We start from the raw sequence: 72089 nt of genomic DNA, 5'->3' as shown, positions 1-72089 counted from the left end.
GGTTCAAGCCCCACGTTGGGCGTTCATCTTGAACATCCCTGCTTGTCCTCTCACTTTCTGCAGCTGTGGGGCTTTGATTGGAATTGAAAGAAAAATCGCTGAATGAACAACACAGGCTGTGTCTGAAGGTCCACACCTGCACCTGACTCAGAATGAAAAAACCAGTGTGGAATCAATTGTATCCACTGTCAATTCTGATTCTGGAGAAATTTCTTCATATGTATTGATGGGCGCGAGCCAAGCAGAAATTTCCCACAATGCCATAGTGTTTGGTCAGTGTTGAGCAGGCGTCAGTCTGACAATGATCTCATATTATTGTGTCATCACCTGACCAGACCCAAAAGTAGGCTCAGGTATCAGTTTCTTCTCAATGCTAATGTCTGCTAGCTTAGTCTGCTACTTTGATGGCTCTGCCTGCTCAAAGGTCCAGACCCAAAAGTAGGCTCAGGTATCAGTTTCTTCTCAATGCTAATGTCTGCTAGCTTAGTCTGCTACTTTGATGGCTCTGCCTGCTCAAAGGTCCAGACCCCTGGATGTGGTGGTTCCTACCTGAACATAGATTCTGTCAGCTCATGTTGTTAAATCAACTCACCAGGAACACCAGTAGATTTCAATGGACTGACAATGAGTCTCATTGAATGGGTGTCTCGTCCAACGAGAAACAATCAGTCTCAGGTTGAAGCTCATCAATGAGGTCTTGTGGATCAGTGGCTTGCATGAATGAATGAGTTGGAAGACTTCTTGGAAATTAAAGAGGATTTAATACAATTAAGAAAACCCTTAAGACAGAGTGATAATTCCAGCAGAGTAATTAAGGCCCATATTGAGTAGCAGGTATGAATTAGCCTGGATTTATCTGAGCTTGAACATGAATGGATGACTTCAGTCACGTGACTGGATGACTTCAGTCACATGACCCAAACAGCGACCATCAGTCTCCTTCCAATCCTGTACTTGGGTAAACAACAAAAACAGAGTAAAAGTCTCTGGCAACATATTTGTTTCCTGTAGGGTTTCTTCATGTATGTGTGGTGTACCTGCTTTCCCAGAGGACTGCCATCTTTGTTCTGTGGGCTGACATGTTTTAGTGTCAGCACAGGTCATAGCGCTGAGACTGAACTCTCATTCTCCTCCAAGTATTATTTCCACCTCACACTCCTGCAGATATTCAAGTGAACAGGGAACACAAATTCATGCTCAACTTCTCCTGTGTATTCATCCACAGTCACTAAACAACAACCAAACCAAACAAAAGAGGTTTGCTAGCATGGCGATCAGCTGTAGTTCACCATCATCTGGGTTCAAATCCCACCACTGCCATCATGTCCCAGGTCACTGGAGAGGTGTGGCAGGTCTCTCACAGCCTTTCCTTTCACTTCCACAGGTATCTTCAAACCTGTGACCAAAAGAAGAAGTAGGTCCTGAAAACTCTCCAGCTGGTCCAGAACACTGCTGCCCGTGTGTTGACTAGAACTAGTAGAAGAGACCATGTCTCTCCTGTACTGGCTTCTCTGCATGGCTCCCTGTCACATTCAGAATAGAATTCTAAATTCTCCTTCTACCATCAAAGTCCTCAACAGTCAGGCTCCTTCCTACCTGACAGAGCTCCTAGTCCCCTATTATCCAGCTAGAACCCTTCGCTCCCAGGATGCAGGGTTACTGTTGGTTCCTAGAGTTCTAGAAGTAGAATGGAGCCAGAGCCTTCAGCTATCAGGCTCCCCTCCTGTGGAACCGTCTCCCAGTTTCAGTGCTCACAGTGGTCCTCAGTGAGCTCAGGGAGCTTGTGAGGATAACCAGACACATGAAAAACTACAGGGAACATTGGCTGGAGCTCAGTATCTCCTGATGTACATGGCAGGGAAGCTGCTGCTGATGTCATCAAAATGAGCCCTGGAATCACAAGGTTTGCTGTGACGAGAGGCACTGACATCAAGACATGTTTGGAGCTGTTTATGGTTGATGGTTCTGTTCATGCCACTGTCACTAAAAAGAGTCAGCATTGCTGTGACAAACCTCAAAGGAAAAAAAGTCCATGGTGACAAGTGGAAAGACATTGATGAGGGACACCTGGATGCTTCTGTTGGTGTTCTTCTTCTTCCTGGAGTGTTCAGATCCTGCAGTGAGGCCACTGATCGTCTCTGGGACGCATCGACAGGCAGAAATATTTTCCGGGCCACAAGGCCACTTCAGAACTTTCAACGAACATCAAGAGTCCTCAGATTTGACGACAGAGACACCGGAGCAAGAACTGACAAGCTTGCCCCCATTGGGGATGTCTGGGAAAGATGGGTGCAGCTCCTTGCACCAACATTCAACCCAGGGCCAGAGGTGAGAGTGGATGAACGTCTTGTCCCTTTCTGAGGAAAATGCCCCTTCCAGCAGTCCATGCCCAGTAACCAGGAAGGACGGCAGAGCAGAGTTTGTGTTCTGGCCTGTTCTGCTTTTCATTTAGTGTTTATATTAAAGTTCTGTTGCTGAAAAAAAGACTTTTATGCCAAACCCAAAGGTTCATTTTATCATTTTTTTAATTGAAATCGAGGGTTTACTGATTAAAAAAAGGTCCAGAGGCTCACAACAAAATATTCAAATCAATATTTCCATGGATAAGGAAGCCTACCAAGGAAACCAAGAGATGGAAACAACTTGGATGATAGAAAATTGTTTTTAGTGAATTTTACAGCTGATTGAAGATGTGGGTCAAAACTGACCGTTACCATAGAGATGGGAACAGAAAACTCAAATGGAAGCTCAAAAGGGGACTGAGCTCCAATGGTAGAGTGCTAGCTTAGCATATGAGAGGTAGAGGGATCCATGCCCTCCTTCTCAGAATACTTTAGCTTGTTCTGTTGATCAGAGGAGCTGCTGGGTGATGAATGCTGATGTTTGTCCACTGCTGTGATAAAGTGTCCCCTGTTACTGAGATGAGGATGAACACCTGCTCAGGTCAAAGCTGCAATCAAACCAGGGACTCTGAACCTCCCACACAGTGAAGGAGTTGATCATCAAGGTCGATGGCAGCTTATTAAGTTCTATCTTTGATCAAATATAAGAAATGTAAAATAATTCAACATTGATTGCATTTCCCTCCTTTCTTTGGTGCCCTCAGACTTTCTGAGAACTGTAGGAGGAACTGCTCTCTGTTCTGTGTTTGTTCTGCTCAGTGTAGGAAGGAACGAAGGAACGGAGCTCTAAGTTTTCCAGTTCCTACATCAGTGAACAGACTTTCTGTGCTGCAAGGAACCAAAGCTACAAAGGAGGATTACAGTTTGTCCTTGCAGGAGTCAGTGACTGAATAGAGTCAAACAAAGGGTTGAACCTGAATGAGACAGTCACCCTTCAACATGGGGCCATGGCAGAGTGAACCAAGAGCACTACAATGGGGGTGAGAGTGGAGCCATGATGGACTCACAGTTCATCACCTCCACCATCATGTGGACCACCTTATCACCTCTCCCTCAACCTCTAAATAACTCATTCCCTGACCGGGAATCGAACCCAGGCCGCGGCGGTGAGAGCGCCGAATCCTAGCCACTAGACCATCAGGGACCACACTGAGCTCTCCAACAACAGAGACTATAGACAATGACTCAAGAACACAGGACTCTGTGGTCTCAGCTTGAGATGCAGAGGGTCCACCAAGACCACCAGACACCTCAGCCTCCTAAAGACAGTCCACCCCCAGGATCCTGCCCCCCTCTGCTCCAACTCAGCCCTCCATTCATAACTGACTTTGTCTCAGTCTCTTCACAATGCCAGTCACTGAAACACTGACAATGTGATGGGGGCATCCTGTCTTTACTGCATTTTCTTCAAGGCTCACAACTGCTACTTCCTACAGTCGTCTCTACTGTGTACTTGTACTACCAGTTGTTATGAGCTGTCAATCAATGTTAATAATTGATCTTAACATCTGTACATTATTTTAGGAACACAAATACTTTTACTTCATTCTGAGGATGAGCAGACATTCAATATAATTCTCATTTCCTGGTCAAAGACTCCTGCTAGTCAGAGAGGATCTGGGCTGGATTGGAAAGCTTCTGAGAGGGAAACCTTCACTCTGGACTGGACTGAGAACGGAGCAGCCTCAGCTTCCTGGAGCCTGACTTGCCTCTGTGGTCTAAGGTTGTGAGGGCTGACATCACAGTGAAACTCCTGAGATCACAGAGCCTTTGAGATCACAGGCTGACTTCCTTTTTTCCCTAAAATGAAGAATAATAATTAAAAAAAATGTTGTGTCTCTGTTTGTGTTGCTGCATCAGTTAAACAATGACTCTGACAGAGGGGATGTAGCTCAGTGGTAGAGCGCATGCTTTGCATGTATTAGGCCCCGGGTTCAATCCCCGGCATCTCCAGCTGGTCCTTTGGAGCCTTCATCTTACCAGCTAAATTGATCCATAAATGTGACAACAGTCGATAACAAACTAGCAGAAGAGAAACCAGTCTGTTGCATATCAAAGTATTTGTAGCAGGGTCAGTGTGACTGTGAGCCTTCATAGCCAGCATGAAGGAGCTGGTTTTATCTTTGCTGGGGAAATCCCACACACAGCTGCTCTCAGTTCCAAAAGTGTGTGTCCTCACTCCTCCGTCCTCCTGCTGCCCTCAGAATACAGACACAATTCAACCTGGCAAGTTTGGAGCATAGAAGTGCTCCTGAAGAGATGTGTGTCAGCCCACAGCTGGCTGTTCTTACCTGGAACCTCAAGATGAAACTGCTTCCACAGATGGGAAATGAATCTGATGTTGACTTTTGGACAAATCACCTGTTCATCAGTTCATCATCACTTCCATCCATTTTCTACTGCTCATCTTGTTATAGAAAGGAGTCTATCTGCTGTGTGACTGAGGCAGTTACTGTGAGCTGCTGCATGTCTCAGTGTGTGTGTGTGTGTGGGGGGGCTGTGTGTGACTGGTCGGCTGCCAAGGATTATTGATGAGATCAATCATGATCAGCTCAGAGATCACGGCACAGAAGAAGGAGACTTTTTGATTTTTGGGGGTTCATTTTCTAAGTCAGACACATCATCACAATTTGAAGTTTTCCTCCAGTAAAAAACAAAACAACAAAAAACAAAACAAAAACATGATTTGACTTTTGATGTCTACATTTTTTGGAAATTGTGAGTCCAACAAGCAGGAGGCCGTTTGAGCTTGGAAACTGTGAAGCATCACCAGTAACTGCTGGTTAATTTACAGGTGTTTCCTCCAAAAAGTTTAAAATGAACTCAATGCTGAATCCCTCGTCGTCATCACTGAGCTGCAGAATTGGTCCATGCAGGAGGCTGAGCAGGTCTTCCTCTCTGGTCGAGTGTCTCAGCACAGGTCAGAGTAGAGAATTAAAACATGAACACAAATCTTTATCAGCTGTTTACTGATATCAGTGACTACCTTCAAGTAAGAGTGTTAGTGAATGGACCCTTTTAAAGTTTATGTTATAATGTTTGAAAAATGATGCTCACAAAAACACAATAAAAGTGTTTGTGGTAAAATGATTCCAGTAGATTTTATTGCCATTTTAAGAGTTCAAGCATATTTTGATGACATTGTTTGATGTCATGACTCTCAGTTACTTTAGCAGGACCATCGTGACATGAAATCTTCCTCATCATCCCATATCGACCCTCAACCCCTCACACAGAACCAGGAGCCCTCAACTGAAGGAACCTTTAAAACTGAGAAGTTGGACAGAAAGCAGTATTTTGGTGGAATGAACCTTTAAAACTATAAATTAGAAAGTATTTTGGTGGAACAAACCTTTAAAACTATAAATTAGAAAGTATTTTGGTGGAACGAACCTTTAAAACTATAAATTAGAAAGTATTTTGGTGTAACGAACCTTTAAAACTATAAATTAGAAAGTATTTTGGAGGAATTGGAATAAACCTTTCATACAGTAGTTAGAAATTAAAGGACAGGAAGTAGTATTTTGGTGGAATAAACCTTTAATACTACAGTTAAAAAGTAGTATTTTGCTATCATGTAATTCGATAGGTGGCGCTGTCACCAAAAAACAAAAGTCCCAGAACTGCATTTTATCATCCAATTCAGTAGGTGGTGCTGTGGGGTCCTGGAACTGCAGCTCTCTGGTGCTGCAGGATCTCCTCTTGAAAAGCCTCACAGTTCAGAGTCGTTCCAGAATCTAGGAGCAGAAACCAAAGTCTCCTACGACGAGGATGGGATTGGAACCCACGCCTGCAGAGCTCAATGGATCAGCAGTCCATCACCTTCACCACTCGGCCACCTCGTCTCCTGACCACCATGATGTGCTGCTTTCTCTGAGCCTTTGAAACAGCTGAACTCTTTGGAGCCCATTTGTCAGAAATGGACCCAGCAGGAGCCACTGAACACAACTCTGACATCATCAGGCTTCTTCCCAGCAGCTTGGTGCTCCAGAAGGAAGAATCCAGACCATCGCTACATCATCAGAGTGAACACCAGCTGATGTTGACCAGTTTAACAAGCCTTTGACTGCTAAATGACATCCAAGCTCAGATTCTCTTGTCCTGGTAGAACAAGTCAATGTTGAAGAAGATGAGAGCACCAGTCTCTTTCATCCAATGCTGGAACAGCGTTAGACTGAAGGTGTAAAGGTCCCTGGTCTGGTCCAGGTTTCAACAGGGGACCAGCATCAGCCAGCATTTAAATGTGGACAACAGTGGAGGTGAAGCCCACATCAAGGAAACAAGCCTCCTATCACTGTCCTGTGCTGAGTTTCTTTAAAAAAAAGTGAGACAACCTCAAGAGTTTCTGTTTCCTGTGTTGGATTTTGGCTCAGAGAATCAGAGCCAATCAGAAGCTTGTTGGTCTTGGATGCTGGTCATCAGGAGCAATGAGGGGCTCAGTGTCTTGCTCAAGGACACTTCAACATGGTCACCAGCTGAAGTGAGAACTGAACCAGAAACTCTGCTAGACGGCCACTCTGCCTCCAGGCCGTGCCCCCCTAACCTGAATCATCATGATGTCATTATTTGTTGCTTTAATTCACCAAATGTGTGACGTGGTGAGTTTGTCAGGAGTTTAAAGACCAAAGTTGTGAACACACAGAGAAGTAAACCTGTCAAAGCTGCTTCACTTGATGAGAGAAACTGAGGAACTGATAGAAGAGCAACAAAGAAAATGGAGTCAGAAGGTCGTCTTCTTCACCGCTCAGTCACAACACTGACACACACACACACACACACACACACACACACACACACACACAAATAGTTTGTCTTTGAGAGAGGACAAAAATATTTGACTGTGCAGACATGAACTTTCATTGTCTAATTTCAGTCTCCTACAAATGTGTGTGAATGTGGTCGTTGTGGCCGAGTGGTGAAGGCGATGGACTAGAAATCCATTGGGGTCTCCCTGCTCAGGTTGGAGTCCTGCCAACAACGTTAAACTGTTGACAATTTAAAATTGACCCATTTTGCCACCACTCTGTCCTTCATCACAGCATTTAACATCAGGACTGCTCCCAGATCAGCTCCATGACCTCATCCCTGCACCAGAGTCCCGCCCAAGTTCATCAAAAACGGCCAAGCATAAATATATAATATGTATATAATGTGAACACACCTGTGCAGGTGCGTTAATGTGCTTAATAATAGAGAATGAGTGAAGGGTTTGTTCAGAGTGGAGTGCAGTACCACAGTCAGGCCAGCAGGTGGGGCTTTCGTTGGTGCTGTCTACCTAATTGCGGTGTCTGTGCTCTGCCAGCAGAGGTCGTGCTTCCCAACCAATCTTCTAGGGTGTCTGAGTGGTGCCGCCATGTTTAGGTCGTAGCAGGAGGACGTAGGTTGGTACTTGGCAGTTCGGATGTAGCGAAAGTCACGTTATGAATGGAGGGCTGAGTTGGAGCAGAGGGGGGCAGGATCCTGGGGGTGGACTGTCTTTAGGAGGCTGAGGTGTCTGGTGGTCTTGGTGGACCCTCTGCATCTCAAACTGAGACCACAGAGTCCTGTGTTCTTGAGTCATTGTCTATAGTCTCTGTTGTTGGAGAGCTCAGTGTGGTCCCTGATGGTCTAGTGGCAAGGATTCGGCGCTTTCACTGCTGCGGACCGGGTTTGATTCCCGGTCAGGGAATGAGTTATTTAGAGGTTGAGAGAGAGGTGATCAGGTGGTCCACATGATGGTGGAGGTGATGAACTGTGAATCCATCATGGCTCCACTCTCACCCCCATTGTAGTGTTCTTGGTTCACTCTGCCATGGCCCCATGTTGAAGGGTGACTGTCTCATTCAGGTCCAACCCTTTGTTAGACTCTATTAAGTCACTGACTCCTGCAAGGACAAACTGTAATCCTCCTTAGTAGCTTTGGTTATTGATGATCTGCAATGGTTCGTGGGGGTGGAGCCTATCCCAGCAGCCCTCAGGTGAGGGGCGGGGTTTATCCTGGACAGGTCACCAGTCCATGGCAGGGCCATCACATAGAGACAGATTGATTATAAAAATGTTCATCCCCAGTTTGAAGTTAGAGACAGGATTTAAGTGTGGAAGGTTTTTGTATCTTCAATTTAATTCTGAGTGTTGTAAACTGTTTCTAACAAACTCTACTGTTGAACAGTCAAAATGTTTTCTAACCAAGCTGAATGCTCTCATATACTTTTTAAAGTTGAGTTTCTTTCATGTCCTCCTGAGATCAAAGACAGAATTCTAGGTACAAATAAATACACTATCAAAGCCCCCTGATGACATCATCATCAATTCTGACTTTGATCTGGAGGCTCTTGCTTTCTTGCTTCAAATAAAAAACGTTGTTCCAGGGAAAAGTCTGCACATAAACACACACACACACACACACACACACACACACACACACACACACACACACACAGCCTGTCTTCAGTATAAAATGGTCTGTCACGTTCTCTCACGTTGGAAGATTTCTCTGACTCCATTGTGAATACAGAGATTCTTCATCTGCCACCTGAGTCTTGATCCACTGATTCCTCTGATCCACCTCTTTCTGCTCCAACAAGGCTGACATGGATCAGGTGGGTCCATGTCATCCAATCAGGAGGTTTCTCCTCTCAGTTAATTTTCTTCATCCCAGTTTAGATTGATTCTCCTCAGCCTGATGAAGGAGCATCTGATCAGGTGTTTGACTGCTTGTTAGTTGTAATTCCATAGATTTTAATCTCAGATGTTATAGAATTAATAAGAACATCTTAAAGACCTTTGTCCAACACTTGAAACTCTCCTGTCTGTCCAGGCCCAACTGGCCTTTGGTAGTGAGGTGGTGGATGCATGTGAATGAAATGAGGCTGGTGTTGCTGTGAGGAGCCACTAGAGGGAGACACCTGTCGTTCCTCCCAGCTGACAATGAGGCTTCACAGCTGCATTTGAAGCTGTCCTTTATTGGTCCCAACTGTCTTGAGCTCAGGGGCCAAACTCACCAACAACACTTCCTCCTGGTCATGTGGTCTGTTTGTCAGGAGATTCCCAATCCAAAGTTGTTGACACACAAGAGAAGAAAACACGTCAAAGTTTGTTCATTTTTATGAATCAAACTGAAAATGAACAGAAGAGTGACAGTGAAAATGGATTCAAAAATAATAAATAATCATGAATAATGAATAAATGCTCAGAATTTACTGGCATTTGACTGCATTTTGTGGTTAATCAGTAGATGAAAGAGGAACATATATATTCTATACATGTGATGTACGTACGTGGCTGTGGACAAAAGCGTCTGCTCAATGAAATTGTAGGATTGTAGAATTCTATAAATGTAGAATATAATTGTAGAAATGCTCTCTCTCACCACCCCCAACGTCTGTGCCAGGGTCTCTGGCCAGTGGTCAATGGCTCATATCACCTGCCCAGGATGGATCCAGCTTGCTTGTCTTTGTAATTCTGCACTTATTAGAGACCTGGAAACAAAGGAATGCTGAAAAAGAGAAAATAGGACCTCACACAAATGGGCTTGTGACAGAAATTAAGATCATTTTGTGAATATCCATCCTCTTCAAATGTGTGTGTGAATGTGGTTATTGAGGCTGAGTGGTGAAGGCGATGGACTAGAAATCCATTGGGGTGTCCCTGCTCAGGTTGGAGTCCTGCCAGCAACGTTAAGCTGTTGATGTTCTATGTCAGGGTGAACGTCCTACCTGTGCCTGATTCAGTGTGGTGGCTCACACCTGAATTTATCCTAACAAGCTAACTTCTTAACGCCAATCTACACAATTTGAATCATCAAAACCTCAAACTGCAGTCAGGAATTTTCAATTCTCTCATCCACAACAATCCTCATCAATAAAATCTGGAAGAAGGAACCGTAGAAAGTCTGCAGGGGAACGTAGACGAGTGCTGCCACCGACCCGTCGTGGGGAGGACCGGTAACGTGGCGACCCCACTTCCCAAAAGAAGCCGACCGTCCAGCGCACCCTCATCACCCAATAAGGACCTCGGGGACATCCTGGACTCAGTTGACAGGAAACTAAAAAGTTCCGATGCTTGACTCTCTCATGGAAATCCTCCACGAAGAGCCTCCATGAGTCTCTGGGACTCAGCCAGCAAAAGGTGGCTTCACTGGCCGCTAAAAATCAAGCCCTTCAAGCCTCCAGCCTCCCATCACTGTTTCCTCCCTCTCAAATATGTATCCTGAAATATGGATTTGAGTCTTTAGATGCTGTAACGTCCAAAGATCATATTCTTATTGACCCACCCCCTTCTTTGTTCCACCATGGAAAGAGGAGAACTCTATTCTAGTTTAGTGGATGAACATAGAGGGACTACACCTGGATCTCTGTGTTTAACAAACAATTGAGTTAAACATCAGGAGTCATGAGTTTGCTCAAAACTAATGACTTGGACTGAGTTCAATGAGTTCAAAGCCAACAATTCTCCATCAGCAAGCACATCCTGCAAAAGTGGTGATAAAAACCTTCCTTTTAACAGGCAGGAACGTCGAGCAGATCCAGGATCAGTGGGGACGAGGTTACAAACAAAGGTAACTCAAAACCTCAAAATAATGCTACAGTGATGTCGGAAGAATTGCTCATGATCTCAAAATGATGCGACAGTAATGGAGGAAGAGTTGCTAATAACCTCAAAATAATGCTGCAATGATGTTGTAAAAATTGCTAATGAACTCAAAATGATGCTAACAGTAATGTAGTGAAAGTTTCGAATAACCTCAAAGTAATGCTGACAATAATGTAGTAAGAGTTGCTTCGAACCTCAAAATAATGCGACAGTGATGTAGTAAGAGTTGCTTCGAACCTCAAAATAATGCGACAGTGATGTTGGAAACATTGCCAATGATCTCAAAATGATGTGACAGTGATGGAGTAAGAATTGCTAATAAACTCAAAATGATGCTAACAGTAATGTAGTGATAGTTGCTATAAACTCAGTGATTCTTTCAGTAATGAAGTGACAGTTTCGAACAACCTCAAAGTGATGCTGACAGTCATGTAGTAAGAGTTACTAATAACCTCAAAATAATGCTACAGTGATGTCGTAGGAATTGCTAATGATCTCAAAATGATGCTACAGTGATGTCGTAAGAATTGCGAATGAACTCAAAATGATGCTAACAGTAATGTAGTGATAGTGGCTATAAACTCAGTGATGTTTACAGAAATGTAGTAAATGTTTCGAACAACCTCAAAGTGATGCTGACAGTCGTGTAGTAAGAGTTGCTACTTACCAAAAAATAATACTACAGTGATGTCGGAAGAATTGCTAAAGATCTCAAAATGATGCGACAGTGATGGAGTGAAAGTTTCGAATAACCTCAAAGTCATGCTGACAGTCATGTACTAAAAGTTGCTACGAATCTAAAAATAATGCGACAGTAATGTAGTAAAAGTTGCTACGAACCTCAAAATATTGCGACAGTGATGTCGGAAGAATTGCTAATGAACTCAAGATGATGCTAACAGTAATGGAGTGAAACTTTCGAATAACCTCAAAGTGATGCTGACAGTCATGTAGTAAGTGTTGCTACGAACGTCAAAATAATGCGACAGTAATGAAGTAAAAGTTGCTACGAACCTCAAAATATTGCGACAGTGATGTCGGAAGAATTGCTAATGATCTCAAAATGATGCGAACAGTAATGTAGTGATAGTTGCTAAGAAACTCAGTGATGCTTACAGTAATGTAGTAAGAGTTTCGAACAACCTCAAAGTGATGCTGACAGTCATTTAGTAAGAGTTGCTAATGAACTCAATTCAATGCTACAGTGATGTCGTGAGAATTGCTCATGAACTCAAAATGATGCCGACAATAATGTAGTAAGAGTTGCTACGAACCTCAAAATAATGTGACAGTGATGTAGTAAGAATTGCTAATGAACTCAAAATGATGCTAACAGTAATGGAGTGAACGTTTCGAAAAACCTCAAAGTGATGCCGACAGTTATGTAGTAAGAGTTGCTACGAACCTCAAAATAATGCGACAGTAATGTAGTAAAAGTTGCTACGAACCTCAAAATAATGTGACAGTGATGTCGGAAGAATTGCTAATGATCTCAAAATGATGCGACAGTGATTTAGTAAGAATTGCTAATGAACTCAAAATGATGCTCACAGTAATGTAGTGAACGTTTCGAAAAACCTCAAAGTGATGCTGACAGTCATGTAGTAAGAGTTGCTACGAACCTCAAAATAATGCGACAGTAATGTAGTAAAAGTTGCTACGAACCTCAAAATAATGTGACAGTGATGTCAGAAGAATTGCTAATGATCTCAAAATGATGCGACAGTGATTTAGTAAGAATTGCTAATGAACTCAAAATGATGCTAACAGTAATGGAGTGAACGTTTTGAATAACCTCAAAGTGATGTTGACAGTCATGTACTAAGAGTTGCTACGAACCTCAAAATAATGCGACAGTAATGTAGTTAAAGTTGCTACGAACCTCAAAATAAATACGACAGTGATGTCGGAAGAATTGCTAATGAACTCAAGATGATGCAAACAGTCATGTAGTGATAGTTGCAAAGAAACTCACTGATGCTTACAGGAATGTAGTAAGAGTTTCGAACAACCTCAAAGTGATGCTGACAGTCATGTACTAAGAGTTGCTACGAACCTCAAAATAATGTGACAGTGATGTCAGAAGAATTGCTAATGATCTCAAAATGATGCAACAGTGATGTAGTAAGAATTGCTAATGTACTCAAAATGATGCGAACAGTAATGGAGTGAAACTTTCGAATAACCTCAAAGTGATGCTGACAGTCATGTAGTAAGAGTTGCTACGAACCTCAAAATAATGCGTCAGTAATGTAGTTGAAGTTGCTACGAACCTCAAAATATTGCGACAGTGATGTCGGAAGAATTGCTAATGAACTCAAGATGATGCTAACAGTCATGTAGTGATAGTTGCGAAGAAACTCAGTGATGCTTACAGTAATGTAGTAAGAGTTTCGAACAACCTCAAAGTGATGCTGACAGTCATTTAGTAAGAGTTGCTAATGAACTCAATTCAATGCTACAGTGATGTCGTGAGAATTGCTCATGAACTCAAAATGATGCTGACAGTAATGTAGTAAGAGTTGCTACGAACCTTAAAATAATGCAACAATGATGGAGTAAGAGTTGCTACGAACCTCAAAATAATGTGACAGTGATGTAGTAAGAATTGCTAATGAACTCAAAATGATGCTAACAGTAATGGAGTGAAACTTTCAAATAACCTGAAAGTGATACTTACAGTTATGGAGTAAGTGTTGCTACGAACCTCAAAATAATGCGACAGTTATGTAGTAAAAGTTTCTACGAACCTCAAAATATTGCGACAGTGATGTCGGAAGAATTGCTAATGAACTCAAAATGATGCGAAAAGTAATGTAGGGATAGTTGCTAAGAAACTCAGTAATGCTTACAGTAATGTAGTAAGAGTTTCGAACAACCTCAAAGTGATGCTGACAGTCATGTAGTAAGAGTTGCTAATGAACTCAATTTAGTGCTACAGTGATGTCGTGAGAATTGCTCAACAACTCAAAATGATGCCAACAGTAATGTAGTGATTGCTGCTAAAAAACTCAAAGTGATGCTGACAGTAATGTAGTAAGAGTTGGTACGAACCTTAAAATAATGAAACAATAATGTAGTAAGAGTTGCTACGAACCTCAAAATATTGCGACAGTGATGTCAGAAGAATTGCTAGTGATCTAAAAATGATGCGACAGTGATGTAGTAAGAATTGCTAATGAACTCAAAATGATGCTAACAGTAATGGAGTGAAACTTTCGAATAACCTAAAAGTGATGCTGACAGTCATGTAGTAAGAGTTGCTACGAACCTCAAAATAATGCGACAGTAATGCAGTAAAAGTTGCTACAAACCTCAAAATAATGCGACAGTAATGTAGTAAGAGTTGCTACGAACCTCAAAATAATGTGACAGTAATGGAGTAAAAGTTGCTACGAACCTCAAAATAATGCGACAATAATGTAGTAAAAGTTGCTACGAACCTCAAAATATTGCGACAGTGATGTCCGAAGAATTGCTAATGAACTTAAGATGATTCTAACAGTAATGTAGTGATAGTTGCTAATCAACTCAGTGATGCTTACAGTAATGTAGTAAGAGTTTCGAACAACCTCAAAGTGATGCTGACAGTCATTTAGTAAGAGTTGCTAATGAACTCAGTTCAGTGCTACAGTGATTTCATGAGAATTGCTCAAAAACTCAAAATGATGCTAACAGTAATGTAGTGATAGTTGCGAATAAACTCAAAGTGATGCTGACAGTAATGTAGTAAGAGTTGCTAGGAACCTTAAAATAATGCAACAATAATGTAGTAAGAGTTGCTACGAACCTCAAAACAATGTGACAGTGATGTCGGAAGAATTGTTAATGATGTCAAAATGATGCGACAGTGATGTAGTAAGAATTGCTAATGAACTCACAATGATGATAACAGTAATGTAGTGATAGTTGCTAATCAAGTCAGTGATGCTTACAGTAATGTAGTTAGTGTTTCAAACAACCTCAAAGTGATGGTGACAGTCATGTAGTAAGAGTTGCTAAGAACCTCAAAATATTGCGACAGTGATGTCAGAAGAAATGCTCATGAACTCAAAATGATGCTAACAGTAATGTAGTGATAGTTGCTAATCAACTCAGTGATGCTTACAGTAATGTAGTAAGTGTTTCGAATAACCTCAAATTGATGCTTACAGTCATGTAGTAAGTGTTGCTACAAACCTCAAAATAATGCGAAAGTAATGTAGTAAAAGTTGCTACGAACCTTAAAATATTGCAACAGTGATGTCGTGAGAATTGCTCATGAACTCAAAATGATGCTAACAGTAATGTAGTGATAGTTGCTAATAAACTCAAAGTGATGCTGACAGTAATGTAGTAAAAGTTGCTACGAACCTCAAAATATTGCGACAGTGATGTCGGAAGAATTGCTAATGAACTCAAAATGATGCTAACAGTAATGTGGTGATTGTTGCTAATCAACTCAGTGATGCTTACAGTAATGTAGGAAGAGTTTCGAACAACCTCAAAGTGATGCTGACAGTCATTTAGTAAGAGTTGCTAATGAACTCAATTCAATGCTACAGTGATGTCGTGAGAATTGCTCATAAACTCAAAATGATGCGACAGTGATGTAGTAAGAATTGCTAATGAACTCAAAATGATGCTCACAGTAATGGAGTGAAACTTTCCAATAACCTCAAAGTGATGCTGACAGTCATGTAGTAAGTGTTGCTACGAACCTCAAAAAAATGCGACAGTAATGTAGGAAAAGTTGCTACGAACCTCAAAATATTGCGACAGTGATGTCGGAAGAAATGCTAGTGAACTCAAAATGATACTAACAGTAATGTAGTGATAGTTGCTAATCAACTCAGTGATGCTTACAGTAATGTAGTAAGTGTTTCGAATAACCTCAAAGTGATGCTGACAGTCATTTAGTAAGAGTTGCTCATGAACTCAATTTAATGCTACAGTGATGTCGTGAGAATTGCTCATGAACTCAAAATGATGCTAACAGTAATGTAGTGATAGTTGCTAATAAACTCAAAGTGATGCTGACAGTAATGTAGTAGGAGTTGCTACGAACCTTAAAATAATGCAACAATAATGTAGTAAGAGTTGTTACGAACCTCAAAATATTGCGACAGTGATGTCAGAAGAACTGATAATGATCTCAAAATGATGTGAAAGTGATGTAATAAGAATTGCTAATGAACTCAAAATGATGCTAACAGTAATGGAGTGAAAGTTTCGAATAACCTCAAAGTGATGCTGACAGTCATGTAGTAAGTGTTGCTACAAACCTCAATATAATGCGACAGTAATGTAGTAAAAGTTGCTACGAACCTCAAAATATTGCGACAGTGATGTCGTGAGAATTGCTCATGAACTCAAAATGATGCTAACAGTAATGTAGTGATAGTTGCTAATAAACTCAAAGTGATGCTGACAGTAATGTAGTAGGAGTTGCTACGAACCTTAAAATAATGCAACAATAATGTAGTAAGAGTTGTTATGAACCTCAAAATATTGCGACAGTGATGTCGGAAGAACTGATAATGATCTCAAAATGATGTGAAAGTGATGTAATAAGAATTGCTAATGAACTCAAAATGATGCTAACAGTAATGGAGTGAAAGTTTCGAATAACCTCAAAGTGATGCTGACAGTCATGTAGTAAGTGTTGCGACAAACCTCAATATAATGCGACAGTAATGTAGTAAAAGTTGCTACGAACCTCAAAATATTGCGACAGTGATGTCGGAAGAATTGCTAATGAACTCAAAATGATGCTAACAGTAATGGAGTGAAAGTTTCGAATAACCTCAAAGTGATGCTGACAGTCATGTAGTAAGTGTTGCTACAAACCTCAATATAATGCGACAGTAATGTAGTAAAAGTTGCTACGAACCTCAAAATATTGCGACAGTGATGTCGGAAGAATTGCTAATGAACTTAAAATGATGCTAACAGTAATGTGGTGATTGTTGCTAATCAACTCAGTGATGCTTACAGTTATGTAGTAAGAGTTTCGAACAACCTCAAAGTGATGGTGACAGTCATGTAGTAACAGTTGCTACGAACCTCAAAATAATGCGACAGTGATGTCGGAAGAATTGCTAAAGATCTCAAAATGATGCGACAGTGATTTAGAAAGAATTGCTCATGAACTCAAAATGATGCTAACAGTAATGGAGTGAACGTTTCGAATAACCTCAAAGTGATGCTGACAGTCTTGTACAAAGAGTTGCTACGAACCTCAAAATAAGGCGACAGTGATGTTGGAAGAATTGGTAATGATCTCAAAATGATGCGACAGTGATGTAGTAAGAATTGCTAATGAACTCAAAATGATGCTAACAGTAATGTCGTGAAACTTTAGAATAACCTCAAAGTGATGCTGACAGTCTTGTAGTAAGTGTTGCTACAAACCTCGAAAAAATGCGAAAGTAATGTAGTAAAAGGTGCTACGAACCTCAAAATATTGCGACAGTGATGTCGGAAGAATCGCTAATGAACTCAAGATGATGCTAACAGTAATGTAGTGAAAGTTGCTAAGAAACTCAGTGATGCTTACAGTAATGTAGTAAGAGTTTCGAACAACCTCAAAGTGATGCTGACAGTCATTTAGTAAGAGTTGCTAATGAACTCAATTCAATGCTACAGTGATGTCGTAAGAATTGCTCATTAACTCAAAATGATGCGAACAGTAATGTAGTGATAGTTGCTAATAAACTCAAAGTGATGCTGAAAGTAATGTAGTAAGAGTTGCTCCAAACCTTAAAATAATGCAACAATAATGTAGTAAGAGTTGCTAATGAACTCAATTCAATGCTACAGTGATGTCGTGAGAAATGCTCATAAACTCAAAATGATGCTGACAGTCATGTAGTAAGAGTTGCTACGAACCTCAAAATAATGTGACGGTGATGTCAGAAGTATTGCTCATGATCTCAAAATGATGCAACAGTGATTTAGTAAGAATTGCTAATGAAATCAAAATGATGCTAAAAGTAATGGAGTGAACATTTCGAATAACCTCAAAGTGATGCTGACAGTCATGTACTAAGAGTTGATATGAACCTCAAAATAATAAGACAATAATGTAGTAAAAGTTGCTACGAACCTCAAAATATTGCGACAGTGATGTCGGAAGAATTGCTAATGAACTCAAAATGATGCTAAAAGTAATGTAGTGATAGTTGCTAATCAAGTCAGTAATGCTTTCAGTAATGTAGTCAGTGTTTCGAAGAACCTCAAAGTGATGCTGACAGTCATGTAGTAAGATTTGCTAAGAACCTCAAAATATTGCACGGGAATGTAGTAAAAGTTGCTACGAACCTCAAAAAATTGCGACAGTGATGTCGGAAGAATTGCTAATGAACTTAAAATGATGCTAACAGTAATGTAGTGATAGTTGCTAATCAAGTCAGTGATGCTTACAGTAATGTAGTAAGTGTTTCGAATAACCTCAAAGTGATGGTGACAGTCATGTAGTAAGAGTTGCTTCGAACCTAAAAATAATGCGACAGTGATGTTGGAAGAATTGCTAATGATCTCAAAATGATGCGACAGTAATGTGGTGATTGTTGCTAATCAACTCAGTGATGCTTACAGTAATGTAGGAAGAGTTTCGAACAACCTCAAAGTGATGCTGACAGTCATTTAGTAAGAGTTGCTAATGAACTCAATTCAATGCTACAGTGATGTCGTGAGAATTGCTCATAAACTCAAAATGATGCGACAGTGATGTAGTAAGAATTGCTAATGAATTCAAAATGATGCTCACAGTAATGGAGTGAAACTTTCCAATAACCTCAAAGTGATGCTGACAGTCATGTAGTAAGTGTTGCTACGAACCTCAAAAAAATGCGACAGTAATGTAGGAAAAGTTGCTACGAACCTCAAAATATTGCGACAGTGATGTCGGAAGAAATGCTAGTGAACTCAAAATGATACTAACAGTAATGTAGTGATAGTTGCTAATCAACTCAGTGATGCTTACAGTAATGTAGTAAGTGTTTCGAATAACCTCAAAGTGATGCTGACAGTCATTTAGTAAGAGTTGCTCATGAACTCAATTTAATGCTACAGTGATGTCGTGAGAATTGCTCATGAACTCAAAATGATGCTAACAGTAATGTAGTGATAGTTGCTAATAAACTCAAAGTGATGCTGACAGTAATGTAGTAGGAGTTGCTACGAACCTTAAAATAATGCAACAATAATGTAGTAAGAGTTGTTACGAACCTCAAAATATTGCGACAGTGATGTCAGAAGAACTGATAATGATCTCAAAATGATGTGAAAGTGATGTAATAAGAATTGCTAATGAACTCAAAATGATGCTAACAGTAATGGAGTGAAAGTTTCGAATAACCTCAAAGTGATGCTGACAGTCATGTAGTAAGTGTTGCTACAAACCTCAATATAATGCGACAGTAATGTAGTAAAAGTTGCTACGAACCTCAAAATATTGCGACAGTGATGTCGTGAGAATTGCTCATGAACTCAAAATGATGCTAACAGTAATGTAGTGATAGTTGCTAATAAACTCAAAGTGATGCTGACAGTAATGTAGTAGGAGTTGCTACGAACCTTAAAATAATGCAACAATAATGTAGTAAGAGTTGTTACGAACCTCAAAATATTGCGACAGTGATGTCGGAAGAACTGATAATGATCTCAAAATGATGTGAAAGTGATGTAATAAGAATTGCTAATGAACTCAAAATGATGCTAACAGTAATGGAGTGAAAGTTTCGAATAACCTCAAAGTGATGCTGACAGTCATGTAGTAAGTGTTGCTACAAACCTCAATATAATGCGACAGTAATGTAGTAAAAGTTGCTACGAACCTCAAAATATTGCGACAGTGATGTCGGAAGAATTGCTAATGAACTCAAAATGATGCTAACAGTAATGGAGTGAAAGTTTCGAATAACCTCAAAGTGATGGTGACAGTCATGTAGTAACAGTTGCTACGAACCTCAAAATAATGCGACAGTGATGTCGGAAGAATTGCTAAAGATCTCAAAATGATGCGACAGTGATTTAGAAAGAATTGCTCATGAACTCAAAATGATGCTAACAGTAATGGAGTGAACGTTTCGAATAACCTCAAAGTGATGCTGACAGTCTTGTACAAAGAGTTGCTACGAACCTCAAAATAAGGCGACAGTGATGTTGGAAGAATTGGTAATGATCTCAAAATGATGCGACAGTGATGTAGTAAGAATTGCTAATGAACTCAAAATGATGCTAACAGTAATGTCGTGAAACTTTAGAATAACCTCAAAGTGATGCTGACAGTCATGTAGTAAGTGTTGCTACAAACCTCGAAAAAATGCGAAAGTAATGTAGTAAAAGGTGCTACGAACCTCAAAAAATTGCGACAGTGATGTCGGAAGAATCGCTAATGAACTCAAGATGATGCTAACAGTAATGTAGTGAAAGTTGCTAAGAAACTCAGTGATGCTTACAGTAATGTAGTAAGAGTTTCGAACAACCTCAAAGTGATGCTGACAGTCATTTAGTAAGAGTTGCTAATGAACTCAATTCAATGCTACAGTGATGTCGTAAGAATTGCTCATTAACTCAAAATGATGCGAACAGTAATGTAGTGATAGTTGCTAATAAACTCAAAGTGATGCTGAAAGTAATGTAGTAAGAGTTGCTCCAAACCTTAAAATAATGCAACAATAATGTAGTAAGAGTTGCTAATGAACTCAATTAAATGCTACAGTGATGTCGTGAGAAATGCTCATAAACTCAAAATGATGCTGACAGTCATGTAGTAAGAGTTGCTACGAACCTCAAAATAATGTGACGGTGATGTCAGAAGTATTGCTCATGATCTCAAAATGATGCAACAGTGATTTAGTAAGAATTGCTAATGAAATCAAAATGATGCTAAAAGTAATGGAGTGAACATTTCGAATAACCTCAAAGTGATGCTGACAGTCATGTACTAAGAGTTGATATGAACCTCAAAATAATAAGACAATAATGTAGTAAAAGTTGCTACGAACCTCAAAATATTGCGACAGTGATGTCGGAAGAATTGCTAATGAACTCAAAATGATGCTAAAAGTAATGTAGTGATAGTTGCTAATCAAGTCAGTAATGCTTTCAGTAATGTAGTCAGTGTTTCGAAGAACCTCAAAGTGATGCTGACAGTCATGTAGTAAGATTTGCTAAGAACCTCAAAATATTGCACGGGAATGTAGTAAAAGTTGCTACGAACCTCAAAAAATTGCGACAGTGATGTCGGAAGAATTGCTAATGAACTTAAAATGATGCTAACAGTAATGTAGTGATAGTTGCTAATCAAGTCAGTGATGCTTACAGTAATGTAGTAAGTGTTTCGAATAACCTCAAAGTGATGGTGACAGTCATTTAGTAAGAGTTGCTAATGAACTCAATTCAATGCTACAGTGATGTCGTGAGAATTGCTCATAAACTCAAAATGATGCGACAGTGATGTAGTAAGAATTGCTAATGAACTCAAAATGATGCTCACAGTAATGGAGTGAAACTTTCCAATAACCTCAAAGTGATGCTGACAGTCATGTAGTAAGTGTTGCTACGAACCTCAAAAAAATGCGACAGTAATGTAGGAAAAGTTGCTACGAACCTCAAAATATTGCGACAGTGATGTCGGAAGAAATGCTAGTGAACTCAAAATGATACTAACAGTAATGTAGTGATAGTTGCTAATCAACTCAGTGATGCTTACAGTAATGTAGTAAGTGTTTCGAATAACCTCAAAGTGATGCTGACAGTCATTTAGTAAGAGTTGCTCATGAACTCAATTTAATGCTACAGTGATGTCGTGAGAATTGCTCATGAACTCAAAATGATGCTAACAGTAATGTAGTGATAGTTGCTAATAAACTCAAAGTGATGCTGACAGTAATGTAGTAGGAGTTGCTACGAACCTTAAAATAATGCAACAATAATGTAGTAAGAGTTGTTACGAACCTCAAAATATTGCGACAGTGATGTCAGAAGAACTGATAATGATCTCAAAATGATGTGAAAGTGATGTAATAAGAATTGCGAATGAACTCAAAATGATGCTAACAGTAATGGAGTGAAAGTTTCGAATAACCTCAAAGTGATGCTTACAGTCATGTAGTAAGAGTTGCTACGAACCTCAAAATAATGCGACAGTGATGTTGGAAGAATTGCTAATGAACTCAAGATGATGCTAACAGTATTGTAGTGATAGTTGCTAATCAACTCAGTGATGCTTACAGTAATGTAGTAAGTGTTTCGAACAACCTCAAAGTGATGCTGACAGTCATGTAGTAAGAGTTGCTACGAACCTCAAAATAATGCAACAGTGATGTCAGAAGAATTGCTAATGAACTCAAAATGATGTTGACAGTGATGTTGAAAGAATTGCTAATGAACTTAAAATGATGCTGACAGTAACGTAGTGATAGTTACTAAGAACTTAAAAATGATGCTACAGTGATGTCAGAAGAATTGCTAATGATCTCAAAATGATGCTACAGTGATTTAGTAAGAACTGCTAATGAACTCAAAATGATGCTAAAAGTAATTAAGTGATAGTTCCTAATAAACTCAGTGATGCTGACAGTAATGTAGTAAGAGTTTCGAATAACCTCAAAGTGATGCTGACAGTCATGTAGTCAGAGCTGCTACTAACCTCAAAATAATGCAAACGTAATGAAGTAAGATTTGCTAATGAACTCAAAATAATGCTACAGTGATGTCCAAAGACTTGATAATGATATCAAAATGATGCGACAGTGATGTAGTAAGAATTGCTCATGAACTCAAAATGATAGTAACAGTAATGTCGTGAAAGTTGCCAATAAACTCAAAGTGATGCTGACAGTCATGTAGTAAGAGTTGCTACGAACCTCCAAATAATGCGACAGTGATGTCAGAAGAATTGCTAATGATCTAAAAATGATGCGACAGTGATGTCGTAAGAATTGCTAATAAACTAAAAATGATGCTAACGGTAATGTAGGAAGAGTTGAAACTAACCTCAAAATGATGCTACAGTGATGTCGTAAGAATTGCTAATGATCCCAAAATGATATGATAGTGATGTCGTAAGAATTGCTAATGAACTCAAAATGATGCTAACAGTAATGTAGTGATAGTTGCTAATCAACTCTGTGATGCTTACAGTAATGTAGTCAGTGTTTCGAACAACCTCAAAGTGATGCTGACAGTCATGTAGTAAGAGTTGCTCCGAACCTCCGAATAATGCGACAGTGATGTCGGAAGAATTGCTAATGATCTCAAAATTATGTGACAGTGATGTAGAAAGAATTGCTATTAAATTCAAAATGATGCTAACAGTAATGTAGAGATAGTTCCTAATAAACTCAGTGATGCTTACAGTAATGTAGTAAGAGTTGCTACGAACCTCAAAATAATGCTACAGTGATGTCGTAAGAATTGCTAATCATCTAAAAATGATGCGACAGTGATGTCGGAAGAATTGCTAATGAACTCAAAATGATGCTAACAGTATGGAAGTGAAAGTTTCGAATAACCTCAAAGTGATGCTGACAGTAATGTAGTAGGAGTTGCTATGAACCTAAAAATAATGCAACAGTAATGTAGTAAGAGTTTCTATGAACCTCAAAATAGTGCGAGAGTGATTTCAGAAGACTCGGTAATGATGTCAACATGATGCGACAGTGATGTCGTAAGAATTGCTAATGAACTCAAAATGATGCGACAGTGACGTAGTAAGAATTGTAATGAACTCAAAATGATGCTAACTGTAATGTAGTGAAAGTTTCGAATAACCTCAAAGTGATGCTGACAGTCATGTAGGAAGAGTTGCTACGAACCTTAAAATAATGCAACACTAATGTAGTAAGAGTTGCTACAAACCTCAAAATAATGCGAAAGTGATGTCGGAAGAATTGCTAATGATCTCAAAATGATGCGACAGTGATATAATAAGAGTTGCTACGAACCTCAAAATAATGCGACAGTAATGTAGTAAAAGTTGCTACGAACCTCAAAATAATGCAACAGTGATGTCAGAAGAATTGCTAATGATCCCAAAAAAATGTGACAGTGATGTCGTAAGAATTGCTAATGATCTCAAAATGATGCGACAGTGATATAATAAGAGTTGCTACGAACCTCAAAATAATGCGACAGTAATGTAGTAAAAGTTGCTACGAACCTCAAAATAATGCAACAGTGATGTCAGAAGAATTGCTAATGATCCCAAAAAAATGTGACAGTGATGTCGTAAGATTTGCTAATGAACTCGAAATGATGCTAACAATAATTGAGTGAAAGTTTCAAATGACCTCAAAGTGATGCTTCCAGTCATGTAGTAAGAGTTGCTACGAACCTCCAAATAATGCGACAGTGATGTCGGAAGAATTGCTAATGATCTCAAAATGATGCTAACAGTAATGTAGTGAAAGTTTCGAATAATCTCAAAGTGATGCTGACAGTCATGTAGGAAGAGTTGCTACGAACCTCAAAATGATGCTAAAGTGATGTCAGAAGAATTGGTAATGATCTAAAATGATGCGACAGTGATGTTGTAATAATTGCTAATGAACTCAAAATGATGCTAACAGTAATGTAGTGAAAGTTGCGAGTAACCTAAAAATGATGCTGAGAGTCATGTAGTAAGAGTTGAAACTAGAACAACAAACTGTCCTCTGATGGTTGGACAGGTTGCTTTGGTCCGTCCTCTCACTCATCATTAAAAGCCCTTATTACTAATCATTCATCCAATCTGACACTCACGTCTGCAGTGGGGAATCCCCAGCAGCCCGCGGCCCACATGTAGCAGTCTCGGCCAATCACGTGGGGCCTGCAGCGGCACCGACCACCAAATGACTCGCAGGTTTCACTCTCAGCTCCAACCTCATGGCAGGCACAAGGCAGGGCGCCGTTGTTGAAGAGAGCCCAAGAGACACAGCTGAGCTGAGACAGAATGGAGACCAAGGACAGGAGGGACGACAGAGAAAAAGGAAATGTTAGCGAGACATTTTAGGAAAATTAGTTTAGTGGGGAAAAGGTTCTTAGCCAAACTTGCTAAATGGAAGGACAACAAAAAAACAAAGATCTTCAAAAGAAAATTAGCACAAAGTGAAACCCTGCAAGAGAAAGTAAATCAAGAACTAAATATTCTTGAGGCTCAGGTCTTTAGTTCCAATGCTTGTAAATGACATCTGAATGCATTCACAACCCAAATCTGAGCAGACAGAAGCGTCCCAGTAAGGCCCAGTTTAGTTCCTCTAGAACATTCAGGGATACAGAACAGGGACCAACTCAGGCTGAGAGACACCGACTTGACATGAAAGCTGTTGAGGCCACAGTTGCTGATGAAGTGGTCAGATTTCTCCAGTGGTTCTTGGTTCAGGGAGCTGGAGCTGGAGCTGCTCTCAGGCACCACCAGGACGTAATCCTGGAGAGACAGAAGGAAGAAGTCCAGGCCTGACAGAGGAGAAGGAGGCACAGAGTCGAAACAGCAGATACGTGTGGGGAAAGGGAGAGGGTATCAGTCCAGCAGAGGAGCAGGAAACCTACCACCACAGGGCTCTGCCTGCAGGAACCTGCAGGTGAGGAGGACCTGGTGGTCCGGCACATCCACAATGATCTGGTTTTCAGACACCGGCACGTTTCGGCAGCCGTAACCGTGGGGACAGAAGGAGGCGTTGGCGTGGCCTGGAAGACGCAAACAACCATCTCCATTTGAATGTTTCTCAAACAGCCGGAGCAGGAAAGCTAAGATGAATCAAAGATCCTCCACCCTGCCAGATCCGACCCTGGTAATGTAGACCTGCACAGGGTGGGTGGGGTGGAGCGGCTGGTGGTGGTGGAGGATGAAGACGTATCTGCCCAAAGCCTGGACACGGTGGAGTCCACCGCAGCCTTCTGAGTAGAAGGATGAGAGCGATGTTCAATGGTACATGTTTTCTTTCCTGAACCGCCGATGTTTCCAATCACGAATCTCAGTCATGAGATTTGAACATCATGGAGGAGTTCAAAAGTGTCAAACTGGGCCGGTCTCCATTTTATGAGTCCGGAGACCGAGGATAAAACTACAAGTCCGTGGTTCAGATTTGACTCGTCTGAATCCAAACACAGCAGCGTTCTTCCACCAGGCCAGATGAGTTGATCATGATAACAAGATATCTTCATGCTACTACAACACACAAACTCATCACCAGAAAAGACTTCATGGTGGAACAACAAATCTCCTCCCAGTGGGAAAAACATTGAGTTGAACAATCAACTTTTCCATGATGACATGGAGAGCTTGGCAGCAGCAGCAGGCTTCCATTGGGGGCAGATATGCCAGCTCCACTTAGCCTTCTTTGGAATGGTTTCACCTGGAGTGATGCTGTTATTGAGACCTTTTATCTGGAACAACACCACCTGCATGGAGACTGAGGACTTCAACAGATGCAGATGTTGACCCAGAATAAATCTAAATATTCCAGATGTGTTAAATCCATCCAGCAGCAGTGGTGGGAGCGTCGTAAACTCACTCACTCAGCAGCCGTCAGCCTCCGTACCTGCACGGAGTCCAGCCTGATGTGGTCTCTGTTGTCTGCTCCCAGAGGTGGTCTGTCACCTCTGAACCAGGGGGCTCATCTCTCTGGTGGGAGGTCAGTGGAGGAGCTGCAGCGGGGGAGGCCAGGATGGGCTCCTGTAGGAGGAGCTCTGGCCCTCCTTCAGCACCAGCCAGTGGGAGGGAGTTTGGAAACCTGAGGGGACACAGGAGGAGCTACAGGGGGAGGGAAGGTGGATCAGAACCGTTCTAACAAGAGCGCTGAGGGGACACAGGAGGAGCTGCAGGGGGAGGGAAGGTGGATCAGAACCGTTCTAACAAGAGCGCTGAGGGGACACAGGAGGAGCTGCAGGGGGAGGGAAGGTGGATCAGAACCCTTCTAACAAGAGCGCTGAGGGGACACAGGAGGAGCTGCAGGGGGAGGGAAGGTGGATCAGAACCGTTCTAACAAGAGCGCTGAGGGGACACAAGAGGAGCTACAGGGGGAGGGAAGGTGGATCAGAACCCTTCTAACAAGAGCGCTGAGGGGACACAGGAGGAGCTACAGGGGGAGGGAAGGTGGATCAGAACCGTTCTAACAAGAGCGCTGAGGGGACACAGGAGGAGCTACAGGGGGAGGGAAGGTGGATCAGAACCCTTCTAACAAGAGCGCTGAGGGGACACAGGAGGAGCTACAGGGGGAGGGAAGGCGGATCAGAACCGTTCTAACAAGAGTGCTGTCCCACTAATGTTCCTCACCAGAATCCTCCTGTCAGGGGGGAACCGTCCATGGGTGCTGATACAGCGGACTGAAGGTTCAACGTAGTCCATGCTGAACTGGTCTTTCGGCACCAGGTGGACTTTGTGCTATAAACAGCGGCAAAAAAACAAAACAAAAAAAAAAAAAAGGGGAGAATTTTAACAAAAGTATGCAAATGAACTGAAGATCAAAATAGAAAAAGTAAATCAAGGTTTTTTTCAAATGATTGCTAGCTATTTAGCTAAGAGAAGAACAAATGTCAATCAAGATGTCAGAATGGAACGATCCCACTGGCTTCTGGTCAAGGGAACCATGGAGATGCTAACTTCCTGTTGGACTATCAGGGTGTCTCATCCCTGACATGCTAACTTCCTGCTGGACTATCAGGGTTTGTCATCCCTGACATGCTAACTTCCTGTTGGACTATCAGGGTGTCTCATCCCTGACATGCTAACTTCCTGTTGGACGATAAGCGTGCCTGATTTATGCTTCCGCGTCGCATAGTATTCATACCTACGCCGTCGACGAAGACCCCTACGCAGACCCTCCGCCGTAACCAGACGCGCACCTCCAAAATATCCCTCCTACGTGTCGCGTCGACGCGGGGTGACGTCAACGTCAAAGACTATGATTGGTTTGCTCAAAACGTCATTTCCGGTTCAGTCGCAGCACAACAACACCGCCATTTTCAAAGTTTCTGTGGTGAAAGCTTCAAGAAAAAATGGACCAAGCCGAAGAAAGAATTATTCGCGGCACTACAAAGACTGACAAATGGCCAACAATTGTTGTCTGTGACCGGAAGAAAACCAAGGAATCCGACAAGAGCCCCGTAAACAACACAAAGACAAAGCCACACCCCCTAGCGGCTTGGCGGTGAATTGCAGAGCAACGCGTTCCCTCGACGCAGAATAAACCAGGCTTTCCAGTCGCACCTGTTTTACGCCCCCGTGCCAGATAAGGACCCCCATCGGGCTGTGCCACTCTGGAGGGAGCGCGTCTCACAGTCAGTCAGCGGAACCATTCGGATCCGGGCCGGAGCTGTGGGAAGGAGCGCCAATTGCATCGGGTTGTTGTTTTCTGGACTGCAGCAGAACAGGAGCAGCCGGGACTGGAATGTAGAAGTAGGTTATCTTGAAGTTGACTCAGTTATGGTGAACGATATTGTGGTTCAACACTTTAATGAGCTTTAAGGCAAACATATTTCATGAGGAAACAACGCCGGAATTGGACGGATTTCAGCGGCACACAACAACGTATCCGATACACCTCATTGGAAACCTGGTGGTCTAAGACTAAGAAACACCAGTCACCATGAAGAAAGGAACTTTTAGCTGAGTACTCTTGTTCTTTTCTGCAGGTTGAATGTCGCATTTGTTGGACAGAAGCGTCTCATCTCAACAAAAGCACCTCTTCAGTGCTGAGGCATGATGGGGCCAGGCATGAGAATGAAGTCCCAGATCCACCAGGATGAACTCAGGTATACAGCCACTCTCCAACTGACTCACAGTTGCTTCATTGATCATTAATTCCTATTCATTTCTTCTCTCCTTCATTTTTAACCATCCAGCTTCCAGGAAGCAGATGCTGGATGAGGCTCTGCTGAATTTGATCCTGAAGGACTGCCAGCCCCTCAGCACTGTTGAGAGGGAACTGGTTCAGGGAACTGGTTCAGGTCCTTGAGCCTCATATGTTTGCCAACCAGAAAGGTTTGTGTGGAAATGATCTAAAGCAGTAGTTGATATCTCCAGTTTATTTCATCTTTAATTTCAATGTATTGATTTACTCTGGGTGTCATTTTCAGACCATCAAACAAACGGTGGCCAAAAAGTACCAGGAGGAACGGGAAGGAGTGATAAAGGAAGTCCAGCTGCCATGTGGACATCTGTGGACATGGAGGCTCCCTTGGCTCTGACCTGTCACTGCATTCGTGAGAATGAATGTGTTGGGAGTGCAAGACTTTCCACAAAGTCACCCTGCTGACAGTTTGGCCCCAGTCCAAAGAGGCATGATGGAGGACTGGGCCATCACCAACAAAGTCAAGTGTCTTGTGAGCGACGCAGCACCAAACATGACAGCATCCACTAGACAGCTCCAAATTCACTACTCAGTCTGCACTGCACATCGTCTGAATCTAGGAGTCAGAAAATCCTGTGATCAGATCCCCACTTCCATCATCAGACACAAAGCCAGGAACACTGTCACATCCTTCAGATCAGCACTACAGCCAAGGAGAAGCTGGCTCAGGTGCAGCAACAGATGGGGGGGCCATGACTGTCAGCATCATTTTTATTTCATGAGCAACTCTCATTACATCACTTTAGCATCATTTTGAGTTCATTAGCAATTCTTCCGATGTCACTTTCGCATTATTTTGAGGTTCGTAGCAAATCTTACTACATGACTGTCAGCATCACTTTGAGGTTGTTCGAAACTCTTACTACATGACTGTCAGCATCACAGAGTTTATAGCGTCCATCACTACATTACTGTTAGCATCATTTTGAGTTCATTAGCAATTCTTACTACATCACTGTCTCATCATTTTGAGATCATTAGCAATTCTTACTACATCACTGTCGCATCATTTTGAGATCATTAGCAATTCTTCCAACATCACTGTAGCATTATTTTGAGGTTCGTAGAAACTCTTCCTACATGACTGTCAGCATCACTTTGAGATTATTCCAAACTTTCACTCCATTACTGTTAGCATCATTTTGAGGTCATTAGCAATTCTTACGACAACACTGTCGCATCATTTTGAGATCATTAGCATTTCTTCCGACATCACTGTCGCAATAATTTGAGGTTCGTAGCAACTCTTACTACATTACTGTTAGCATCATTTTGATTTCATTAGCAATTCTTACTACATTGCTGTCGCATCATTTTGAGATCATTAGCATTTCTTCCGACATCACTGTCGCATCATTTTGAGGTTCGAAGTAACTCTTACGACATTACCGTTGCATTATTTTAAGGTTCGTAGCAACTCTTACTACATGACTGTCAGCATCACTTTGAGGTCAATTCAACTTTCACTTCATTACTTTTGGCATCATTTTGAGTTTATTAGCAATTCTTCCGACATCACTGTTGCATCATTTTGAGATCATTAGCAATTTTTACGACATCATTGTAGCATTATTTTGAGGTTATTAGCAACTCTTACTACATGACTGTCAGCATCACTTTGGGGTACTTCGAAACACTTACTACATTACTGTAAGCATCACTGAGTTTATTAGCAACTATCACTAAATTACTGTTAGCATCATTTTGAGTTTATTAGCAACTGTCACTACATTACTGTTGCATTGTTTTGAGGTTCACAGCAACTCTTACTACATGACTGTCAGCATCACTTTGAGGTTGTTCGAAACACTTACTACATTACTGTAAGGATCACTGAGTTTATTAGCAACTATCACTACATTACTGTTAGCATCATTTTGAGTTCATCAGCAATTCTTACGACATCACTGTCCCATTATTTTGAGGTTCACAGCAACTCTTACTACATGACTGTCAGCATCACTTTGAGTTCATTTCAAATTTCACTTCATTACTGTTAGCATCATTTTGAGTTTATTAGCAATTCTTCCGACATCACTGTAGCATTATTTTGAGATCATTAGCAATTCTTCCGACATCATTGTAGCATTATTTTGAGGTTCACAGCAACTCTTACTACATGACTGTCAGCATCACTTTGAGGTTATTTGAAATTTTCACTACATTACTTTCGCATCATTTTGAGTACATTAGCAATTCTTAATCCATTACTGTCACATCATTTTGAGATCATGAGCAATTCTTCTGACATCACTGTCGCATTATTTTGAGGTTCGTAGCAACTCTTACTTCATCACTTTCAGCATCATTTTGAGGATAGTAGCAACTCTCACGACATCACTGTAGCATCATTTCTTAGGTTAGTAGCAACTCTCATTACATCACTGTAGCATCATTTTGAGGGTCGTAGCAACTCTCACCACATTACTGTCGCATCATTTTGAGGTTCGGAGCAACTCTCACCACATCACTGTAGCATCATTTCTTAAGTAAGTAGCAACTCTCATTACATCACTTTGGCATGATTTTGAAATTACTATCAACTCTCACCACATCACTGTAGCATCATTTTGAGGTTCTTAACAACTCTCACGACATTACTGTCAGCATCATTTTGAGGTTTTAAGCAACTCTTACTGCATCACTGGAGCATCATTTTGAGGTCCGTAGCAACTCTCACTACATCACTGTAGCATCATTTGGAGGATAGAAGCAACTCTCACTATATCACTTTAGCATCATTTTGAGATTTTTAGCAACTCTCACCACATTACTGTCAGCATCATTTTGAGGTCTTTAGCAACTCTTACCACATCACTGTCGCATCATTTTGAGATTTTAAGCAACTCTCACCACATCACTGTAGCATCATTTTGAGATTTGAAGCAACTCTCACTACATCACTTTAGCATCATTTCTTAGATGAGTAGCAACTCTCACTGTATCACTGTAGCATCACTTCTTAGGTTTGTAGCAAGTCTCATTACATCACTTTAGCATCATTTTGAGGATCGTAGCAACTCTCACGACATCACTGTAGCATCATTTTGAGGATAGTCGCAACTCTCACGACATCACTGTAGCATCATTTCTTAGGTAAGTAGCAACTCTCACCACATCACTGTAGCATCATTTCTTAGGTTTGTAGCAACTCTCATTACATCACTCTAGCATCATTTGGACATTTGGAGCAACTCTCATTACATCACTGGAGCATCATTTTGAGATTCGTAGCAACTCTCACTACATTACTGTAGCATCATTTTGAGGATCTTAGCAACTCTCACCACATCACTGTTGCATCATTTCTTAGGTAAGTAGCAACTCTCACTACATCACTGTAGCATCATTTCTTAGGAAAGTAGCAACTCTCATGACATCACTTTAGCGTGATTTTGAAATTACTATCAACTCTCACCACATCACTGTCAGCTTCATTTTGAGATTAGTATCAACTCTCACCACATCACTATCGCATCATTTTGAGGATCGTAGCAACTCTCAATACATCACTGTCGCATCATTTTGAGGATAGTCGCAACTCTCGCGACATTACTGTAGCATCATTTTGAGATTCGTAGCAACTCTTATTACATCACTGTAGCATCATTTTGAGGTTCGTAGCAACTCTCACCACATCACTGTAGCATCATTTCTTAGGTAAGTAGCAAGTCTCATTACATCACTTTAGCGTGATTTTGAAATTACTATCAACTCTCACCACATCACTGTCAGCATCATTTCTTAGGTATGTAGCAACTCTCATTACATCACTTTAGCGTGATTTTGTAATTACTATCAACTCTCACCACATCACTGTAGCATCATTTCTTAGGTATGTAGCAACTCTCATTACATCACTTTAGCGTGATTTTGAAATTACTATCAACTCTCACCACATCACTGTCAGCATCATTTTGAGATTCGTAGCAACTCTCATTACATCACTGTAGCATCATTTTGAGGTTCGTGGCTACTCTCACCACATCACTGTAGCATCATTTCTTAGGTAAGTAGCAACTCTCACCACATCACTGTAGCATCATTTCTTAGGTTAGTAACAATTCTCATTACATCACTCTAGCATCATTTGGACATTTGTTGCAACTCTCACCACATCCCTGTAGCATCATTTCTTAGGTAAATAGCAACCCTCATTACATCACTTTTGCATAATTTTGCGGTTGGTAGCAACTCTCAGTACATCACTGTCACATAATTTTGAGGATAGTCGCAACTCTCGCGACATTACTGTAGCATCATTTTGAGATTCGTAGCAACTCTCATTACATCACTGTAGCATCATTTTGAGATTCGTAGCAACTCTCACCACATCACTGTTGCATCATTTCTTAGGTAAATAGCAAACCTCATTATATCACTGTAGCATCATTTTGCGGTTCGTAGCAACTCTCACTACATCACTGTAGCATTATTTCTTAGGGAAGTAGCAACTCTCATTACACTGCTTTAGCATTATTTTGAAATTACTATCAACTCTCACCACATCACTGTCGCATCTCTTCTTAGGTTTGTAGCAACTCTCATTACATCATTTTAGCATCATTTCTTAGCTTAGTAGCAACTCTCACTACATCACTGTCGTATCATTTTTAGGTTACGAGCAACTCTCACTCCATCACTGTCAGCATCATTTTGAAATGAGTAGCAACTCCCACTACATTAATGTAGCATAATTTCTTAGGTGAGTAGCATCTCTCATTACATGACTTGATTATCATTTCTTATGTGAGAAGAAACTCTTATTACATGACTGTAGCATAATTTTTAGATGAGTAGCAACTCTCACTACATCACTGAAGCTCTATTTTCAGTTAAGCAGAAACTCTTACTTCATCACTGCAGATTCATTTTGAGGTTCGTAGTAACTCTTACTACATCACTGTAGCATCATTTTGAGGTTTTAAGCAAATCTCATTACATCACTGTCGCATCATTTCTTAGGTTAATAGCAACTCTCATTACATCACGTTTGCATCGTTTTGAGGTTCGTAGCAACTCTCACGACATCACTGCAAGCATAATTTTGAGGTTAGTCGCAGTTTCACTACATCACTGTAAGCATCATTTTGAGGTTCGTCGCAACTCTCTTTACAACACTGTGGCATCATTTTGAGATCAGGAGCAACTCTCACTACATTACTTTAGCATCATTTTGAGATTCGTAGCAACTCTCACCACATCACTGCAGCATCATTTCTTAGGTTAGTAGCAACTCTCATTGCATCACTTTTGCAACATTTTGAGATTCGTAGCAAATCTCACTACATCACTGTCACCATCATTTTGACGTTTTTGGCAACTCTCCCCATATCACTGGAGTATTATTTCTTAGGTTTGTAGCAACTCTCATTACATCACTGTCCGCATCATTTTGACATTAGTAGCAATTCTCACTTCAACACTGTAGCATCATTTCTTAGGTTCGTAGCATCTCTCATTACATCACTTGATTATCATTTCTTATGTGAGAAGAAACTCTCACTACATCACTGTAGCTTTATTTTCAGTTAAGAAGAAACTCTCACTACATCACTGTAGCTTTATTTTCAGTTAAGAAGAAACTCTCACTACATTACTGTAGCTTTATTTTCAGTTAAGAAGAAACTCTCACTACATTACTGTAAGCATCAATTTGAGGATAGTGTCAACTCTTACTTCATCACTGCATCATTTTGAGGTTCGTAGCAACTCTCACTCCATGACTTTAGCGTCAATTTTTAGGTTTTAATCAACTCTCACTACATTACTGTCAGCATCAATTTGAGCTTCCTAGTAACTCTCACTACATCACTGTCGCATCATTTCTTAGGTTCGGAGCAACTCTCATTACATCACTTTAGCATCATTTTTAAATTAGTAGCAACTGTCATTACATCACTTGAGCATCATTTTGAGGTTCGTAGAACTCTCACCACATCAGTGTAACATCATTTTGAGGTTAGTAGCAACTCTCACTACATCACTGAAGAATCATTTTGAGAATAGTTGAAACTCTCACTACATCACTGTAGCCTTATTTTGAGTTTAGCAGAAACTCTCACTACATTACTGTCAGCATCATTTTGAGGTTTTTAGCAACTCTCACCACATCACTGTAGCATCATTTCTTAGGGTAGTAGCAACTCTTACTACATCACTGAAGCATCATTTTGAGGATAGTAGTAACTCTGACTACACCACTGTCGAATCATTTAAAGGTTCGTAGCAATTCTCACTACATTACTGTCAGCATCATTTTGAGGTTCGTAGAACTCTCACCACATCACTGTAGCATCCTTTCTTAGGTTAGTAGCAAGTCTCATTACATCACTTCAGCATCATTTTGAGGTTCGTAGCAACTCTCATGACATCACTATCAGCATCATTTTGAGGTTAGTCGCAACTCTCACTACATTATTGTGGCATCATTTTGAGGTTTTTCGCAACTCTCACTACATCACTGTAGCATCATTTGTTTGGTTAGTGGCAATTCTTATTACATCACTGTAGCATCATTTGAGCATCGTAGCAACTCTCACGACATTACTGTTGCATCATCTTGCGGTTTTTAGCAAGTCTCACCACATCACTGCAGCATCATTTCTTAGGTTTTATTAGTTGTGTGTCACGTTTAGTCTGCGTCTCCCTCCTTCGATGTCACGATTTCTGAGCCGGGTCGTGACAGAAGCAACTCTCACCACATCACTGTCGCATTATTTTGAGATTTTAAGCAACTCTCACTACATCACTGTAGCATCATTTGGAGGATAGTAGCAACTCTCACTACATGACTGTCAGCATCATTTTAAGGTTTTAAGCAACTCTCACTACATCACTGGAGCATCATTTTGAGGTTCATCGAAACTCTCACGACATCACTGTAGCATCATTTTGAGGATAGTAGCAACTCTCATGACATCACTTTCGCATCTTTTTGAAATTAGTAGATACTCTCATTACATCACTGTCAGCATCATTTTGAGTTCATTATTATCATTGAGGTTATTCGAATCTTTCACTGCATTACTGTTAGCATTATTTTGATTTCATTAGCAATTCTTACGACATCTCTGTCGCATTATTTTGAGGTTATTAGCAACTCTTCATACATCCCTGTAGCATTGTTTTTGAGGTCGTTAGCAACTCTTCCTACATCACTGTAGCATTTTTTGAGGTTATTAGCAAATCTTACGACATCACTCTCAGCATCATTTTGAGATCATTAGTAACTTTAATTACATCACTGTAGCATCATTTTGAGGTTCGTAGCAAATATTACTACAAGACTGTCAGCATCACTTTGAGGTTATTCGAAACTTTCACTACATTACTGTCAGCATCACTTTGAGTTTGTTAGCAACTATCACTACATTACTGTTAGCATCATTTTGAGTTTATTAGCAATCCTTAGAACATCACGGTAGCATCATTTTGAGTTCATTAGGAATTCTTACGACATTATTGTAATCATCATATTGAGGTTTTTCGCAACTCTCACAACATTACCATCAGCATCATTCTTTAATTCATTAACAATTGTTCCTACATCACTGTAGCATCATTTTGAGTTTATTAGCAATCTTTACGACCTCACTGTAGCATCATTTTGAGGTTCGTAGCAACTATTTCTACAATAATGTCAGTATTATTTTGAGTTTATTAGCAATTCTTACGACATCACTATCGCATTATTTTGAGTTTTTTAGCAACTCTTACTAGATTACCGTCAGCATCATTTTGAGTTCATTTGAAATTCTTAGAACATCACTGTCGCATTATTTTAAGGTTCATAGCAACTCTTCCTACATCACTGTAGCATCATTTTGAGGATAGTAGCAACTCTCACTTCATGACCGTCAGCATCATTTTGAGTTCATTTGCAATTCTTCTGACATCACTGTCGCATCATTTTGAGTTCAATAGCAATTCTTACGACATCACTGTCGCATCATTTTGAGTTCATTAGCAATTCTTACGACATCACTGTCGCATCATTTTGAGGTTATTAGCAACTATTACTACATTACTGTCAGCATCACTGAGTTTATTAGCACCTATCACCACGTGACTGTTAGCATCGTTTTGAGTTCAATAGCAATTCTTTCGACATCACTGTCATCATCATTTTTAGGTTACTCGCAGCTCTAACCACATGACTGTCAGCATCACTTTGAGGTTATTCGAAACTTTCACTACATTACTGTAAGCATCACTGAGTTCATTAGCAATTCTTACGACATCACTGTCGCATCATTTTGAGATCATTATCAATTCTTCCTACATCACTGTAGCATCATTTTGAGGATAGTAGCAACTCTTACTACATGACTGTCAGCATCACTTTGAGGTTGTTAAAAACACTGACTACATTACTTTAAGAACCAGTGAGTTTATTAGCAACTATCACTACATTACTGTTAGCATCATCTTGAGTTCATGAGCAATTCTGACGACATCACTTTCAGCATCATTTTGAGGTTATTACCAATTCTTCTGACATCACTGTCGCATTATTTTGAGGTTGTTAGCAACTCTTACTACATTACTGTTGCATTATTTTAAGCAACTCTTTCTAACTGACTGTCAGCATCACTTTGAGGTTGTTCGAAACTCTTACTACATTACTTTAAGCATCACTTTTAGTTTATAAGCAACTATCACTACATTAATGTGAGCATCATTTTTTATTTCATGAACAATTCTTCCTACATTACTGTCGCATTATTTTGAGGTTATTAGCAGCTCTTACTAAATTACTGTTAGCATTATTTTAAGGTTCGTTTTTAACTCTTACTACATGACTGTCAGAATCACTTTGAGGTTGTTAAAAACACTTACTACATTACTTTAAGCTTCACTGAGTTTATTAACAACTATCAGTACATCACTGTTAGCATCATTTTGAGTTTATTAGCAATTCTTACGACATCACTGTAGCATTATTTTAACGTTATTAGCAGCTCTTACTGCATTACTGTCAGAATCATTTTGAGGTTATTAGCAGCTCTCATTAGATTACTGTCAGCATCATTTTGAGTTCATTAGCAATTCTTACTACATTACTGTTGCATTATTTTGAGGTTAGTAGCAACTCTTACTACATGACTGTCAGCATCACTTTGAGGTTGTTCGAAACACTTACTACATTACTGTAAGCATCACTGAGTTTATTAGCAACTATCACTACATTACTGTTAGCATCATTTTGAGTTTATTAGCAATTCTTACGACATCACTGTATTATCAATTTGAGGTTAGTTTCAACTTTTCCAAAATTACCGTCAGCATCATTTTGAGTTTATTAGCAATTCTTCCGACATCACTGTCGCATTATTTTGAGATTATTAGCAATTCTTCCGACATCATTGTCGCATTATTTTGAAGTTCATAGAAACTCTTACAACATGACTGTCAGCATTACTTTGAGGTTATTCGAAACTTTCACAACATTACTTTTAGCATCATTTTGAGTTCATTAGCAATTCTAATGCGGTTCGAGGCCACGCTGGTTCACAGAGCGAGAAGGTGAGCCTTGAACACCGCATCGGCCGAGCTTCCCGGGCTTTGGATACCCTGGTGAATTCCCCAAATGTGGGAATCTCAACTGCATAATTTCTGACAGTGGGGGACTGCGTCCGCGCTCTCCCCTGTGATCGTGTGAAAAAAGGAAAGAAAGAAAGAAAGGCCGACCACGGCGGCAACAACAACGGTGACCGCCTGTCCCGGCCAGTTGGCGGTCTCCTCGTGTGCTGGCCAGCCTGAGGAGACCGCGGAGGACGTAGCCTCGATGAGCTCCCAGTATCTCTCACACCTTCCAGCCCTAAATGAAGAGGGCAGGGTTTCTGCCACATATAGTTGAGGGTCATGGTATCTGACAAGCCCTGGGCTCAGGACAATACATCCACGGCTCGTCTTCGCAGTAAGTGGAATGATACCAGAGAATTCATGCGTGGGAGGAGATCAACTTGGAAAACCCCGACTCCAGGATGAGTCGCTGGCTTGTGGCTTTGAACACCGCTTTGTTTTACTTTGAGTCGCCCCACTAGCATAGCAGGGTGAAGGCACCGATTGCCTTTGCTTTGGATAGCAGTGGGGACAACCAGTGTGCCAGATGTAGTGTTTATGGCACTGCATTTTGTGTCGCCACCCAAAATGTTGCAGTTCCTGCCCACAGCCGCGGCCGGGATTGGCTGTACCGGGGGTGCTGGCTCTCACGTCGGGTGGCTGACAGGCATCGCTTCTCGGCCTTTTGGCTAAGATCAAGTGTAGTATCTGTTCTTATCAGTTTAATATCTGGCACGATCCCTATCTGGGAACCATATATTAAATTGCTTTTTGGAACAGGGAGATGGAACGGGACCTTGCTTCGTCCTTTCCACGCATCAACCTGGTATTGCAGTGTTTCCAGGAGTGGTGCAATGCCCCGCATTTCTCGTCGGAAATAAAACTAGCCTCCGCCAGGCACTCGCTCACCTGCTCCACCCAAAGCCGGACCAGGGTTCTCCTCCTGCACTGCAGCTTTTCCTCAGCCTGCGGCCGCAATGGCCTTCCAGGAACAGTGCGGGCCCCTCCCCTTTTGTCAGGAGCAAATCCCGTGCTCTTCAGGCCAACTCTCGAGTGCTGCACATGAGGCCGGGGCTGGATTTCCGCCCGCGCTGCCGCTGGGCGTCAAGTTGTGGCTCCGTTTGCACTCCAGATAAAGATGGAGGTCCGCTGACGGCACTGCTCTCGGAGCCTTTCCCAAAAGGCTTTGGAATGCACTCTGAAAGACCTGAACCTTCAATGTGCCTGAGCTTCCCGGGCTTGGGATATCCGACATCCGGCATTGTTGTGAGAAACAAAGGGGGCTGCGCACGCGGCAGATTGGCACAAGGTAGGAAAGATCAGGCGCTGTGTCGGCCTCCCTGCCTGTCAGTCAGAAGGCTGTGTCCCTGAAGCTCATGTCTGTTCCTAAGCTCAGCGAGTCATACTTACCTGGCAGGGGAGATAGCATGATCAGCAAGGTGGCTCTCCCCTGGTGAGGCTCAGCCATTGCACTGGGGCTGTGCTGACCCTGGTGAATTCCCCAAATGTGGGAATCTCAACTGCATAATGTCTGACAGTGGGGGACTGCGTCCGCGCTCTCCCCTGTGATCGTGTGAAAAAAACGAAAGAAAGAAAGAAAGGCCGACCACGGCGGCGGCAACAACAACGGTGACCGCCTGTCCCGGCCAGTTGGCGGTCTCCTCTTGTGCTGGCATGCTTGAGGAGACCGTGGAGGACGTAGCCTCGATGAGCTCCCAGTTTCTCTCACACCTTCCAGCCCTAAATGAAGAGGGCAGGGTTTCTGCCACATTTAGTTGAGGGTCATGGTATCTGACAAGCCCTGGGCTCAGGACAATACATCCACGGCTCGTCTTCGCGGTAAGTGGAATGATACCAGAGAATTCATGCGTGGGAGGAGATCAACTTGGAAAACCCAGACTCTCAATTCTGACGACATCACTGTCGCATCATTTTGAGATCATTAGCAATTCTTCTTACATCACTGTCGCATTATTTTTAGTTTCATAGCAACTCTTACTACATTACTGTGTCATTATTTTAAGGTTTTTAGCAACTCTTCATAAATTACTGTCAGCATCACTTTGAGTTTATTTGCAACTATCACTACATTACTGTCAGCATCCTTCTTGAATTCATTAACAATTCTTCCGGCATCACTGTAGCATCATTTTGAGATCATTAGCAATTCTTACTACATCACTGTCACATCATGTTGATATCATTAGCAATTCTTACGACATCACCGTAGCATTATTTTGAGGTTATTAGCAACTCTTACTACATTACTCTCAGCATCATTTTTAGGTTACTCTCAACTCTAACCAGGTGACTGTCAGCATCACTTTGAGGTTATTCGAAACTTTCACTACATCACTGTCGCATCATTTTGAGATCATTAGCAATTCTTCTGACATCACTGTCGCATTATTTTGAGGTTCGTAGCAACTCTTACTACATGACTGTCAGCATCACTTTGAGGTAGTTCGAAAAACTTACGACAATACTGTAAGCATCACTGAGTTTATTAGCAACTATCGCTACATTACTGTTGGCATTATTTTGAGTTCATTAGCAATTCTTACTACATGACCGTCACATCATTTTGATATCATTAGCAATTCTTACAACATCACTGTAGCATCATTTTGAGATCATGAGCAGCTCTTACTAGATTTCCGTCAGCATCATTTTGAGTTTATTAGCAATTCTTCCGACATCGCTGTCGCATTATTTTGATTTTTGTAGCAACTCTTACTATATGACTGTCAGCATCACTTTGAGGCCATTCAAAACTTTCATTCCATTCCAGTTAGCATCATTTTGAGTTCATTAGCAATTCTTGCTTCATCACTGTCGCATCATTTTGAGACCATTAGCAATTCTTCCAACATCACTGTCACATTATTTTGAGGTTCGTAGCAACTCTTTCTACATGACTGTCAGCATCAATTTGAGGTTATTCGAAACACTAACTACATTACTGTAAGCATCACTGAGTTGATTAGCAAGTATCACTACATTACTGTTAGCATCATTTTGAGTTCATTAGCAATTCTTCCGACATCACTGTCGCACTATGTAGAGGTTCGTAGCAACGTTTACTACATCACTGTCCGCATCATTTTTAGGTTACTCGAAACTGTTACCACATGACTGTCAGCATCACTTTGAGTTTATTCGAAACTTTCACTCCACTACTGTTAGCATCATTTTGAATTTATTAGCAGCTCTTACTAGATTACCGTCGCATCATTTTGAGATCATGAGGAATTCTTCCGACATCACAGTCGCATTATTTTGTGGTTTTTAGCAACTCTTACTACATGACTGTAAGCATCACTGAGTTTATTAGCAACTATCACTACATCACTGTTTGCTTCGTTTTGAGTTTATTAGCAATTCTTACTAAATCACTGTCGCATCATTTTGAGATCATTAGCAATTCTTCTGAAATCACTGTCGCATTACTTTGAGGTTCGAAGCAACTCTTACCACATGACTGTCAGCATCACTTAGTTTATTAGCAACTATCACTACATTACTGTTAGCATCATTTTGAGTTCATTAGCAATGTGGGGCTTTGATTGGGAATTGTAAGAAAAATCACTGAATGAACAACACAAACACAGACTGTGTCTGAAATTCCACACCTGCACCCGACTCAGAATGAAAAACCAGTGTGGAATCAATTGTATCCACTGTCAATCCTGATTCTGGAGAAATTTCTTTGTGTGTTTTGATGGACGCGAGCCAAGCAGAAATTTCCCACAATGCAATAGGGCGGCGTTTGGTCAGTGTTTAGCAGGCGTCAGTCTGACAATGATGTCATATTATTGTGTCATCACCTGACCAGACCCAATAGTAGGCTCAGGTATCAGTTTCTTCTCAATGCTAATGTCTGCTAGCTTAGTCTGCTACTTTGATGGCTCTGCCTGCTCAAAGGTCCAGACCCAAAAGTAGGCTCAGGTATCAGTTTCTTCTCAATGCTAATGTCTGCTAGCTTAGTCTGCTACTTTGATGGCTCTGCCTGCTCAAAGGTCCAGACCCCTGGATGTGGTGGCTCCTACCTGAACGTAGATTCTGTCAGCTCATGTTGTTAAATCAACTCACCAGGAACACCAGTAGATTTCAATGGACTGACAATGAGTCTCATTGAATGGGTGTCTCGTCCAATGAGAAACACTCAGTCTCAGGTTGAAGCTCATCAATGAGGTCTTGTGGATCAGTGGCTTGCATGAATGAATGAGTTGGAAGACTTCTTGGAAATTAAAGAGGATTTAATACAATTAAGAAAACCCTTAAGACAGAGTGATAATTCCAGCAGAGCAATTAAGGCCCATATTGAGTAGCAGGTATAAATTAGCCTGGATTTATCTGAGCTTCAAGTAGACGGCTAAGAGGCAGGTGGAAAGGTGTGTAGGATGAACGATGGTGACCTCCAACCAAATGAAGAGGACTGAGTGGAGGCTGACCAGCTCTACGGAGTCAGGTGGAGTTTGGCAGCGAGACAGGAGTCCAGGCCTGATTCGGTGAAAACCAACGTAACCGGCTCACGTTCTCAGCTGGATTCTCCCATCGATGTACGACGCCTCTCCAACGAACTGGTGGGAGGACGGCCTCCAAAGCCTCCACCTCGTCGACCGTGGCTCCCGCTGAGATTTGCTCGATGAAGAAGGGAAGCGCGTTGATGGGCTACCCTCTGGTCTCAGGCTGCTGGCTGCCTGGACTAAGCTGCTCTTCTCCGACACAAAGGTGGCTTCTCTCTCTTCAAGGCTCACAGGAGGTCAAGAGTGTAGCGACCGTGAGCCGAGATCGATGATGAATTACAAAAATAGAAAATCAAAAAATAAATTAGAGGAATAGAAAAGAAAAGGGGAGAGCCGGACCAGCTGCTCTAGGAGCTCACACACAAAGGGCAGAAACAAGAAGCACTGAAGAGAGCGCCAGCAGTGGATGGTGCCACCACTGTTACAGTAAACTGGTCCGCCTCAGAGCAGTGACCTTTGACCTGTGAGGGGTTGTTGGCCAATCAGGACACTTTGCTGTCTTCAGTCCTTCTCAGATATCAACAAATGAAGCTGGTTGAACAGACAGCAATCATCATCACTCAGAGACATCACCTAGAGAGGAAGACTGCTCCGAGTTCTGACAATGACAGTGAAGAGGCAAGGAGAGCTGGACAACCACAGACAGTGAAACATTCGGAACATCATGTTGATACACGTGTGTGTGAGTGTGTGTGTGTGTGTCAGAATCGGAATCAGAATCTTTTATTTTCGTTGTAAGGGGGGGGGGGTACAGTGACAATAGTTAGAGCGCTCTTCCAGAGCCACCGTGCACCACAGAATGCAGATACAAAGAAAAGATAGAAAAGATAAAAGCAAGATAAAAGACACTGTTAGAACAGAAAGATCCATCAACCCACCAACCAGAGGTGTGTCTGGTACAGATGTGGAATTATTGGCTCACACAATGTTGAGGACACTGGAAGAAGACAAACAAAAAAGGCTGGTGTGATCCAGACCTTCATCAAAAATGGTCCTGGAGAACTGTTCAATGTGTCAGGACTTCAGAAGCTCCAATCCTCTCTAAGGTCCAGTGAGAGTGGAAGAGATTATAAATGAGAGAAGCAGGGCCCTCCCTCAGAACTGAACCAGCTCAGTTGGGAGAGCGTTAGACTGAAGATCTAAAGGTCCCTGGTCTGATCCCAGGTTTCAGCAGAGGAGCAGCAATGACTTTACTTTCCAGTGGAGGAACTGCAGACATGAAGGAAACTAACATCTTGTCCTGTGCATTCTTGTGACATTCAAGACATTTTTGGAGCCTCTTGTTGGATTTTGCCACAGAGAATCAGAGCCAATCAAAAGCCTGGTGGACTTTAACATGGAGGACTGAACAAGTCAAGAAAGCATCAGTTTGACCTTCACAGGTGTTTCTGTTCCTGTCTCAATGCTGTAGAAAGAGCCTGAGGAGCTCAGACGGTAGAGCATCAGACTTTTAATGTGAGGGTCCAGGGTTCAAGTCCCTGTTCAGGTGCTGTGGAGGTTCCAGTGTTTGACAACATGGTACTGGATGAAGTTCAGTGTTGAACAAACTGTCAACATCAAAAGTAGAAGTGTTCTTGTCTTGCCACTGTGAGACTGTCGCTAGAAAAGTGACCAATAATAATTTCATGTGGCATGCAATTAACAAAAGACCTACATTGATGGTCGAGGGGGCTGGAGCCTATCCCAGCATCTACAGGCCAGAGGCGGGGTTCACCCTGGACAGGTCACCAGTCCATCACAGGGTCAGCACACAGAGACGAACAACCATTCATACCTACGGTCAATTTAGAGTGTCCAATCAGCCTCGTCCCCAATTACATGTCTTTGGACAGTGGGAAGGAGCCGGAGTACCAGAGAGAACCCACGCATTCATGGGGAGAACATGCAGGCTCTACAAAGAAAGATTCCCCACCCGAGCCTGGACTCAAACCCAGAACCTTCTTGCTGTGAGGCCACAGTGCTCACCACTGCACCATCATGCTGCCAAGCTCTCTTCTACTTTCCTCAATTGTGTTTCTTTCATGTCCTCCTGAGATCAAAGACAGAATTCTAGCTACTGTCAAAGCCCTGATGACATCATCAGGAATTCTGACTTTGATCTGGAGACTCTTGCTTTAATCTGAATTTGATCTGACTAATGTTTTAGTTTAGGTTGCATGACACCGACCACCTCATTTCTCCTGATGGACTGGTGACCTGCCCAGGGTGAACCCTGCCTCTTGAACAATGTCACCTGGGATCGCCCCCCCCCCCCCCCATGACCCCATACCCCCTTCCCTCATGTGACTCTTTCATGCGGGCCTCTCAAAACAAAAACATGGCCGCCGCTCCTTTCATTTTCGGAGGAAAGTGCCTTCTTCCAAGATAGTTTTGATTTAATAAAGCATTCTGATGACATTTCTAGAGAGAAATATGCATTTTGTTTTCATAATCTTTGCTCAGTTCTTGTGTTTAATCTTTGGTTTGTTCGTTATTACGATGAATCTTTCACCTCTCGGAAGAGAGTCGTGACAGTGTCACGTTTCTACTGTTGCTATGGTGGTTGCTAAGGACGCCATTACGGACAAGTGTCATTTCAAGATAGGTTTGATTTTTAAAAAGCATTTTAAGGACATTTCTGGCGAGAAATATACATTTTATTTCCATAATATTCGCTGTTCAATAAAGAATAATATGAAATGGATTTTAGTGTCCCAGGAATTACAAACATCCGCTTCTGGGGAAGTCGGCCCCGTTCTTCTGTGAGAAAATCCGGTAGTTGTTGCTCACTCCGAGGAAAAAAAACAAATATTTTTAATACTTCATCTTTTGATTAATAAGACAATCTACAAATTCATTTAATTTCTGGATGTTTATTCTACCTACGAAGTCCATTTGTCACCATTATAGATCGACCAATCAGCATTAAGAATATAAACAATGACTCAAACTAATGGCGGTCTGCTGACGTCACATCCGTCACAGAGGCTAACTCCTGCACTCAGAGGTGGCCTTTTAGTTCCATCACTTCACGCTGTATTTACAGATTTATGATTGAGGGGAACAAACCACTCTGATGTCTGGGTTCATCAAGGATATCATTAAAGAAATCCTAACTATCTGACCAGTTAAATTGATCCTAACTGTTCTTCAGATGTTGTGCTGGTAATGTCATGTAGTTTCTTTTCCAATGTAACTTTGTCGTTCTGATGTGTGTATTTTTACTGCTCCAACAAAGCTGTTCCTCTTCTGGGGAAATCAATCATTCAGGCAATCAATAACTGAGTGTCTCTGATGCTGTACTGTAGTATTGCAGTACAACAACACTCTGATCCTTCCTTTTCAAATGTTTTTATTGTGTTTCTCTCATCAGGTGTTCAAAATGATGACAATAAAAATCAATAATTGATATTCAGCTTTGTTTCAACAATAATAATTGATCAGAAATGAGGCCTGATGGCTGCAATAGCAGCTTTGTGCTGTTCAGTGACTCCTGCTATAAAAAGGAGTCAAGGCGGTCTTAAAGATGTGAAAATGTTCCAAAGATCCTTCTTCATGTTGGTCCTGAACAAGATTGGTGTCAGGCCTTTTTTCAAAGGAGCTCCAAAAGGCTCACTTAACCCTTTGAGGCCTGGCTGAGACACGAGGCCTGTTGACCTTTGACCCTGTTGCTCTTTTGCTCTCATTGGCCTCTCCAGTGGATACAGACCTGAAACTTTATGAAATCCTAATCTGGTGGAATAATTCTAGAACCCCCTCCCAAACAGGAAGTAGCTTCAGGAAGGAGGTGGGGCTTCAAAGTTTTAAATATTGGTTTCTGGCAGAGGTGTGAGCTCCTCCCAGAAAGCTCATCTCATTTGGAGCAACTTTGACCAGTTATGATGCTTAAGTTAAAGACTTTACTGGACTTTGCCACGCCCTTTATGGACAGCAGAAAGGACTTAGGGGGGTCAAACCAGCACAGATGCGATCCTTCGAGAACAGAACAACACACTCAAATTTCAACTTCCTCGGTTCAAAGAGAAAAAACTATCCCCTTGTGAAACTGGGCAAAATCAGGGTCTGGGACTTCTGCACTCCGAGAGCCTTTTGGAGCAGAATTGAGGATCAAATCTGGGTTCTGGTGTTTCTACTTGGGCTACATCCACCAAACTTTACACACATAGTGTGATGCCCCAGAGTAGCATGTGCTGGGAATTTCAGCCATCTAGGTGCTAAGGGGCCCAAGCACGGTCCCGGGGCATCCACTAACCCTAAGGGGCTCCTCAAAGTCTGGCCCCTCTTCCCTGGTTTCATTTGAGCTGAAGCCACCAAAAGTCACACCAATGGTTGATGTCAGTGAGAGGACTGATTCTGACATTTTCAGCCATCCAGAAGTTACAGAGCTGAAACACAAGACCCCAAAGCCCCTTCCATGTTTGTTGCCAGAGATATCGTAGTCATGACAGTGCACCTCCTTTATGAAGAAAAACAAAACAACTACTGCTTTGGGGCTTGTGTTTAGGGTTATTATATTATATTATTATATTATATTATGTGTGTAAAGTTTGGTGGATGTAGCCGGATGGGCCGGTGTGAGCAGGCATTTCAAAATATATATTTCTGGTAAAAACGCAGAAACAGCGGTTAGTTTGTTTTTGTGTTAAAATGAGAAACAGACCCATCCAGTTGTAGTGCCACCACTCAGCGGCCGCCTTGCAGTCAGAAGCCATGAAGAATGTTGCCCAGTAAGAGGAAGGAGAAAGGAGGAGCCAAAAAAGAGAGACACCGGAGAAGAAAAGCAGCCGAATTTCCAAAACTCGACGCGTTCTTTCCAGGGCTGGACTGGGAAGAAGAGACGTCAGGTGTTGGAACGTGTAGTGGAAGAAGAAGGTCTCTGAGTAGTGAAAGAGTATCACTCTTTTAACATGGTTACTGTCTTCCATGTAGAATACTGCACTTTATTTTAATTTTTGAAACTTCAAAATGTGCGCATACATCCTCTGGTATGGCGTGTGCTTACACATATCGTGTAAATAACCATGGAGGGCTGCCAGGGATGAAAAATGCCAGGGCCATTTTTTGGTCCCAGTCCAGCCCTGCTTCTTAACCTGCTCACGGTGTCCTGTCAGCTGTCTTCCCTCAAGGAGGTGGCCAGTCTTGCTCTGGAGCAGTTTCAAAAATAGGCCTCAGCACACTGCCTCTGTGCCATGCCTCTCTCATGCTCCTCTACTCTTTGGTGCACATGCCTCCAGTCTGTCAGGCCTCTAATGAAGACACTTGGATCACTGGGCTTGCTAAAAGCAGGGCAAACAAAACAAAACAAAGCATGACGTTGACCACAATAAGTCAGCCATTTCCACGTCGTGCCGTCCGTTCTAACGAAGAGCCTCTGGACGACAGGGTTTATGGAATCTTGTTGAGGATGGAACTTTAAAAAATCAGTCCTCTGTGTGGAAGAAGGGCGACTAAAATAGTCTCCAACTGTCTGATCTGACTCCTCCACTTCCATTGCAACAGCATGGCTTGACTAAGAGAAAGAGAGAGAGCTGAGAGATTTCATTGGACGAGCCCAATGTCCTTCAAGAAAATCAACCAATGGGCCGCGTTTCGCGTCTCCGATACCGTTACGGTCGATTAAAATCTATACACTTTTGAAAAAAAAATTATGACAGTTATGGGCCGGCCCAAAGATGTGCATCGGCCAGGTGGCCAGTCCAGCCCTGGGTTCACCCTTGATGGGTCACCAGTCCATCCCAGGACCAACACACACACACAGACAGACAACCATTCACACTCACAGTCATTTAGAGTGTCCAGGTAACCACTACCCTCTTGATGTCTGGACCGTGGGAGGAAGCTGGAGTACCAGAGAGAACCAACACAGAGACAGGGAGAACCTGCAGGAGGGGTGGAGATCGATGAGTCCTGGAGACGTTCAATAATGTCCACAACTTTGGCACCAGGAAGACAGCAGGTGATGGCACCTGGGAGTTCAACAGACCTGATGATTGAACCACCAATCACAAGGATTTCAGCCTCCATTGTAAACAGAGAGTTTAGATGAGAGAGAACCTGCTGTCAGCCTCACCAGTCAGGGCAGTGGCAGAGGCAGCAGAGTCGAATGAAGCAGGATCACCTGGCAGGTCTCAGCTGGAGGTGATGACATCACTGGCCTCAGTCCTCACCAGTGCTCTGCCTAGCAACAGGGACGATGGAGAGAAACCAGTAGAAGCGCTCTGAGAGTTGGAGACAGCAGGAGAGAGACCATGACAGAGTCACCCATGGGAAACTGTTGGATCCACTCAGGACAAACTGGACAGACACAGATCAAAGTCAGAATTGATGATGATGTCATCAGGAGGCTTTGATAGTGTTTTTATTTGTACCTAGAATTCTGTCTTTGATCTCAGGAGGACATGAAAGAAACCCAATTGAGGAAAGTAGAGGCGAACATTCAGCTTCATTAGAAACACTTGAACTGTTGAACAGTAGAATTTGTTTGAAACAGTTTACAACACTGAGTGACAGGATTGAAGAGGGAAGATTTTTGTATTTTCAGTTTAATTCTAACTTAAAACTGGGCATGAACATTTTTAGTCGTTCATATTCTAACATACAGAGGAAGTCATGGCATTCCCTTTTTTTTAACCTGTCCTGTTCAGGAAATGGAAATGGAAATTTAGCTGCTATGTTGAATCAGAAAAACCTTTTGAAGTCTACTTTTGCTTCAGTCAGAAAGTGGACTGTTGTTAACTCTCACAATGGTTGGTGATTGTGGAGGAAGACAAAATCCTTACGAACCTCTTTTTAACAGACACACATTTCTAAAGACACTGGTTCATTTTATTTTGTTCTTTTAGCAGAGGATGGTTTCGATCCATCGACCTCTGGGTTCTGGGCCCAGCACGCTTCCTCTGCACCACTCTGCTCTACCACTGATGGTGCCAGGAGGCCTAAAAACACAAAACACCAATTCAATCCAGGACCTTGGAGCCTGAACTGAAACTCCATCACCCGGTGGCTCTGCTGGGGCTCCCACAGGTGAGTGAGGCTGAGCTCCAGTCTGCTCTGAGGAGGCAGCAGACATCTGCACCACTCAGAGGTTTGGTTGGTGGCTTTGACAAAATCCCAACAAACTAAAATCCTGTTGAATCAGGAAGTTCTAGTTGAACTCTCATCCACGTCACATGACCAAGAAAACCTCCTCTTTCATTCAGACCAGAACAGACAAACATAGAAACATTGTTTCAGCTTCTGATCAAACAATAACAAGTTCTTGATTGTTTGTCATGTTCTATTAATCAGACTGATGATCTCTGGATGTTCTAGGAGGGGGGTCTGTTTCTGATGAAGCCTGTTTGGTCTGGGGGGGTTAAGATGGTGGGGCTGTTTCAGTTCTAGTGCTGAAGGCTTTCATTATGACAGTCAGACTCTCCTCTGTCCTTCATGGTCCCTCAAATGTGCAGTGTGGACCTCACAAACTGAATTTAGCCTGAAAACTCTTCATGAAAAGCAGTGACTCAGAGTCTCTGTGGCGCAATCGGTCAGCGCGCTCGGCTGTTAATCGAGAGGCTGGTGGTGCGAGCCCACCCAGGGACGATGAACAGGCTCTACTGGTGCTTAGGAGTCGCTGCATTAATGATCTGAATGTGGACAGACAGACTGACCCTCCACAGCAGACTCATGTGACAGATCTCTTGATGAGACGCTTCAGTCTTCAATTTAGTCATCGTGTGTCATGCAGTGTTGAGGAGGCCTGCTGGCTGTGGGTAAAGTGGGGGCTCAGAGTTTGTGGAGTCGGCTCTGGAGTGAAGGGGGTCACTGTTTGGTTCTCAGATGCTCCAGCTCAGGTTAGCGAGGTGGTGGAGAAACCAGTGAGAGCTCTGCCAGCTGGAGCCTCTTGGGTCCCGGGAGGCTTCACTCCTGGAGGTGGAAATGTTGAGGAGTTTTAAAATCTGCTCCTCTTTCACGCTGACTTGTTTTCTAGGGTTCCCTCTTTTATTCTCCTGGAGATCAAGAGGATCCTGCCATGTTTGTCCAGGAGACCCACAGTACAACAGTCAGTGAATGGGGATGCAGGCAGACTTTTAATGGGGGTCATTTGAAGTCCCAAGTCCAGTTGGAGCAGAGGGTGGAGTTTGATTCTCCAGGAGGTTTTTGTTGTTGTTTTTTCACCAGTTTCTTTTGATTTGGAGGAAATCATTCCAGGTGTTTGAAAGAAGGTGAGAGCAACTTTGGAAAATGTTCAACTGGTGTTTTTAAATGTCTTTGCACCAACAAATGGTGGACAGGACAGCTTTTGAGACATTTTAATGCCACCGTTCAACAGTGAATGTGCTGGTTTCCTGTTTTTAGGAGCTGATGGGAGCTGCACAGAGAAGCTCTTTGAGACAGGAACCATTCAGAGCTCCACCCTGCTTCTTCCAGCAGGATCCACAGATCCACCAACACACCAGCTGTTTGATGAGTGGAGGCTTTTGACCAGGATTCCTAGACAGCACAGCTGGACTCACTCAACAGCTAACTTGTTAGCACCGACTAGACAGGAGCGCTTCTATGGTTTTACTCAGTGGTTCAATGTTTTTAAGAGATGTCCCATTCAGCCTGTGGGTTTGAGTGATCACTCTTCAGTCTCCTGTTCTGTTTTATTAAAATATTAATTTAAAAGCTCCTGAGAGAGAGAGAGAGAGGGGGGGGGAGACAGAGAGAGAGAGGGAGAGGGGGGTAGACAGAGAGAGGGGGAGAGAGGGGGGAGACAGAGGGAGAGAGAGGGGGAGAGAGGGGGGAGACAGAGGGAGAGAGGGGGGGAGACAGAGGGAGAGAGGGGGGAGGGAGAGAGAGGATCAAACTGATCTCAAACTTGACTTCAAAATTCTCAGATTATAATCATTTGTACTCCTTGATAGATTCATCACTGCAGTGTCATAGAGGGTCCATTACTATTGCAGTATATTAAAGAATATAAGAACGAGGTTACCATTCATGTAAATATAATATTTCATGTATTGCAGTATATTTTCAAAGATATAACACTTTAATTTTTTTAATCAGAGACTTTAATGTGAGACTTTAATGTCTGTCTTTGATCTCTAACTCTGACTCTGATGTCATTGGTGGTGACTGAACTCTACCCCCTGACAGACTGGGAAGGCTCCTATTGGTGATGTCATCATAAATACATGAAGGTCTTTTTTCAATGGTATAACATTAAAGCTCATCTTAGTAAAACAATCAAGTTACTAAATTCTTGAAAAAATGACTGTCACTGACTTAAATAAATCAAATCTACTTCAAAGTTCCTTCTGTTGTCATAAGTCAGCCATTTTAAGTGTACTTGTAGTTCCAGAACATTCCAAGAGGAGATGATATGAATCATTTTGTTAGATGAACTCAGTTCCTCTGCTTTGATGTTGGTGGACCGAGGGGAGTTTGCCTGAACCTGCTTGGACCTGCTGGCTCCTGCTCAGTCCCTCACTCAGCCTCACTCAGCCTCAGCAGCACCGCTCCACTGAGGCCTGATTCAGGTTCCTAGCAACCAAATAGGAGGAGAGCTGAACCTTCTTGCTGTGAGGCCACAGTGCTGACCACTGCACCATTGTGTCCCCTGAAAATGCCACCACCTTGTTGGGATTTTCTGTAACAGCAAGCACACATGAACACAGCAGCTTCTTCACAGGGCTGGTGGCGCAATGGACAACGCGTCTGACTACGGATCAGAAGATTCTAGGTTCAACTCCTGGCCAGCTCGCTTTGAACTTCATACTGAGAAGATGAAGTGAGAACCACTGATCAAAGTCACTGAAGTCCTCCCAGGTTTCCTCCTTGTCTGCTGGAAACATGAACACATGAATGATCCTGCTACCTCTCATGTTAAGCTGCACTTGACAGTGACAGCAGGAGAACAAAAATCCCAGTTTGTCATCAACATTTCCTGTCAATCAATGATAGAAGCTGTTGAATTTCTGTATCGGAGAAAGGAGCCCCAATGAAAGAGTGATGGTTCTTGATTCTGATTTTGTTCTTCACTCCTACACCAGAGAGTGAAAGTGTGGGCTGGCTGGGCGCAACTGCCTGCTTCAGAGTGGGAGGAGCCTCAGGACTTTCCAGTGAGAGCTGCAAACTTCCACCAGTGCCAGCAGGTCTTCATGATGGAGCTGAGAAGAACACAACAACACCAGAGCACTGGAGAGGAGCACAACACTTCTTTGCTTCCTGGCCTCTCTCATGTCTGTCTGTCCATCTGGAGCTGGGGGGAGGAGCTTCACATGTTTTTTATTTTCTTAAAAAGGGAATGACATGACTTCCTCTGTATGTTAGAATATGAACGACTAAAAATGTTCATCTCCAGTTTAAAGTTAGAATTAAACTGAAAATACAAAACTCTTCCCTCTTCAATCCTGTCACTCAGTGTTGTAAACTGTTTCAAACAAATTCTACTGTTCAACAGTTCAAGTGTTTCTAATGAAGCTGAATGTTCTCCTCTACTTTCCTCAATTGGGTTTCTTTCATGTCCTCCTGAGATCAAAGACAGAATTCTAGCTACTGTCAAAGCCCTGATGACATCATCAGGAATTCTGACTTTGATCTGGAGACTCTTGCTTTAATCTGAATTTGATCTGACTAATGTTTTAGTTTAGGTTGCATGACACCGTCCACCTCATTTCTCCTGATGGACTGGTGACCTGTCCAGGGTGAACCCTGCCTCTTGAACAATGTCACCTGCGATCCCCCCCCCCCCCCATGACCCTTAAAGGATAAGAACAGAAAGTGGATGGAGGGATGGACTCAACACTGAAATCAGCTGATCTGATCCACATTCTAATGTTTCCTGTCCCTCTTTAGGAGTCAGTGAGAATAGTAGTGTATATAATAATGTGTATCCAACCTTGTAGTATCTTTCCAAAGCTTTGAGTATTTCTTCTTGTTTCTACTTGTAGTTTTAGTGTCTGGATCTTTTCTTTTGATGTCCTGCTGTCTGCTCTTTGCTTTTGGAGCTTCCTTCCCAACAACTACCAGGCCTCCTGGGTACTGTAGGAAACATGGTCAAGTTCTTCTGACTTCTCCAGGAACGTCCTGCTCACATTGGTCTGTCTTCATTTTGACTCCTCCCACTGCCACAATGACCAGCCTTTATACTCTTGGTGACTGGGGCCCTGGTTGCTGCAGGCCTCAACACCAGCCTGTGGTTGTGAGCAGGGCAGAACAGAACTGACAGTATCTCCCATGCAGGACCTGGGTCAGCGCCTGGTGCCAGCTGGGGCACCGCTTTAACCTGGACCCCTAGAAGATCTTCTCCAGGAACTGGCCTTTTTCAATCGAAACAGCGTGAAACTTCAAGTAAAGAATTAAAATTATTTAATTCACAATGAAGCCTCTGTCAAAAAACAAAGGAACAACTGACTACCTCCCCATGACTTCACCCTGATAACCAGGAAGTAACCTGGTAGTCAGAGCAGCAATGCTCAGGTCTGTGGACTCAGAGGAGGGTTCTTCTTTTGGTCACAGGTTTGAAGACCTCAGTGGAAGAGAGAGGAGAGGCAGTAAGAGACCTGCCACACCTCTCCAGTGACCTGGGACATGATGGCAGTGGTGGGATTTGAACCCACGCCTCCTCAGAGACTGGAGCCTTAATCCAGCACCTTAGACCGCTCGGCCATACAACCTCACTGTGCTGCTCTCTGAGTTGGTCTGCTAAAGGCATGTTGAAGAGGAAGTAACATCATGACATCAAACTTATTCTGAAGGGGGACCCCTTTCCTCCCACGGTCACAGGAAGTGACGACAGCGCTGCTAGAAGCAGGAAAGAAATGGTAAAAGGACTCAGTTTGTACAGAGCCTTTCTACCTCAGCAGCACTCAAGGAGCTGAACAATGTCCTCTCATTCACACACACTCACACACTGATGCTGAAGGCTGCCATGCAAGGAGCCAACCTACTCATCAGAAGTATTTAGGGGTTCAGTATCTTACTCAAGGACACTTTGACATGGTCACTGGAGAAAGTGAGGATCAAACCAGCCACCCTTTGGTTGCCAGACGGCCACGCTACTTCTGAGTCATGTGACCTGGATAAGATGGTGAACTACAGCTGATCGCCATGCTAGCAAACCCCCTTTTGTTTGGTTTGGTTGTTGTTTAGTGACTGTGGATGAATACACAGGAGAAGTTGAGCATAAATTTGTGTTCCCTGTTCACTTGAATATATGCAGGAGTGTGAGGTGGAAATACTACTTGGAGGAGAATGAGAGTTCAGTCTCAGCGCTATGACCTGTGCTGACACTAAAACATGTCAGCCCACAGAACAAAGATGGCAGTCCTCTGGGAAAGCAGGTACACCACACATACATGAAGAAACCCTACAGGAAACAAATATGTTGCCAGAGACTTTTACTCTGTTTTTGTTGTTTACCCAAGAACAGGATTGGAGGGAGACTGATGGTCGCTGTTTGGGTTTTTGGAAAACAAGGAGGCTGTGGGTTCAAGCTGGATTCTCAGAGACTATTTCCCCAACCTCTACATTGGAATCTGCACTGTCATCCAGTCACATGACTGAAGTCCTCCAGTCACGTGACTGAAGTCATCCAGTCACGTGACTGAAGTCATCCAGTCAGGTGACTGAAGTCATCCATTCATGTCAGTGATGTCACTTGGCAGGACTGTCATTGCCGTCTCATTCCAGAAAAGAATCCAGACTCCACCTGTGGCTCCATGATAACTGATGGACCTCTGGTTGGAGGCTGGACGATGATGTTTGGACTGGAAGGAAAACTCCTTGTCCAAATTCCATTGTGTTCAAGTTTAAAGTCCCACAATCAGAAGTAGCTGAATCTGACAGGTGGAGGTTTGGAACTACAAGATGGTGATGTTTTCTTGACTTGATGCTCTGACTGTCAGGGTGGATGACAGCTTCTTCTGCTGCTGCATCTGAGTGGCTATGATTGGAGGTTTTACCTCCCAAGGTTGTTTGGTTCCAGGGGAAATTTTAAAATTCCAGTCCCCAACCTGGGCTGTTCTGAAACTCTTCTCCTGAATCACTCCTGAGCTGCAGCAAGAACAAATACCAGTGCCAACCAGATCAACTTCATGGCTGCTAACAGCCTCAGACACTTGATTTCCATCAATCTGGAGCCAAGAAGGCCCTCACCTGTGGTTCTCCTCCAGGAGGGTCCAGGTTCTGCCATTGTGGCTCCTGGTGCCACTGCCAGAGAGCCTCAGCTGCACACTGCAACATTTCAACAGGAGATTGACATTCCTTCAAATGTCCTGACATCTGATTCCAATGGTTCTGTTCCATATTTATATTTTAAAATCAATCACACAATGAAAGCTGCCTCAGCAGGTTTAAGAGAGAGAACAAGCTAAGAGATCTGAAACCAGTAAAATATGCTTTTCTGTGTGCAAACTAGTGAGGGGCATGGAAGGATATTTTACCACCAATACAGAACCCAGACTTTAGTCATGTGATGAGATGGAGACTCTGATTATGAAGTTAATGGACAAAATGTGACTTGAAAGAAAACACATTCCTTCAGCAGACTTTGATCCAACATTGAAGTTAGAGTTTGGTGGCTGCTCCATGTTGGAGGAAACCAGGCGATGTTGGACCATCACAGGGAAGCTCCTTTGCCTCCTCTGCTGCCAGTTCAACCACTCACTCCCCTCAGTGGAGAGCAGCTTCAACTGGGTTTGGAATTTACCACTGTGGATGCATAGGAATGTGGAGAAAATGTCCTTTGTCAGAAGTGGGATTCGAACCCACGCCTCCAGGAGAGACTGCGACCTGAACGCAGCGCCTTAGACCGCTCGGCCATCCTGACAGACACTGACAGTTGCAGACTGAATTAATTCACTGACAAAGTAGAATGTTTTTCCACAGGAGCTACTGGCTCCTGAGTTGGTTTATTTATTGTTAACATTAAACACACAGTCTGAGTTCATGGCAGGAAGAAATGATTTTCATTTTTCTAAAGGACAAGAAATGAACCAGAACATTTGAACCACATAACATCTCTTCATCAGTTTGTTACATGGGACACCTTCCAGACAGGAAGGTCCCACCAAGACTTGAACTGGGATCACTGGATCCAGAGTCCAGAGTGCTCACCCTTCCACCATGGAACCAAACACAAGGAGGAGGTTCCTCAAAATACCACTTGACATCACCTGCAATCAACCTGTTGCTATGTGGAGGTTCATCTTGCTCTTGTTCCAGACTACATTGGCAAAAGGAACAAGAACCACAAGGAAATCAAGGAACTCCAGATTGATTCAGGACTTTCTAACTCCATCGTATGACCTGGGAGTAAAGACTGGCCAGGCCTTCCTTAATTTATCAGTTAATTACTGCTTCAACAAATATGCCACTTAATTAAGTTACCAGAATTTCTCTCATTGAAAAACCCACCAGCCTGATTTCTTGACATGACATGAAAAATTCTCCAAGAACCCACAGTTGGGTGGAAAGATACCAGGTTAACCAGGAGGAGTCCTGTTCCTGAACCATGGATGGAACAAAGTCCACTGGAAAACTCAGCAGTTCCTGAGTGCCAGATCCATCCGGGAGCTTGGGTCTCCCCTTGACTGTGGTGATCCATGAGATCAAGGAGGACAGAGGGAAGAAGGATCCTGTTGGAGATCTCCTCCCTTCTTCCTCCACTTCACTACTACTTGGATGTCAGGAATATGAGGTACTTTACTCAAATGAGGTATTAGGAGTTTCCTGTTTGACAAGAAGGAAGTCAGAGGTTCATCCCTCACTTGTTGGTGGTGCCCTCAACCTGCTGAGAGCATCACTTAGTTCTCTACAGAGAAACATGGCAGCTCTGCTGAAGGCTGCAGGAAACCTGCTGGAACTGAGACTTGGACTCAGGTCACTGGATTCAAAGTCCAGGGTGCCAACAGGTCCACCAGGGCATCTGTGCTTTACTTACCGTGTAAAAAGGACCACAGTGGTCGTCTGGTTTTAATTTAACAAACAAATACGGTTGAAAACTTTGACACAGTGACACAGGGCTCTTATTTGAAGGGCCATGGGATGGGAAATATCCCAGACCTCTGAGACCAGAGCGCTCACTTTGATCTCAGGGTCCTGACTTTGGGGGTTCTTCCTTTGGTCTTCAAATACTTGTGGTTTTTATTGGCATAACTTTCAACTTGCATGCAAAAAGAGAATCACAGTCAATGGAAACCCAGCAGACAGTGTTTATTTCTAATAAATCAGACAATCGCACAAATGAGAATGAAAGGAAAAAACAATAAAATGTTTAAAATCCTTTTCCACTCTAAAGCTTTTTAAAGTTCATTTGAAGGTTCAAAGGTGGAGGTGAGGAGGTCACCCTGATCCTCCCTGTCGTCACTGCCAGGATTCTTTCTTCTGGTGCTGTGGTTCTTCTGATGAAGGGGGCGTGATGTTTGCTGTCTCAGGCTCCACCAAATGTCCTCTTTAGGACGCCACAATGTGGTCTCTTCACTGCTCCATCTTCCCTGCATCGGAGACACCAGGGTTCCTCCTGGTGCCGACCCCATCGTCCTTCTACCCAATGGTGCGGCCATGGATCCTCAGAGGACGCTGGGATCCTTTTCTCATCAGAGCCACAGTTTTTCCTGGAGGGAACAACAGGAGGTTTGTTGTAATGTTTTGCTCGGTGTTTCCTGCTCAGAGCGTCAGGATCTGTGACGCCATCTTGTGGTAGGGGGTCACCATCTTGTTGTGTGGTAGTGGATTCATTGATCTGCTGTTTCAACACATTCAAGTTCATTACCCTACAAGTCAAAGTACATTTGGTGTGGAGTTTTAGTTTCTGGCCTCAATCATAACGTGTGCCTTTCTTCTTCATGAACATTTCTCAGCTTTGTAAGTTTATTCTAGTTTTTCTTCCTCTCTTTTCTATTCCATTGTTGAAGATTCTACTGCAGGTTGGAGTTCCCTGTTGACTGAAGCAGAAACAGGAACAACAAGCTGGAGGCTGTCAGAGCTCCAAGTTGGGGGCTGATATTAAAGTAGGAGATGAACACATCCAGGTTAGCATCCCTCTCAGAAGCTGCTACTTTAGCTCTTCAGAGTACAGCAGCCTAGCATAGCTTCATCTGGCCAGTTAGTGGCCCACTTTGATGTCTGGGATATCAGGTTCAAGGTTCTTCACAGCTCTGAATGAAGGCTTTCGAAAGAGTTAACCAGTACTCCAGTTGTAAAAAACAATCAGGGGGGATGGTAGATTTTGATGTTTAGGAACAGATCATTTGTGCTGATGACAGCGCATCAGGTGAGAGACCAACAGTGTACCCTTACTCCTCTCAAACAACATGCATGCTATGGATATTACCTGTCTGCTACTCCTGTCATTGATCTTGACCAAGCCCCCAGGCTGACACTGCTACCACTGCTCCTACATAGTTAGAGTCAAATGCAGAGGACATTTTCCCACCTGGTGCAAGTGCAACTTCATACTCATGCTACCTATAAATCTGGGAATTCTTCTATATTTTGAAACAAAACGTTCTCAAGTCAAGTCCATTTTAATTAAAGTGAAAGAGCAAAAGAATGAAACAAATGTACTGTGGCAGGATAGCGCAACACTCCCCACCATGAGGGGCAGTGTGGCAGACAATAGTGATGGGTCACCTAGAAATATACCTGGTCCGACCCTTCTCCGTCCTTTCCACTTCCTCTCCCTCCTTTACGGAGCCGACAGCCGTGCGTGGTGGCGTCTCGCTGGTCAGCAGATCGGTTACAAACAAAGGTACCTCAAAACCTCAAAATAATGCTACAGTGATGTCGGAAGAATTGCTAATGAACTCAAAATGATGCTAACAGTAATGGAGGAAGAGTTGCAAATAACCTCAAAATAATGCTACAATGATGTCGGAAGAATTCCTAATGATGTCAAAATGATGCGAACAGAAATGTAGTGAAAGTTTCGAATAACCTCAAAGTGATGCTGACAGTCATGTACTAAGAGTTGCTACGAACCTTAAAATAATGCAACAGTAATGTAGTAAGAGTTGCTACGAACCTCAAAATAATGCGACAGTGATGTCGGAAGAATTGCTAATGATCTCAAAATGATGCGACAGTGATGTAGTAAGAATTGCTAATGAACTCAAAAGGGTGCTAACAGTAATGGAGTGAAAGTTTCGAATAACCTCAAAGTGATGCTGACAGTCATGTAGTAAGAGTTGCTACGAACCTCAAAATAATGCTACAGTGATGTCGGAAGAATTGCTAATGAACTCAAAATGATGCTACAATGATGGTGTAAAAATTGCTAATGATCTCAAAATGATGCGACAGTGATGTCGTAAGAATTGCTAATGAACTCAAAATGATGCTAACAGTAATGTAGTGATAGTTGCTAATAAACTCAGTGATGCTAACAGTAATGTAGTAAGAGTTGCTACAAACTACAAAATAATGCTACAGTGATGTCGGAAGAATTGCTAATGAACTCAAAATGATGCTAACAGTAATGTAGTGAAAGTTTCGAATAACCTCAAAGTAATGCTGACAGTGATGTAGTAAGAGTTGCTTCAAACCTCAAAATAATGCGACCGTGATGTCAGAACCATTGCTAATGATCTCAAATGATGCGACAGTGATGTCGTAAGAATTGCTAATGAACTCAAAATGATGCTAACAGTAATGTAGTGATAGTTGCTAAGAAACTCAGTGATGCTTACAGTAATGTAGTAAGTGTTTCGAACAACCTCAAAGTGATGCTGACAGTCATGTAGTAAGAGTTGCTACGAAGCTCAAAATAATGTGACAGTGATGTCAGAAGAATTGCTAAATATCTCAAAATGATGCGACAGTGATGTATTAAGAATTGCTAATGAACTCAAAATGATGCTAACAGTAATGGAGTGAAAGTTTCGAATAACCTCAAAGTGATGCTGACAGTCATGTAGTAAGAGTTGCTACGAACCTCAAAATATTGCGACAGTGATGTCGGAAGAATTGCTAATGAACTCAAAATGATGCTAACAGTAATGTAGTGATAGTTGCTAATTAACTCAGTGATGCTTACAGTAATGTAGTAAGAGTTTCGAACAACCTAAAAGTGATGCTGACAGTCATGTACTAAGAGTTGCTACGAACCTTAAAATAATGCAACAGTAATGTAGTAAGAGTTGCTACGAACCTCAAAATAATGCGACAGTGATGTCGGAAGAATTGCTAATGATCTCAAAATGATGCGACAGTGATGTAGTAAGAATTGCTAATGAAGTCAAAATGACGCTAACAGTGATGTACTTAAAGTTGCTAATCAACTCAGTGATGCCTACAGTAATGCAGTACGTGTTTCGAACAACCTCTAAGTGATGCTGAAAATAATGTAGTAAGAGTTGCTACGAACCTCAAATAATGCGACAGTGATGTCAGAAGAATTTCTAAAGATCTCAAAATGATGCATAAGTGATTTAGTAAGAATTGCTAATGAACTCAAAATGATGCTAACAGGAATGGAGTGAACGTTTCGAATAACCTCAAAGTGATGCTGATATCATGTAGTAAGAGTTGCTACGAACCTCAAAATATTGCGACAGTGATGTCGGAAGAATTGCTAATGATCTCAAAATGATGCGACAGTGATGTAGTAAGAATTGCTAATGAACTCAAAAGGGTGCTAACAGTAATGGAGTGAAAGTTTCGAATAACCTCAAAGTGATTCTGACAGTCATGTAGTAAGAGTTGCTACGTACCTAAAAATAATGCTACAGTGATGTCGGAAGAATTGCTAATGAACTCAAAATTATGCTAACAGTAATGTAGTGATATTTGCTAATAAACTCAGTGATGCTAACAGGAATGTAGTAAGAGTTGCTACAAACCACAAAATAATGCTACAGTGATGTCGGAAGAATTGCTAATGAACTCAAAATGATGCTAACAGTAATGTAGTGATAGTTGCTAATAAACTCAGTGATGCTAACAGTAATGTAGTGAAAGTTTCGAATAACCTCAAAGTAATGCTGACAGTGATGTAGGAAGAGTTGCTTCAAACCTCAAAATAATGCGACAGTGATGTTGGAAACATTGCCAATGATCTCAAAATGATGCTAACAATAATGGAGTGAAAGTTTAGAACAACCTCAAAGTGATGCTGACAGTCATATACAAAGAGTTGCTACTCACCTCAAAACAATGCAAAAGTAATGTAGTAAGAGTTGCTACGAACCTCCAAATAATGCGAAAGTGATGTCGGAAGAATTGCTAATGATCTCAAAATGATGTGACAGTGATTTCGTAAGAATTACTATTGAACACAAAATAATGCTAAAAGTAATGTAGTGATAGTTGCTAATAAACTCAGTGAGGCTTACAGTAATGTAGTAAATGTTTCGAACAATTTCAAATGATGCTGAAAGTCATGTAGTAAGAGTTGCTACTACGCTCAAAATAATGCTACAGTGATGTCGTAGGAATTGCTAATGAACTCAAAATGATGCTAAGAGTAATGTAGTGATAGTTGCTAATGATCTCAAAGTGATGCTAACAGTACTGTAGTAAGAGTTTCGAACAACCTCAAAGTGATGCTGACAGTCATGTAGTAAGAGTTGCTACGAACCTCAAATAATGCGACAGTGATGTCAGAAGAATTTCTAAAGATCTCAAAATGATGCATAAGTGATTTAGTAAGAATTGCTAATGAACTCAAAATGATGCTAACAGTAATGGAGTGAACGTTTCGAATAACCTCAAAGTGATGCTGAAAATCATGTAGTAAGAGTTGCTACGAACCTCAAAATAATGCGACAGTGATGTCGGAAGAATTGCTAATGATCTCAAAATGATGCGACAGTGATGTCGTAAGAATTGCGAATGAACTCAAAATGATGCTAACAGTAATGTAGTGAAAGTTTCGAATAACCTCAAAGCGATGCTGACAGTCATGTAGTAAGAGTTGCTACTAAACTCAAAATAATGCGACAGTGATGTTGGAAGCATTGCTAATGATCTCAAAATGATGCAACAGTGATGGAGTAAGAATTGCTAATGAACTCAAAATGATGCTAAGAGTAATGTAGTGATAGTTGCTCATGATCTCAAAGTGATGCTAACAGTAATGTAGTGAAATTTTCGAATAACCTCAAAGTGATGCTGACAGTCATGTAGTGAGAGTTGCTAGTAACCTCAAAATAATGCGACAGTGATGTTGGAAGCATTGCTAATGATCTCAAAATGATGCGACAGTGATGGAGTAAGATGTGCTAATGAACTCAAAATGATGCTAAGAGTAATGTAGTGATAGTTGCTAATGATCTCAAAGTGATGCTAGCAGTAATGTAGTGATAGTTGCTCATAAACTCAAAGTGATGGTGACAGTAATGTAGTAAGAGTTGCTACAAATATTTAAATAATGCAACAGTAATGTAGTAAGAGTTGCTCCGAACGTCAAAATAATGCGACAGTGATATCGGAAGAATTGCTGATGAACTGAAAATGATGCTAACAGTAATGTAGTGATAGTTGCTAATAAACTCAAAATGATGCGACAGTGATGTCGGAAGTATTGCTAATGAACTGAAAATGATGCTAACAGCAATGTAGTGATAGTTGCTAATAAACTCAGTGATGCTTACAGTAATGTAGTAAGAGTTTCGAACAACCTCAAAGTGATGCTGACAGTCATGAAGTAAGAGTTGCTACTAACCTCAATTTAATGCTACAGTGATGTCGTAAGGATTGCTAATGATCTCAAAATGATGCGACAGTGATGTAGTAAGAATTGCTAATGAACTCAAAAGGGTTCTAACAGTAATGGAGTGAAACTTTCGAATAACCTCAAAGTGATGCTGACAGTCATGTAGTAAGTGTTGCTACGAACCTCAATTTAATGCTACAGTGAAGTCGTAAGAATTGCGAATAAACTCAAAATGATGCTAACAGTAATGTAGTGATAGTTGCGAATGAACTCAAAGTGATGGTAACAGTAATGTAGTGATAGTTGCGAATGAACTCAAAGTGATGGTAACAGTAATGTAGTAAGAGTTGCTACGAACCTTTAAATAATGCAACAGTAATGTAGAAAGAGATGCTATGAACCTCAAAATAATGCGACAGTGATGTCGGAAGAATTGCTAATGATCTCAAAATGATGCGACAGTGATGTATTAAGAATTGCTAATGAAGTCAAAATGACGCTAACAGTGATATACTTAAAGATGCTAATGAACTCAGTGATGCTTATAGTAATGCAGTACGTGTTTCGAACAACCTCAAAGTGATGCTGACAATCATGTAGTAATTGTTGCTACGAACCTCAAAATATTGCGACAGTGATGTCGGAAGAATTGCTAATGAACTCAAAATGATGCTAACAGTAATGTAGTGATAGTTGCAAATTAACTCAGTGATTCTTACAGTAATGTAATCAGTGTTTGGAACAACCTCAAAGTGATGCTGACAGTCATGTGGTAAGAGTTGCTACGAACCTTAAAATAATGCTACAGTGATGTCGGAAGAATTCCTAATGATCTCAAAATGATGCGACAGTGATGTCATAAGAATTGCTAATGAACTCAAAATTATGCTAACAGTAATGTAGTGATAGTTGCTAATAAACTCAAAGTGATGCTGACAGTCGTGTAGTAAGAGTTGCTACTAACCACAAAATAATGCTACAGTGATGTCGGAAGAACTGCGAATGAACTCAAAATGTTGCTAACACTAATGTAGTGATAGTTGCTAATAAACTCAGTGATGCTAACAGTAATGTAGTGAAAGTTTCGAATAAACTCAAAGTAATGCTGACAGTGATGTAGTAAAAGTTGCTTCGAACCTCAAAATAATGCGACAGTGATGGAGTGATAGTTGGTATAAACTCAGTGATGCTTTCAGTAATGAAGTGAAAGTTTAGAACAACCTCAAAGTGATGCTGACAGTCATGTACTACGAGTTGCTACGAACCTCCAAATAATGGGACAGTGATGTCGAAGGAATTGCTAATGAACGCAAAATAATGCGAAAGTAATGTCGGAAGAATTGCTAATGATCTCAAAATGATGCTACAGTGATGTCATAAGAATTGCTAATGAACTCAAAATGATGCTAACAGTAATGTAGTGATAGTTGCTAATAAACTCAGTGATGCTTACAGTAATGTAGTAAGAGTTTCGAACAACCTCAAAGTGATGCTGACAGTCATGAAGTAAGAGTTGCTACGAACCTTAAAATAATGTGACAGTGATGTCAGAAGAATTGCTAAAGATCTCAAAATGATGCATAAGTGATTTAGTAAGAATTGCTAATGAACTCAAAATGATGCTAACAGTAATGGAGTGAACTTTTCGAATAACCTCAAAGTGATGCTGACAATCATGTAGTAAGAGTTGCTACGAACCTCAAAATAATGCAACAGTAATGTAGTAAGAGTTGCTACGAACCTCAAAATAATGCGACAGTGATGTCGGAAGAATTGCAAATGAACTCAAAAGGTTGCTAACAGTAATGGAGTGAAAGTTTCGAAAAACCTCAAAGTGATGCTGACAATCATGTAGTAAGTGTTGCTACGAACCTCAAAATATTGCGACAGTGATGTCGGAAGAATTGCTAATGAACTCAAAATGATGCTAACAGTAATGTAGTGATAGTTGCTAATTAACTCAGTGATGCTTCCAGTAATGTAGTAAGTGTTTGGAACAACCTCAAAGTGATGCTGACAGTCATGTGGTAAGAGTTGCTACTAACCTCATAATGATGCTAACAGTAATGTGGTGATAGTTTCTAATGAACTCAAAGTGATGCTGACAGTAATGTAGTAAATGTTTCGAACAACATCAAAGTGATCCTGACAGTCATGTAGTAAGAGTTGCTACTGACCTCAATTTAATGCTACAGTGATGTCGTAAGAATTGCTAATAAACTCAAAATGATGCGAACAGTAATGTAGTGCTAGTTGCTAATGAACTCAAAGTGATGCTGACAGTAATGTAGTCAGAGTTGCTACGAACCTCAAAATTATGCGACAGTGATGTCAGAAGAATTGCTAATGATCTGAAAATGTTGCGACACTGATGTAGTAAGAATTGCTAATGAACTCAAACTGATGCTACCAGTAATGGAGTGAAAGTTTCGAATAACCTCAAAGTGATGCTGACAGTCATGTAGTAAGTGTTGCTACGAACCTCAAAATAATGCGACAGTAATGTAGTAAAAGTTGCTACGAACCTCAAAATATTGCGACAGTGATGTCGGAAGAATTGCTAATGAACTCAAAATGATGCTAACAGTAATGTAGTGATAGTTGCTAATTAACTCAGTGATGCTTACAGTAATGTAGTAAGAGTTTCGAACAACCTCAAAGTGATGCTGACAGTCATGTAGTAACAGTTGTTTCTAACCTCAAAATGATGCTAACAGTAATGTAGTGATAGTTGCTAATAAACTCAGTGATGCTAACAGTAATGTAGTAAGTGTTTCGAACAACCTCAAAGTGATACTGACAGTCATGAAGTAAGAGTTGCTACGAACCTGAAAAAATGCAACAGTAATGTAGTAAGAGTTGCTACGAACCTCAATTTAATGCTACAGTGATGTTGTAAGAATTGCTAATAAACTCAAAATGATGCAAACAGTAATGTAGTGATAGTTGGTAATAACCTCAAAGTGATGCTCACAGTAATGTAGTAAGAGTTGCTACGAACCCCAAAATAATGTGACAGTGATGTCAGAAGCATTACTAATGATCTCAAAATGATGCGACAGTGATGTAGTAAGAATTGCTAATGAACTCAAAATGATGCTAACAGTAATGGAGTGAAAGTTTCGAATAACCTCAAAGTGATGCTGACAGTCATGTAGTAACAGTTGTTTCTAACCTCAAAATGATGCTAACAGTAATGTAGTGCTAGTTGCTAATGAACTCAAAGTGATGCTGACAGTAATGTAGTAAGAGTTGCTACGAACCTTTAAATAATGCAACAGTAATGTTGTAAGAGTTCCTACGAACCTCAAAATAATGCGACAGTGATGTCAGAAGAATTGCTAATGATCTGAAAATGTTGCGACACTGATGTCGTAAGAATTGCTAATGAACTCAAACTGATGCTACCAGTAATGGAGTGAAAGTTTCGAATAACCTCAAAGTGATGCTGACAGTCATGTGGTAAGTGTTGCTACGAACCTGAAAATAATGCAACAGTAATGTAGTAAAAGTTGCTACGAACCTCAAAATATTGCGACAGTGATGTCGGAAGAATTGCTAATGAACTCAAAATGATGCTAACAGTAATGTAGTGATAGTTGCTAATTAACTCAGTGATGCTTACAGTAATGTAGTAAGAGTTTCGAACAACCTCAAAGTGATGCTGACAGTCATGTAGTAACAGTTGTTTCTAACCTCAAAATGATGCTAACAGTAATGTAGTGATAGTTGCGAATCAACTCAGTGATGCTTACAGTATTGTAGTAAGTGTTTCGAATAACCTCAAAGTGATGCTGACAGTCATGTAGTAAGAGTTGCTACGAACCTTAAAATAATGCTACAGTAATGTAGTAAAAGTTGCTACTAAACTCAATTTAATGCTACAGTGATGTCGTAAGAATTGCTAATAAACTCAAAATGATGCGAACAGTAATGTAGTGCGAGTTGCTAATGAACTCAAAGTGATGCTGACAGTAATGTAGTAAGAGTTGCTACGAACCTTTAAATAATGCTAACAGTAATGTAGTAAGAGTTGCTACGAACCTCAAAATAATGCGACAGTGATGTCATAAGAATTGCTCATGATCTGAAAATGATGCGACAGTGATGTAGTAAGAATTGCTAATGAACTCAAAATGATGCTAACAGTAATGTTGTGATAGTTGCTAATAAACTCAAAGTGATGCTGACAGTAATGTAGTAAGAGTTGCTACGAACCTTTAAATAATGCAACGGTTATTTAGTAAGAGTTGCTTCTAACCTCAAAATGATGCTAACAGTAGTGTAGTGATAGTTGCTAATTAACTCAGTGATGCTTACAGTAATGTAGTAAGAGTTTCGAACAACCTCAAAGTGATGCTGACAGTCATGTAGTAAGTGTTTCGAACAACCTCAAAATAATGCGACAGTGATGTCGGAAGAATAGCTAATAATCTCAAAATGATGCGACAGTGATGTAGTAAGAATTGCTAATGAACTCAAAATGATGCTAACAGTAATGGAGTGAAAGTTTCGAATGACCTCAAAGTGATGCTGACAGTCATGTGGTTTGAGTTGCGAGTAAATTAAAAATGATGCTGACAGTGATGTCGAAAGAATTGCTATTGAACTCAAAACGATGCTAACAGTAACGTAGTGATAGTTGCTAATAAACTCAGTGATGCTGACAGTAATGTAGTAAGAGTTGCTACGAACCTTTAAATAATGCAACAGTAATGTAGTAAGAGTTGCTACGAACCTCAAAATAGTGCGACAGTGATGTCAGAAGAATTGCTAATGATCTCAAAATGATGCTGACAGTCATGAAGTAACAGTTGTTTCTAACCTCAAAATGATGCTAACAGTAATGTAGTGATAGTTGCTAATAAACTCAGTGATGCTTACAGTAATGTAGTAAGAGTTGCTACGAACCTTTAAATAATGCAACAGTAATGTAGTAAGAGTTGCTACGAACCTCAAAATAGTGCGACAGTGATGTCAGAAGAATTGCAAATGATCTCAAAATGATGCGACAGTGATGTAGTAAGAATTGCTAATGAACTCAAAATGATGCTAACAGTAACGTAGTGATAGTTGTTAATAAACTCAGTGATGCTTACAGTAATGTAGTAAGAGTTTCGAACAACCTCAAAGTGATGCTGAGAGTCATTAAGTAAGAGTTGCAACTAACCTCAATTTAATGCTACAGTGATGTCGTAAGAATTGCGAATAAACTCAAAATGATGCGAACAGTAATGTAGTGCTAGTTGCTAATGAACTCAAAGTGATGCTGACGTATGTAGTAAGAGTTGCTACGAACCTCAAAATAATGCGACAGTAATGTAGTAAAAGTTGCTACGAACCTCAAAATATTGCGACAGTGATGTCGGAAGAATTGCTAATGAACTCAAAATGATGCTAGCAGTAATGTAGTGATAGTTGCTAATTAACTCAGTGATGCTTACAGTAATGTAGTAAGAGTTTCGAACAACCTCAAAGTGATGCTGACAGTCATGTAGTAACAGTTGTTTCTAACCTCAAATTGATGCTAACAGTAATGTAGTGATAGTTGCTAATAAACTCAGTGATGCTAACAGTAATGTAGTAAGTGTTTCGAACAACCTCAATGTGATACTGACAGTCATGAAGTAAGTGTTGCTACGAACCTGAAAAAATGCAACAGTAATGTAGTAAGAGTTGCTACGAACCTCAATTTAATGCTACAGTGATGTTGTAAGAATTGCTAATAAACTCAAAATGATGCTAACAGTAATGTAGTTATAGTTGCTAATTAACTCAGTGATGCTTACAGTAATGTAGGAAGTGTTTCGAACAACCTCAAAGTGATGCTGACAGTCATGAAGTAAGAGTTTCGAACAACCTCAAAGTGATGCTGACAGTCATGTGGTAAGAGTTGCTACGAACCTTAAAAAATGCAACAGTAATGTAGTACGAGTTGCTACGAACCTCAAAATAATGCGACAGTGATGTCGGAAGAATTGCTAATGAACTCAAAATGATGCTAACAGTAATGGAGTGATAGTTGCTAATTAACTCAGTGATGCTTACAGAATTGTAGTAAGAGTTTCGAACAATCTCATCCACCCCCGGGGCTCTGCCACCGCGGAGTTGTTTAACTGCCTCGGCGACTTCTGCCCCGGAGATTGGACGACCCCCCCCCAAGCACTCCCCAGACTCTGTCTCCTCCACGGAGTACGTGCTGGTGGGATTGAGGAGTTCCTCAAAGTATTCCTTCCACCGCCCAATTATCTCCCCAGTTGACGTCAGCAGCCTCCCACCCCCACTGTAAACAGTGTGGGCAAGTTGCCGCCTTCCCCCCCTGAGGCGACGGACGGTTTGCAAGAACCTTTTTGGAGCCGACCGATAGTCGTTCTCCATGGCCTCACCGAAATCTTCCCACGCCCGCTTTTTTCTTTGGCGACCGCCACAGCTTAACACCGTTTGGCCTGCCGGTAGCGGTCAGCTGCCTCTGGAGACCCACAGGCCAGCCATGCCCTGTAAGCCTCCTTTTTCAGCCTGACGGCTCCCCTCACCTCTGGTGTCCACTAGCGTGTTCGAGGATTACCCCCGCGGCCGGCCCCCGCGGCCGGCCCCAGCAGCCTTGCGGCCACAGCTCACAGCAGCCGCCTCGACAATGGCAGAGCGGAACATGGCCCATTCGGACTCAATGTCCCCCACTACCCCCGTGATGTGATCAAAGCTCTGCCGGAGGTGGGAGTTAAAGATCGTTCTGACTGTTTCTTCTGCCAGGCGTTCCCAACAAACCCTCACTACTCGTTTGGGCCTGCCAGGTCTGCGCGGCATCTTCCCCTGCCATCTGATCCAACTCACCACCAGGTGGTGATCAGTTGACAGCTCAGCTCCTCTGTTCACCCGAGTGTCCAGAACATGCGGTCGCAGGTCAAATGATACGACTATAAAATCGATCATAGACCTGCGACCTAGGGTGTCCTGGTGCCATGTGCAATGTGGGCATCCTTATGCTCGAACATGGTGTTCGTTATGGCCAAACTGCGACTTGCACAGAAGTTCAATAACTGAACACCACTCGGGTTCAGGTCGAGCCTGCCGTTCCTCCCAATCACACCTCTCCAGGTCATGCTGTCGTTGCCCACGTGAGCGTTGAAGTCTCCCAGTAGGACAATGGAGTCCCCAGCCGGGGCACCATCCAGTACCCTTCCCAAGGACTCCAAAAAGGGTGGGTACTCTGAACTAGTGTTCGGCGCATATGCGCAGACCACAGTCAGGACCCGTTCCCCGACCCGAAGGCGCAGGGAAGCAACCCTTTCGTCCATGGGGGTAAACCCCAACGTACAGGCAGAGAGTCGAGGGGCAACCAAAAAGCCCACCCCCGCCCTCCGCCTCTCACCCGGAGCAACTCCAGCAAAAGAGAAAGTCCAACCCCTCTCAAGGACTCGGGTTCCGGACCCAGAGCTATGTGTCGAGGTGAGGCCGACTATATCTAGCCGGTAACACTCAACCTCTTCCACCAGCTCCACCTCCTTCCTCACCAGAGAGGTAATGTTCCATGTCCCAAAAGCCAGCTTCCATGTCTGTGGTTCAGACAGCCGAGGCACCCGCCTGAAACTGCCACCCAAACCACATTGCACCGGACCCCTCCGGTTCCCCCGATGAGTGGTGAGTCCAAGGGAGGACGTGCCTGTGTCTCCTCTTCGGGCTGGGCCTGGCCAGGCGCTCGCCTTCGAGCCGCCACCCTGGGCCTGGCTCCAGGGCGGGGCCCTAGTGCCCCTCCGGGCAGGGTACATGTAGCACTTGCTGGATTTTCCATGAAGGGTCTGTTGAACCGTTCTTTGTCTGGCCCTTCGCCTAGGACCAGTCTGCCTTGGATGACCCTACCAGGGGAAAAATGCCCCCGACAGCATTGCTCCTAGGGTCACTAGGGCACTCAAACTCCTCCACCACGGTAAGGTGACGGTTCCAGGAGGAGTAAGAGTTGCTACTAAACTCAATTTAATGCTACAGTGATGTCGTAAGAATTGCAAAGAAACTCAAAATGATGCTAACAGTAATGTAGTGATCCTTGCTAATAAACTCAGTGATGCTTACAGTAATGTAGTAAGTGTTTCGAACAACCTCAAAGTGATGCTGACACTCATGTAGTGACAGTTGCTTCTAACCACAAAATGATGCTAACAGTAATGTAGTGGTAGTTGCTAATAAACTCAGTGATGCTGACAGTAATGTAGTAAGAGTTTCGAACAACCTCAAAGTGATGCTGAAAGTCATGTAGTAAGAGTTGCTACGAACCTTTAAATAATGCAAAAGTAATGTAGTAAGAGTTGCTACGAACCTCAAAATATTGCGAAAGTGATGTTGGAAGAATTGCTAATGAACTCAAAATGATGCGAACAGTAATGTAGTGATAGTTGCTAATCAAGTCAGTGATGCTTACAGTAATTTAGTAAGTGTTCCGAATAACCTCAAAGTGATGCTGACAGTCATGTAGTAAGAGTTGCTACGAACCTTAAAATAATGCGACAGTAATGTAGTAAAAGTTGCTACGAACCTCAAAATATTGCGACAGTGATGTCGGAAGAATTGCTAATGAACTCAAAATGATGCTAACAGTAATGTAGTG

The 72089-nt window shown here is 41.9% G+C and overlaps 7 non-coding genes across 7 annotated transcripts in view; 5 read left to right on the top strand and 2 right to left on the bottom strand.

Annotated features, from left to right (window-relative positions):
- trnak-cuu (transfer RNA lysine (anticodon CUU)) overlaps positions 1 to 22 on the top strand; it is a 73-nt gene extending 51 nt beyond the window's left edge. The window contains exon 1 of the tRNA in view: positions 1 to 22. This exon is cut by the window's left edge and continues 51 nt beyond it. This is a non-coding gene — a tRNA (tRNA-Lys).
- Positions 23 to 3474: 3452 nt separating this feature from the next.
- trnae-cuc (transfer RNA glutamic acid (anticodon CUC)) lies at positions 3475 to 3546 on the bottom strand. The gene has a single exon. It is a non-coding gene; the product is annotated as a tRNA-Glu (tRNA).
- A 737-nt stretch (positions 3547 to 4283) lies between these two features.
- trnaa-ugc (transfer RNA alanine (anticodon UGC)) lies at positions 4284 to 4355 on the top strand. Its single transcript has one exon. It is a non-coding gene; the product is annotated as a tRNA-Ala (tRNA).
- Positions 4356 to 39028: 34673 nt separating this feature from the next.
- LOC147271643 (U2 spliceosomal RNA) lies at positions 39029 to 39219 on the top strand. The gene has a single exon (XR_015116493.1). It is a non-coding gene; the product is annotated as a U2 spliceosomal RNA (small nuclear RNA).
- Positions 39220 to 39761: 542 nt separating this feature from the next.
- LOC147271642 (U1 spliceosomal RNA) lies at positions 39762 to 39925 on the top strand. Its single transcript, XR_015117028.1, has one exon. It is a non-coding gene; the product is annotated as a U1 spliceosomal RNA (small nuclear RNA).
- A 12599-nt stretch (positions 39926 to 52524) lies between these two features.
- On the top strand, positions 52525 to 52597 carry trnar-acg (transfer RNA arginine (anticodon ACG)). The gene has a single exon. It is a non-coding gene; the product is annotated as a tRNA-Arg (tRNA).
- Positions 52598 to 56582: 3985 nt separating this feature from the next.
- trnal-cag (transfer RNA leucine (anticodon CAG)) lies at positions 56583 to 56665 on the bottom strand. Its single transcript has one exon. It is a non-coding gene; the product is annotated as a tRNA-Leu (tRNA).
- Between the last annotated feature and the right edge of the window lie 15424 nt (positions 56666 to 72089).

The sequence above is a fragment of the Aulostomus chinensis genome, chromosome 1 (assembly GCF_037954235.1).
Source record: "Aulostomus chinensis isolate RoL2024-O1b breed Wild chromosome 1, RoL_Achi_v1.0, whole genome shotgun sequence".
NCBI lineage: Eukaryota > Metazoa > Chordata > Actinopteri > Syngnathiformes > Aulostomidae > Aulostomus > Aulostomus chinensis.
This window is presented reverse-complemented; position numbering and strand designations above follow the sequence as displayed.